This window comes from Doryrhamphus excisus, chromosome 5, assembly GCF_030265055.1.
Source record: "Doryrhamphus excisus isolate RoL2022-K1 chromosome 5, RoL_Dexc_1.0, whole genome shotgun sequence".
Taxonomy (NCBI): Eukaryota; Metazoa; Chordata; class Actinopteri; order Syngnathiformes; family Syngnathidae; genus Doryrhamphus; species Doryrhamphus excisus.
Genome location: NC_080470.1, coordinates 12,933,774 through 13,004,709, shown reverse-complemented (window position 1 = coordinate 13,004,709; position 70,936 = coordinate 12,933,774). Strand labels below are relative to the sequence as shown.

The following is a 70,936-nucleotide window of genomic DNA, read 5'->3' as shown; positions in this document are numbered from 1 at the left end:
CACTTGCCCACTTCTCCTGAACCAACAAAACATGCGACCCGTCAGGATCCGCTCACACCGAGCCACCGGAAACATATGACAGGGAGGAACTGGGGATGGTTTCACTCCATGAGTGGGAGTTTAACTTTCACTTGTCCGGGCCGAGGTCCACCCTGGACTGGTTGCCAGCCTATTGCTGGGCATCAAATCGAATTATAATACAATAATGTCATTTTGACAGCGAGGATGCTTCCAGCTTACTTTGTAAAATTAAAGGGGACCTATTAGCTAATTTTCAGACAATATGTATTGAGCTGTGGACCCCTATAGAGCAGCTACACACAATAACCTGCACAGAGAGCTTTTTAGATCTTAGTTTGTATTGACTGTCAGTATAGTATTCTATTGAGTATTGAGAGTGAATGGTTGTCTATATGTGCCCTGTGATTGGCTGGCAATGCCTCTCGCCCAAAGACAGCTGGGATAGGCTCCAGCATACCCACGACCCTAGTGAGGATAAGCGGCATAGATGGATGGATAGTTTTGAGGCTGTAAGCTGAACCTCAGCTCTGAACCCTCGATACCAAAGTTGATATAAATGAACCCCCATTTATATCAACATTATCATATTTATTTATCTTATTTGTGTCTCAAATGGCTAATTATTTGCTCTTATTTTGTCAACTATGGAGTGTAAAGGTGACTTATAGGGATGTTATTTCATGTCTAAAGGGCTCTAATCATGTTAAAAACGGCATTGGGAAGGTCATAAACAGGTTTCCTATGTTCCAACTATGAAAATATTCCATGTATAAATAAGGAATCCTTCTTTGCGGATATTCACTTATCATGGTTGTGTCTGGAACCAAGTAACTGTGATAAATGAGGGATTACTGTACACCAATCCACGTGTTGTTGTTACTAAAAGTGACGCTTTAAATTGGCAATGAAATGACCGCTTTTGTCAGCATAAAGAGCCAAAAGTGCCATTTCTCTGAAAAGTGTGCTCATTTATATCAATATGTTAACATCATCATTATCGCTAAACAGCAGCTCTGTTAGTTAGGAGTACAAAACATAATCTGAAAACTGAAGAATTTAAACAAAACTATGCCAACTGCAGTCGGTTGAAAAATCCTTGATTATCACCCACTGTCATTATGTCTCTAGCCAAAGTCACAAGTAAATGTGCAGGCTACTTTTGATTGGTGGTCAACATAAGCAGGTACCGCTGTAATATAAAGTATATATGGCCCGTGTAAATGTAATATTCGTGAGCGATACTGTTCTAAGATGAAAGATATAAAAGACAGTCTCCAACTTCCTGTATCCTTTTTTTCTGGGGAAATGCACGGCACATGTTTTAATCATCTTTTCTGGTACAATGAAGGAAAGGTCCCTCAAGCTGAACTGGACATGCGTCAGCATTCCCTTGCATGCTGCTATCCCTCGGGAATGAAAGGACCTGCTCCGAACTGATGAGGAAAGAATGATGCAAAATGTCTGAATCCACAAACACACACAAGGAGGACCAACGCTCTGCTGAAGCAACATGGACTTTAACTACTGTACAAATACTGTACACAATGGAAAGCATACTTTTACTGAATTAATTATTTCCATAAGAAATGATCCATCCATCAATTTTCAATTATCCTCACTAGGGTGACGGGGGTATGATGGAGCCTATACCAGCTGACTTCAGGCGAGAGTACCAGGAGAAAACCCATGCAGAGATGCTCAAAGGAGATTCAAACCCAGGTCTTCCCTGACTGTATGGCCTACATGCTAACCATTCGTCCACCGTGCGGCCCCCATAAGAAATAATGCAAATCCAATTAATTGAACATTTCAGGTCACTTTTACCTTCATTGATCACGCGATTGTTTCCAAAGACATCATGTGGCAGCGAAATCAACCCAAAATGGAGTCAAACAAAGTGCCAGCATTTGAACAAGAATTTGAAAATTCAAGAGATAACTCATAGTGAAACAGGAAGGTGGTGTTGATCCTAGCCACATCGTGAAGGTAAAAGTGTCCTCAAATGTTTATTTTGTCTTTCAGTCGCCATTTATATGCATTTGAATTTATTTTATGCATGAAAAAATATTGTTGTAAAACTATAAAAACATGTTTTGTGTTGTTGTGTTGTTAGACTTGAGGCCTATCTGTGTCATCATTGATGACACCATAGACAGCCGACGGTTTCTGTTTCCATGTACTGGCAAGCTAAGATAATGCTAACATGGATGTTTTGTGATAAAAATTAAATTAAGGACATAATTGCACTCACACATGACAAGACCCATGTCATATTGTACGCTAACCGGAAAATGTGCACCAACCAAGGCCGGATTTTGGCATACATTTTCAACTTTAACTGAAAAAACACAAAAAGCTAAAAAGCCTGAATGCCATTCTCACCTTTGACCTCAGCGATCAAAATCCTCAAAATCAACAGGGTGCTTGCTTTGATGTAGCACTTTAATCCCCTAAAAGTAAGCAAAGTGAGAAAGTTACAGACAAATTGAATTTGCATGCATGATGGGAAAAATTCCTATTGGTTTAAGTCTCCAGGCTGAAGCTCCACAGTGGGGTTTAAAGGGATGGCCTGGGATAAAAGTCACTGTGACCGTGATGTTTAATAGACTCAGACTGTCACTCTAAAACCTCACTGATTTATGGAGTGAGAGAGGGCACTGCAGATTTTAAACAAAACTAAATCCCAGCAAACGCGCTTGTGGAACACATGCAAGCCACATCACACAAACACAGCGACAGGCGGCAGGGAGACGCTTCCATAAAGTCTCTCAGTCAACAGACTGAACAGGGTGTTCAATCACGGAATGAACATGGCAAACACAACAGTTCCATCGGCAAATTGACCTCAATCATCTCTTAGTGATACTGCCAGGGGATCTCCCATAAAGCCATAGAAATGTCAATAAAGTGCAAGAAGGAGAGCTATTGTTTTGATTGTTAGCAACAACTCAGACAATTCCCATATTTGAAGCCATTGAACATTGAACTTCTAGTGATCGGCCGATATAGTCCCAAAGATCGACTACTGGTTCACGATTGACGGGTTGGTGACCCCTGCCATAGGTGTGAATGTGAATGGTTGTTTGTCTACATGTGCCCTGCGACTGACTGGTGACCAGTCCAGGGTGTACTCTGCCCCTCGCAGGAAAAAGACTGCTGGGATAGGCTCCAGCATACCGGCAACCCTAGTGAGGATATGCGGTACAGAAAACGGATGCCTCGAAAACGGATGCCTGTTTTGTCTGTAATGTGTTTTGCAGGAGTGTGTAAAAAATGTAAATAATTTTAGATGCTTTATGTTAACAGTTCAGCCTTCCGCACTTCTGCCTTCTGCTCGTGTATTATTATGACTGCTGTGTATTATTATGACTGCTATGAAGAAAAACAAACAAGTGGTGGGTAAAGATTTTTGAACCAAGCAGTTTTCCTAAAACCCTGATGACAAGCAACACTGAGGACCCATAACATCCATCTAGTGGCTGCTCTTGCAATTACAACCAAGCTGTCAATGTTTATTTGAATGGAAGAATATTGACTCTGAAGGCCACAATAAACGTAATGGGTGCCATTAGCGTATTGACGGTAAGCATGCAAAGTCAGCAACATTCTTGAAGAGCTGCTGAAAGAAATTCTTAAAAAATGGAAGAGTGGAAAGAATGTTTTGTTATGACAGCAGTCATTTACGTTGCAAACAACATACTGTCAAAAAGGGCTCTCGGAAAGCGGGAAGACTCCACCCGGTCGGTGCTAAATCATCATGAAGCGGGGCTCTTCCATTCACTTCCTGTTCACAAACAAACACACGCTGTGAAAGTCACTGCCAGGAACAATAGCCTCTAGAACATGGATGCTTATTTAGAGTTGAGCTATAAAGGCTATCACCATGAATCCTGGAAGGTTTCATGGTCACCGCCACATGACTGGCAGCTTCCTCTTCCTTGAGGACAGTCGAGACACTCCTTCTTGTGCCTGCTCAGGTTTTCCCTGTCAGGGAGATTTGTGAGTCACGCATGGTCACATGAATCATTCCCTTATCTGGAATGCATTTATTTCCATTAGCCACTTTTCAACATGGTTCTTGGACTTGGAGAAAGTGTTTTGTAAATGTTTACAAAGGCTGCAGAGAGACAGATGAGCACATTAATGCTGACAATGCTTGTAAATATTGTGTTTACAACGTTCATTCCCCATCATTCAAGTGGACTCTCAAGTGGAATGGTTTACCAATCAAACAACTGGAGTTGGAGCAAACATTTAATCAAAAAGTCCAAAGTTTTTTTGTGTTTCTATCCATCGGTAAATTAATGATCACAATCCAATTTAGAGTACTTTTACACAACAACCACATGGTAAAGCTTTTTTAAATAGGAAACGGAAAACAACTGGAATTGGACCTAAAAGTTAGTAAGTTGTTTGTAATTGTCTACCCTTTCACTTCTGTATTGAGTTCTGGGCCCCGTTTCACAAAGCAGGTTTAGTGAAAACTCTGAGTATGTTAACCCTGAAATGAGGGAAACTCTGAGTTTTCCATTTCACAAAGGGAGGTAAGTCAAACCAGAGACAGAGGAGTAACTCCAGCCTGTTTCACAGAGAGAGGTAACTTAACCTCGGTGTCAGTTACTATGGCAACAGACTCTGTGAACATAACCTGGTCGGGACCAGGTTTTCTTCAATGAACCTCGAGTTTCTTTCTGTCTCCGCCCTCTTACGCTACACACGGTGTGATTCATTCATTGTCGCGCGTGTTTAAAGCCAGTTTGGTCGTTTTTCATAATCACCATCACCAACAGCAGTAAAATAAACAGAAAGACAAAAAATTTTCATTTGGTCTTCTTTATTTCCTACAAATAAGAAAAAAAATGGTTTCTTACTTTTTAATTGTTACAATCATCAACACAATTCACCTATGACCATGCACCCACCTCTAACTTGTGTTTTAATAATTCAATTTCCAGATCCGTTTTAGTTATCTGGCGGTCCAGCAGCACCATTTCTTTTTCTGTTTTTTGTACTGTTTTTAATAAATGCACTTTGTAGATTTCTTTTAGTGGTAGCTGGGAACACATAAGGATGACATTATACAGTTGCACATGAATTCCACTGAATTAACCTCTGGAATTTACTGAATATCTCACTGTGTCAATCTGTGCTGTGGAGGTTGAGGGACCCTCTTCCTGCTGCCCAGCCATGCTCTGTTAAAATGGATAAGAATCCGTTAATACTTCAGTGTAGGCTAAAAGTCACTATAATCCACAAAAGCATGTAAAGACATGTGAATGGAGAGGAAATCAGTAACATCAAGATTTTACCTCTGTAGGCCTCTCAGGCTCCCTCTCAGACACCACAGAGAAGGCAGCAGACAATGTGGTCCCATCATCTTCATCATCCTGTTTAGAGTGTTGTGTTTCACTATGCTATACTTTAAATATGGCATAATCTCTGGACTATTGGCTACTTACAGTTAAAGTGGCACATGGATCCACTAGACCAGGGGTCAGCAACCCGCGGCTCCAGAGCCGCATGTGGCTCTCCAGTCTCTTTGTTGCGGCTCCCTTTGCAATGCTTGAATATTTTTTAAGCACCCGAGTGGTGAAAATGCACATCTTCGTTATGAGTTTACAAAAATCCAACTTTGTGTGAGACCATGAATGCATCCTGACTGAGTTCTGACTGGTGACTGAATGAGCAGACAGGATGCTATCCAGTTCTCTCTGACAGGTTAACATGAAGGGAAATGAGTAATACTTTGAGTTATTTGAGTTATTAATTATTAATTATTATTAATGAGTTATTTGACAATTCTGAAAAAATAAATTAGAGCTCATTTAAAAACAAAAGTTTATCTCCAGTACTAGCAAGAGTACTCCAACTCGTCTTTTTTTTTTCCCTCCAATGTTGTTTTAAACATACAACGTTTTGCGGCTCCAGGCTATTTTTCTTTAGTGGGCAAGTGGGTGAAATGGCTCTTTTCATAGTAAAGGTTGCCGACCCCTGCACTAGACCAAGTACGCCTTCAGAATCTGTTGAGACAAAAGAAAAACACATGAAAGGGAAATTAACATTGAACTATAGGCCCCAAAAGAAGTTTGAGGCCTATGCCTATTACATCTTATCAAGGCTGGTGGCTCCTGTGTAATCATGTCCGAGGATGAGGTTCCTCCAGGGATCCCCTCTGCGACTGGCCTCCCGACAGTCTGACTCATGGCCAGCTCCTCTGCCTCGGTCAGACGTGGTGGGGGTGGTCATCCGCCAGTTTTGCGGGCATCTGCCCGCTTTCTGTTGGCTGAGTAGAAGTTAGATGTTGCTTTTCATATGTCTGATTTAACTGTATACAGGCGAGGACATTTATGTGTGTGAAAACAATATTATGTTGGAGATAATGCACACTGAAACAGCCGCTGAATGATATTTAGTGGTAAACATGATTAAAAAGAGGCACCCTGACTGTTATGCTGAGGGCTTACCTGTTTGAACAATATTTTTATATTTCATCTTCAGCTGCTTCCACGTTCTTTTTTTGCCGGTGGGATTACATCTAAGTGAGATAAATTGTAGCTGTAACACCATTCTACTTGTTTGCATCTGTAGCGTAATATTATTGTGATTGCATAAATGTATATAATAAATGTAAACTTACGCATTGACTCGAGCAGTAATCTTCTCCCACGCCGACTCGCGTTCTTTCGCTGCTGCAGCCGTGTTGCTTTTCTTTTTAAAAACGCTTTCAATGTTGCTTTTCTTTTTAAAAACGCTTTCAAATTCGCCGTATGACCGCATTAATATATCCAGTTCCAGAGGACTGAAATATGATGATCTTTTCTTATCACTCGTTGCCATGGTGAATCGAGGGAACGGGGCTCCATTGATCAGGGCTTTTTAAAGTCGTGGTGCACGCGCTTAACTCAGAGTGAACAAACTCTGTGTTGATTGAACCAAATGAAATCACCTGTTCTGAAACCCGTAACTCAGAGTTTCCTGTCTCAGAGTAGATCAACTCAGAGTTCAGGGTTAGACTCAAGAGTTGGTTGAACCTGCTTCGTGAAACGGGGCCCTGGACTCCAATATAGCAGCTATACATGAAAACCCACATAGAAAGCTTTCTAGAGCTTCCAGATTCTGCACCTCTTCTAGCTGTATTTTCTTGGATTACCCTCTGATTTAATCTGATTTCTCCCGTTTTTAATTCTCTGGCTTTATAGGCAATTTTCGAAAAATCAGGCAATAATCAAGGTAGTTTCCAGGGCCTCACATATGAGTGTTTAGAGAACTGGTCCTGAGTTCTGCTCTTCTGGGGTCTGGCAGTTTTGAACCTCAGTCTTTGCTTTGGGTTAATGATTTGTTACAAAATTGGGACTCGTAGTTGAAGAAACTCGTCTCCTCCTTGAGTACTCATGAGCAAGGCATCAAACTGCTCAAGTACACAACATGCTAAGCTACTGCTACTGCAAAACGGACAACGCATTGTAATGCAGAGGGACAGTTTTAAAGTGCTAGCACCACCTATGAAGCAATGATTACCACAGATCGACCTAAAATACCGAAAGTCGGCCAAGCTGTTTTGCAGTGGTTTTTACTACAAGCACTCGGCTGGGGACAAACCACAAGGTTTCAACCACAGGAACTCCAGTGGGAATTCCACTCACATTCCGGCTGATTTACTCAATCTTAGACAACATTGTGTCAAAGGATTTATGTGATAGTCATGCTAATGTTGCAATGGGTACCAGGAAAGTGCATGAAGCACTGGGAAATGTGGCTTCACTGGCTTTAACTGTAAAGCCAGCAGCTAGGACTTGTGTACCACTTTGGATTGCTAGTTGGTATGGCGATATTACACACAGAAAAATTAAGTAGACTTTTTTATCAGAAAAAAATTCTGTTATTCTAAACTGCGTTATTCTAACTCTCATAAGAAAGTGTTTAATTATATATGAGTTTCGGCTGCATGGTGGACTAGTGGTTAGTGCACAGGCCTCGAGCATCTTTGTGTGGAGTTGTGGAGATGTTCTCCCCGTGCATGCGTGGGTTTTCTCCGGGTACTCCGGTTTCCTCCCACATTCCAAAAACATGATAGGTTATTTGGCGACTCCAAGTTGTCCATAGGTATGAATGTGAGTGTGAATGGTTGTTTGTCTATATGTGCCCTGTGATTGGCTGGGGACCAGTCCAGGGTGTACCCCACCTCTCGCCGAAGACAGCTAGGATAGGCTCCAGCATGGCCCCGACCCTTGTGAGGATAAGCGGTAAAATGGAATGGATGGATGGATAACTGTGTTTCGGCTGCATATTTTCCCCAAATATTAGTAAAACTATTAGTAAAACTTTCGTAAATTAGTCAAACTAGAGTAAAACCAGAGGTTGTACTGCGTCTGCCAGCACAGAGCCAGGTAGGTCCTCTCAGTTAAAAGCTTTGGACTCTTGGTTCTGGTTGGGTTTACAACAAAGCATTGCTGGTTTAACCTCCACATGAATGTTTCTATTCCAAGTCGGGACCACCTCCTAAGAGCAAAAACAAGTTGATGTTGTTGGCGTCTTGCTTGCAAGTTTTTTTTCCTTTCTGTGTGGTGCCTTTTGGCCAGGTCCAAAGGGGGGATTTCTCCAAAGTGCAGACCCCTTTCTCCTGCTTTAGGAGTCAAAAGATCGAGTCCTGCGAGAGGCAAGAGGGGCCTGGAAGAATAAACAGAGGTGACGATGACTGGCCGTCATAATCACCGCTCGTCTATTCCCTCAGGGGATCTGCGGGACCGAGATGTTCAAGTGATGCTCACTAGTGCCAATAGATGGATTTGTGGCTTGTTTAAGGTTTATGACGCCAAAGCTTAACTGTTAAGGATGTGCAGTCTGACAAAACGGCAGCTTGTGAAGCTTGTGCTTCAGACTGTTTGGAGAGATTGATATCCATGCAGACTGTAAATCTGCGTGATGAATTTGTCAAGTTGACCTGGACTTTACAGCAGAAAGACTATCCTCAGCCAAAGTTTTTAAAAAAGTTCTTAAATAAGGTACATTAAATTATATTATATATAAAAGAATAAGAATCATTATTTTGTGTTTACTGTATTTATTTTTTTTATATTTTCTTAATCAACATTATAAAGAAATATTCTTTAAAAACCACAACAGAAAGAAAAAAAATCTAAATCTATTTTATTTTGGCATATTTACATAAAACTGGATGAAGCTAAATAAATTCAATGTCAGAGAGAAGAAAAAAATATATACTATATATATGTACAAGAGATATCTCAATGTCAGGCTGGGACACAACAACTCTGAGCCAATGACCTTCATCTTTGTGTCCAATGTGCTGTAAAACGAGGCGTTCAATTTGAGTGCTTTGTTCTTTTTTTGTGGCCGCGTTTACAACACGTAAGTGCAATCAGCTGTCGGGCATAAAAGCAAAGCGTCATGTCGGCGTGAGCATGTGTGACTTGCTGCTCTGAAAAGAGAGCTGCAGATTTTATATTGTCTCCACAATGTGTTGGGAAGTCTTTTATTGCAGCCAGGAACAGCACACACACACACACATTTGGAAAGGACCTTTACGGCCAGATGTCTTCACTGAAGAGGACAAGATGTATAAAGTTGTTGGACACTGACTCACTGCTCTCTCTTTCCCTACCACATGACTCGTTCGTCGTCATCTATCTAGTTCAGGGGATGCCAATGCGCTCTGGAGCTACATGTGGTTCTTTCAGCCTTCTTGTTGTGGCTCTCTGAGGATGGTGATGTGCATCCAGACTGTGTTCTGACTGCTGATTGGATTAGCAAGGGAGTGTATGCAGTGAGTCTCACTAGAGAGAAAAGAGTTGAAGGAGTTTTGAGTTGAGTCAGAATCAAGTTACTGCAAAGTAAAATAAAACATAGCAATATGTTTTATAACGATAAAGTGTGCTGTAGCTAGAGTATGTGCACACTAATCGCCGAGGTGGTGACTCCAGAAGAGGCAGCTAGTGCGCTGTGGGAGCTGACTGTACATTGACCACTTGTAACTGCTGTGAGGTTGGGCGGACCTTTCAGCAGCAACTGCAGAACAATACGTGTTTCCGCTCAGTCTACCAAAAATGAGTGCTTTCACAAAGTCTCCGACTACTAGTCTCTATATTTGTGGCTCGTTGCTTTTGGAAAAATAAGTCACCAGATTTAGTGAAAAAATGACCAAGTTGGCAACACTGGGCTGCACATGAGATTGGAAGGAAAAGGGGAGCCATTCATAGATGGAGAGTACATGAAAGAATCGTTCATAAAAGAAAATATCAGCGCATCTATTCTCCCAATTAAAAAGAAATAGGAAATTAATCAAAAAATGAAAGAATATCCATCCATCCGTTTTCTATGCCGCTTATTCTCACCAGGGTCATGGGAATGCTGGAGCCTATTGAAAGAATATCTGTGCAAAGATAGGACAATAGTCTTTGAGGACAATTCAACACAGGAGTAAACGCTATTGATATGTTGAAATGTAGAATTTAGTTGTTGTAACACTTTTCTAACTGGAAGAGGAAGCAAAATGTTTTTTTATGGTAAAAGTTGTCCACCCCTGATCCAGTTTGTTAGCAAAAGTAGTTAGCAAACGTAGTGAAAAATTGACAAAATGGGGGAGATGGATGAGGGTGACGTATGGAGGAGAGGAGACACAAGACAGAAAATCTGTGCATGACATAAAGGTAAGACACCGCCCACGTTGCCACAATTACTTCGCCTAAAGAGGCCCCGACCTGTATTGAAGGATCCATAGGCATGTTCTAATGTTCCCCGTGTGGAGGAACATAACATATGGTGGCAATCTTTGCAGAAAGTTCAGCTACATAAGAGACGGATAGGACGTTCAGTGACGTGGACACACGAGAAGGAGTCTGTTTTTCATCCAATTTACAGCAAGTGTAAGACGAGCTCAAGAAACAAAACATTTCTGTAGCATAAATCATCCTGCATGGCAGAGACGTTATTGCTAATCCTAACAGCTATAAAAAATATCATAAATTATATCCCAGTATGAACCATTCCAGCATCCCCCCGTTAAAAAAAAGTGGGACTTTCACCAGGACCCACCCAGCGATGCTTGGCTCTGGCTCACCAAAGAGATGACGGCATGCGATAAAATGTATAAAAAGTCTGCAAGAAGAAAGGTTTCTTTGAAGATTCTTCCTGAAAACGCCCCTGCTGGTTAGTACAGACAGAATGTGTAAAAAGATTCCTGCAAGTTTTGGTTAATTGCATTTTTCATGACACAGAATACATTTTCCACACAGGTGAGCACACATGCTAACCTTAGCGTCATCTTATTTATTTATTTTATTTCTTTATTTGACAGCAAAAGGCTACTTTAATTTGCATTGCTGCAAATGCACCAGAATTACCCAAAAGACTATTTTTCATCAGTTGTCCCTGGGCAGATGTTAAAAATTGTATCCATGAAACAACAGTAAAAGGATTACAAAGAGAACAATGCAAATATAAAAGATTATTAAAAAACAAAATAAAATAAAGACGCAACAATACAAACCCAGTGTCTTTCATATGGTGGAATACTGACCTTAAATTAGGAAAATGAGGAAAATAAGCATGTTTCCAAATTAACAAAAATAAAAACAACAAATAAATAATTACAGCCTACATTTATAAAAAATACAATATTTTGGTTGTATTTTTGGAATTTTAAAATTGCAGTCTTAACTGTATAAAAGGTATGCAGCACCAACAGAAACAATGGTACAAAAGGTAAAAAGTTCACGAGACACTGAAAAATGTTGATTTCTCACATTTGCCAGAAAAAAATGTGAGGTTCAGGTGGAGGCTATACTAGTGGAGTCAATACACTTTGAGTGATGGCCCACCTGCTAGTAGGTGAACTGATAGGTTGGAGCTCAACTGGAATGGAGGTGGCCTTGGATGGGATACACAGGTGCAGGTTCTGGGATATCAAGAATGAAACTATGCACTTGTGCTTTCCTGAAAATATTGTTTGGCTCTCAGTCTTGATGGCCAGTTCTCATCCAGGACTGTGACTCCATCCGGGAGGAATTTGTGAGCTGGATGGTCTGACACACACTGACACTGAAGCACACACGCATGCACGCAACCATGAGCTCGTCCTGGCAGACACACTATCACAGCCTTACTGGACCAAAGATATCTGGCAGTGGTGCTATTTTGCAACACTTACTGGAAGCCTGAAATCCCTGAGGAGGGTCTCATCACTTCAGTCATGGTGTGAAGTTATCAGGGAAAAATGAGCTTGTTGCTTAATTTAACCGCCAGGATCTGCTTCACATTTACATTAGCACTTACGTGACATTTTGAGTCTCAGGTTCCTTTAAGCAGAGGCCAAGTGGCGTCCATATACTGTACCGTGCGACCATTTGGATCATCCGGAGTGTTCAGTCTAGGCTCCAGCTCTCCTGGTAAACATGAGAAGATAAGTAGGCTCATAAATAATGCACAGAAGGAAGAGCTTAAACAGTTGCACGACACGCACAACGCCATGTGAGTGATGTCCGAAATTGAAAGCGATCCACATGCTTGGAAAGGGGAGTTTTTGGACTTACACTTTTACTTCCCATATGGGAATGGAATTTTATTGCAAAATAATAATCCTCAATGTGCAACAAATGGTTTGAATTTAACTTAACCTCGATAAAAATAACCAGTGCAGGTGCTCTGAAAATGATCAAGTGAGTGATGAGCATGGGGCGTCTGTTTTTGTGAAACAAATACTGTACTTTTCAAGGCTACCTTGGCCAAATCTACAGTAAAGTTTTATAACTTTGACCAGATCTCTCTCAAGACTCAACATGGCTTTCCAAGCTGTTGGACAGACCAGGTGAACACATTACTTGTGGCCTTGGCGGAGGTAAATGTGAAGGAGGTGTGTGCGTGCAGTAAATCAGACCTACACGTTATGTCTATTTTACATACAGCACATATTTTCACTTTGTCTTGTGTGGTGTTTTTTAATATTATTTTAAAAAATAATATATAATAGTGGTTAATGTGCGGGCCTCACAGCTAGGAGACCCAAGTTCAATTCCACCATCAGCCATCTGTGTGTGGAGTTTGCATGTTATCCCCATGCGTGGGTTATCTCTGGCTGGTAGGAAATCAGGAACGACAACTACTTGTACCTGATGGTGGCGTCTTTAGAAAACAAATGTGGCCTTCCCTTTCAAGGCATTGCTAGCAAGTAAACAGCAGAGCAGCACTTGAGGGAGGGTGGGGGAAGCAGAGAGTTTATATATAAGGAAGTCCACCCCCCCCCCCATGATGTCACAAAGGAACGGTTTTACCACGCCTTTTCAAACTGAGCATTTTGAGCTATCCCAAACATCTTTCAGTGCCCACTTCCAAATGCACAAACCTCATTATGTGAAACTATTGTCATAAAATTCTCTTAATATTTTGACCAATTTTTTTTATTGCCGTTTTTTTTAGTTTTCTTCTTAAATTATATTTTTAGGACGATAAAAAAAAACAGCCACGGGCAAATGGCCAAGATTCCGCATATTTGGACATCCCTGATCCATGGCATGTCTAGGTAAAAATAGACATGGCAAGTTTTGTGGTTGACCTTGCAGCCACTTTTTACACACACACACACACACACGCACACACACACACACACACTTGGTAGTAACAGTTCTTAGGTCTACCTAGCAGTGCCAAGACTGGTAGAACAGGACTCTCATGACCACCATTTATAGCAGCTGTGCTGTGCGATCAAAGCATAGCAAGCGTTACTGAAGGTGTGCCTGTGGTGTAAGAAGAGGAGGCGTGCATGCGGGGAAGCTGCAGCCGTGCTATGCATGGAGTTACTGCTGTCAGGAACCGTCCACCACGATGCAATATCACACTTGACACAACGTTTTTAAACCATAGAGGACATGATGTGTATGAAGGGGAAAATAGATGTTGTTAGAGCAATGAGAAGATTGCGGAGCAGATGATCTTTGCTGTAAGCACATTGTCCTCAATGACTAGTTAGTCATAATGACCTACTTCCACCAGCTCCAACCTGGGCTTTGATTATTCAGGGTGGAGAAATCTGAGTGACTTGGAGGGTTAGAATATCTGCAACAGCTGAGCATGCTAGAATGGTAGACATGTCAGCATCGTGGTGTATGCGTGAGTGAATGTGTATTGGTTATCGTTGTATAATACAAGCATATAAAACTAATAAGTCGGCAAGGGTACAATAACAAGGGTACTTTTGAGAAATGTTGTTAAAAATGTGTAGTACTAAAACATTATTCATATTTAAACAGCAATTAAATTGTAATATAGGGTTGTTCCAATCAGGTTTTATGCTGCTGATTCAGATGTGGTGCCCACCCACCTGGCAACCTCACGCTCCAACCTTTCCTCAACCTGACATACTTGGACTCCTTTCACCCGGGGAAAAACTTTGCTCCAAACCCGCAGGGTGCAATCCACCCTTTTCTGACTGAGAACCATGGCCTTGGAGGTGCTGAGTCTCATTCCAGAAGTTTGTGTGACCCTGCTTTATATGTAAAAGTGAATAATAACACCAACCGTTCGACTGAGCAGCCAGGACAAGCACAAAAACCTTGGTTAAAATATTTTTAAAAATGTCAGTTCTATGGTGTCATCACACCTTTACTCCTGCCACTCCTTTGGCTTTTGAAAAGCCAAAGAAAAAGCCTTGCCTGTTCTTCCTCTTTCGGGTGAGACTAGCTGACGGCTGAACAGGAAGCCATTCCCATGACTTGACCTCCTGGCCTTTAACCTCCAGCCTGAATGCGGCCATCTCAGGCTAGCAGTGTGGTGCGCTCACACCACAAGTGGAAATGAGCCATAAACAAAAACACCATCCTAATTCCCAAGCTGCTGTTTGCGTCTGTCAGCGCCTAATCAGTGTTTTGTTAACTGGCCTAAAGGAAATAAGCAGAACCTTCAAGTAATAAACAGCAGCTCAGCATCCAGCATGCACACTCTCTAAGCCAGGGATGCCACCATCTTGGCACACCTCCACTTAGCCAGGAATGAACACGCACTCTATTTTTTTTAATAGGCTGTAGCTTTTGTTGCAGCTCACAAAGCTCCCACTGTGCTTTATCCACCATCCTCTGATGAGGACGCACCAATTGGAGTTCTGGAGTAAAATGAAGAGCAAATATGTTCATAGGCGCCGCTGATGTTTTCATGAGGCATTCATCAAGCTGGCTGCTTCTTCTAAAGGCCGCTGATTATGCAACCATGGTGAGAAAAAGTGGCAATGCTGGGCTGCATCAAAGCTTTCCTATTCGCCAAACTTTGTGGAGCCTGTTTGTGTGTGTGTGAAACAAGTGCACTTTGGGCTGCGTCTCATGCTGCTTCCTGAACATCATTCATAAACCAGAGTCCGGATGAAAGTCTGGGAATGATGTTCAGAAAAACTGCTAAGTAAGCAGTTTTCCCAGCTCACTACCTTGCAGCGATATCCCCACCCACCCTCCTCCTCCTGTGTTGATCCAACACACACAAACACACACTTGGTCTGCTGGCCAACCAAAAAATCAAACTGAAATCAACATCTCCAAAAATGATTAAATCTCGATGCTACGAGGCATTTCCGAAATGAGCAATAAATTATATCTGTGTGTGTGTGTGTGTGTGTGTGTGTGTGTGTGTGTGCGAGCAGGGCTGTGTGCTTGCAAAATACAGGGCCAGACTGAAAGGGAGAAACTAAAAGCTATAACAACACTACAAGATTAAAGTCATATTTTAATTGTAGTACTGTCATACTATATTACAAGAATAGAGTCAATAAAGTCCTAATTTCACAAAAATAATGAATGGAGATTTTTTTCAGTAGAATTCTGTAGTTGTACTGCTTGCATAAAGTCTGTATGATGTGATTTTTTAATAATATTATGAAGAAAAATGAAGTCAAAACATTAGAAGAAAATATCTGTAATGTTATGTTGGGAAATCCTCCTGTTTTTTAAAGTAATATTCAATTAATTAATATGCTTAAATTAATATAAATAAATATAATGCTGAGAGGTGGAGACACCAGAGGAGCGAGCAGGACTTCCCGCTCACTGTAACCCCTATGAGACCCCTGCCTAATGTGATTCCCTGTCCTTAATTTGTGCACATTTGGACACATGATGCACATTAGCTAATAATGCGTCTAAATAACATTTGTAAAGGTATGTCTGGGCAGGGTGGTAAGTAATCGCCTGTGACCGGTCATGTGGTTGGCTGTCTATGCCACTACACACAACACAAAGCTGTTGATGATGTAACATACATGTCAGGAGCGCTAACCATGTAATATAATATGTAACGTAATATGATATAGTATGACACAGTATTCTATGGGTCTAACTTTTTTTTGGAATGCTGCAGACACCGGAGCACCCTCATATCATATCATCGTCATATCAATACATATGAAATGCACAGAATAATAAACGCGGGGCATCGCTACTACCCACATGGAAACTGAATCAGCTATTTTAACAATAGAAATGGGAAAAAATCAGCAAGTTCAAGTGAACTTCGGTATTTGGTGGTATGCCTTAAGGCTGTCATTCCTGGATTTCATTTTCCAGAAAGATCTATCGCTCTCACTTGAATTGGAGCTCAAGCGCTGGAGTTTGTGTATGCACAGAGAGGCCGATGACTAGCTTATATCATCAAACACATGCAAATGATGACTTTACCATGTCACTGAGAGCCTATCCTAACTCATTCAACACACATGGACCTGTTTGCAAACGTGGACGTGCACCTAGGTCTACGGAAAGAATGTGACGGAGAACTTAGAGCCAAACAAATGACTTTGAGTTCTTTGTAAATTTATAAATACTGGACTTCCACCAAGAGAGCTGCTGAAGTGAAGGAACAGAGAAGTCAGGAAGAGCTGGTTGACTTTTATTCATTAAACTGATATGGAAATTAACAAATAGTTTTTTTTATCACATCATATTTTTTTGCCAGGTAGTCTCATATTGGCAATATTTTTAAAATTAAAATATATACTTTTTTAAACTGTCTTTACAAAAAATTTTAAAATGTGTGTGTGTGGTGAAAAATAACTATTTGTAACTAATATTTTAATAATATATATAATGTATAAAAATATTATAAAATGAATGTTTTAAGTGTGAAATACTTCATTCTGAAGAATATTTTATGAGGAAAAATCATAAATAGTTGAACCTTTTAAAGGGGACCTATTAGTTTTTTCCAATTTTCTGACCTATAAATGTTAGAATGTTGTATTGTTGTGTTAAACAATGCCAAAGTTTCAGATAGTGAGGTTTGCGCATTTAGAAGTGAGCCCTGAAAGAAGTTTGGGACGGCTCTGAACTCAGTTTCAGAGCGCTTTTTCTAACACTGGTTGTTTGTGACATCACAAGGAGGCGGCTTCCTTATATGGGCATGCGCTGTAGGCCAGATATGCAGATATGATTTCCCTCCCCAGAGCTCTGTTGTGAAATATAAGATTTTTTTAATATTTAGTTCTAAAGATATTCATTTCAAAGAAAAAACTTCTAAAACATTCTAAAAAAATATCCAAAACATTTCAAACTCTTTAAAATACTTTATTCTAAACAAAGAATAAAGCATTTGAAAACATTTGATTCTAAAAAATACACATATTTAGTTTTTCATACTTACTGTTACTTATTGTTTATATTTGTCCCATCTGGTGCTAAGAAACTGTTCAAAGCATTTAGGTGGGGACTTCTTAAATGAATACTTTTTAAACTAAGGATGGACTAGTGTTTAAAGTAACTGTTATGTTACAATAACATGTTGTTAAGGGTTCATGTGTGACCACAGAGCTGCTGTGTGAGTGTGCTGCCAACAGGAAGTTCCCACTATGCGGCCTATCAGGGCGGAAAATGAGTGTTTGTCACCGACTTAAGTCACAAATCCTCTCTCCCTCGCACATCCCTTTTTCCCATAGAGGCAGCAGCCGAATAGCTGTCAATTCAACTGAGCAGGAGGTGTTTCTGGTGTTTCTTCTTTCAAATAATTGAATGAGAAAGTTCTTATTGCTAATTCAGTTTGATGCTGCTGAACCTTAAGGTTCTACTAATATACAAAAATGACTTTTTATTGATGTTCTGGAGTCTTATGAGCACCAACTATATCATCTCTTTTCACTTGTTTCACTTGTTCAGTTTTACACTTCAGGAAACAATTACAGGCATACAGTAAACACGTTATACTCATGACACATGCAGTTAAATAACATGACTTGTCAAAGCATTTTCTGGTGTTGATGTTGAGTGAATTCTCTTGTGAGACAGCGTCCCCTGCTGGCTGTATAGCTGCAGCACTCTTTTTTTAAGCATGACATTTTGGACAATTGTATGCTTTGGGGAAGGCCGGTTTTTGTTCCCAGTACACCAAGCTCCAAAGGTCCATAAAGGCATGCCTGGATGAGTTTCATGTGGCATATGTGACTGTCGCCTCCGGCAAAACATCCACTCAGCTCAGACCCCTAAATTTGATTTATCCTTGAACCTTTGCCAGACTGATAGATGAGAAGTTCAAACTGTGGTCAGGTTGCCCCGCTGCTCAACCTCAAGGCCAAAATCTGATCCTTCTTCCTAATTTAAGGGGTTTATTATCAATGAGTGGACAGGAGAAAAAAATGATCCAATTTCTACACAACACATCACAACAGATGTGTCATATGAATGTGATATTAGCGGCTTATGTGGGCAAGTGGAGGTGTCGGTATCGCTGGCACCTGAGTAAATATGATATAGTACACATCCACTGATTCATACTACATCTACTACTTTAGTTTGAGCTCACTCAGATGAACGCATATGACGCCCACAAACCAAAAATACACAAAATGCCTTGAGAATACTCATATAACAGTCATAATAATGTGTGTTTATTATTGTGACTGTAGTTGGCAGTGTTGTACTACTGCACTGCATCATTCTGAGAGCCGTTTCTCATTTTTTATTTTCAAAAATTATTTTTAAATATTCCAAACTGTTTACATAATTTCATAATAACTTCACAAAAGTGAAATTAAAAAAAAAATAGTGTGAAATCTAATTATTCCTCAGAAAGAGAGTTTTAACATGTTTATTTTCGTGGCTGTTTGCAGCGGTTTTATTATACTATATTGTACTGTATTTGTATTCTTTAAAAAAATATATATCCAAAATATTAGAAACTGTAATTCTAAAAAAAAATACTGCATTTAAAAACATCTAAATATTATAAACAGTTTTGAATTTATTCAAAAAATATATAATTTAATGGTATACAATAATCCCTCGTTTATGGCGGTTCGTTGGTTCCAGATCCGACCGTGATAATTGAATTTCTACAAAGAACTGATAATTTTAATATGGAATATTTTTGTACTTAGAGCACACAAAACCTGTTTACGACCTTCTGAATACAGCTTTAGACCTCTTGACATGAAATAACACCCCTCTAGTAACTTTTACAATTGTATAAGAGTACATTTATTACATAAGTAAGACTTGTGCTCCTGTGTGAGGGCAACAGGAAGTGACGTCAAGGGTTCAGAGTGGAGTTTCAGCTTTGCGTGGTTGACGGCCGCAAAACTAGCCATTATTATTATTTGGGATTATTCTGTGAGATAATTCAAACCTGCAATAACAGACTGTTGTTGTAGTATTTGTGTGTCTCACTAAACATTACCGTAACACTGCTGACACCTAGTGACCAGTTTAAAATACTGCAGTTCGACAACATCTTTGAATGCGTCTTCTGTTATACTGTATGTATTTTAGTTTTGTATGTATTTTTAATTTTTAATTTTGACATTTTTATGCTTGAAAATGCTTCACTTGGGTAAAAAACTTTTGCTTAAATATGCATATTTTTGACTAATAATAGGTCGTATTCAACCACAAATCAGTATGATTTGAGCTAAATAACTTTCAGGTTGAAGCATTTTGGGCTTGAAAACACTGTCGTCACGTAAATGAAAGAACAAAGTTGAGTTCAAGATGAAAACGAAAAACATGAAACAGAGTGAGAAGAATAGCGTACTTAGTTTTAATTGCCCCAACATTTTATGTTCCATATAAAACAATCACACTCGCATCCAGAAAAAAAAACTCTGTTTGGAAACACACAACAAAGCCTATTAAAAGACAGTCATCATTCTTTCATTCCTTCTCTTGGTGAACAAACAAACTGGATTGTGATTGAGTCCAGAGTCCACCTGCATCTCATTTCTCTGACAAATATCCTCCAACAATGTCTTCTTCCCCTCTATGGCTTTCATTAAAAACCAGAGCAACATATCAAAGTGAATGGAACGCAACATCTGCAAAGCATCCGCAATGATGCCTCTGTCTGACGCATAGGAAAGCATTTTCATCCACTGGAACGCTTTTCATGCGAGCAAATTTATTGCGTGATAGTAAGACAGTTATATTTATGACAATGTTGTCATTTTTTTTTACATGTACACTGTAACTCGCTAAGCACTTGTCCAATACATGCCATATATCACATACAACAACGTAACATGAAAGAGTGGCACAGCAGGACACAAACGTTAGCAACACTAGCATATCTATGAGACTATAGCTACAGTGCTAACATTGCAATCACATTTTAACACAACATCATGCTAGGTTAGCCTATTCCCTGAACAAAAAGTGTCTGTACCTGAAGGAAAAATAGTTGGCAGAGCTCATGGCTGCATTCTAAGATTGTATAGTAAAGCTGTTTTTTTTTTCAACAAAGATGTCCGCCATAAAATGGTGGATGTATACAGGAAGGAGATTCATGACATCATAAAAGACAACTTCAAAAGCAAGCATGTGAGCGCCTCTTCTCTCAAAGTGGAGCAAACAACCCTGGTGGAAAAACCAACATAGACCAGCTACCAGCATAGACCAGCATACATTGTGTTTGTTATTATATGGGAGCCAGGCAACAACATTTCGTTGGCAATTTCACTACTGTGTTTTTGTGCAATGACAATAAAGGGAGTCTATCTATCTATCTCTCGCCCAAAGACAGCTGGGATAGGCTCCAGCATCCCCCGCGACCCTCGTGAGGAAAAGCAGTAGAAAATGAATGAATGAATGAAGTTACTTTTGGACCTTCACCCATGATCTGACAATAGGTGTAACAAATGGCAGCTAATGGTAAACCTCACTCCCTGACATGCTAAGAGCGGGCATTGGGTGTGGGGGTGACAGTCTGGGCTTTTAGCTCGATGGTTAGCATTCTCGACTCGCAGGGCTGGCTGGTGATTACGTTCGAGAGTCAAACAGGAAATCCCCCCGAATTAATCATTGCACTGTATTAAATATATCAGATGGAAAAAGAGAAAAGTCACTGTAATTTGTGTCATGTTTATAGGGAGCAAAGTGACCTCCAGACGTGTCATCCAAATGCAGATGTGTTGTTAACTAGACCACCATCAACTGCAAGGAGGTGCACTTGAACCTCTCTAGAAAGCCCCTTCGCTTATGTCCGTGTTCCACCCTCACTTTTCTCCATTGAGTAATGATTCTGCGCTACTAATTCAACACAGACTGACCAAGCAACACGTCATACTTTTATATGTGAGCCAGGGGCTGTTTGACTTGCCTCTATCATGTCCCTGAACCCCCAGAACGTAATTCAATTCCAAACATTCAATTCCTGCACCACAACAATGTGGCTCCAATGAAGGTAATTCTAAAATCCCCAGGGTAACAGTGTAGTTGAGGATATTGTGTGTTGACGCACAGCACTCGCCAGAGAGCTTTTAAGGTTGTCAGCATGCATCCATCACAACAAGCCGTCATATCAGAAACTACGTACATTGCCTTCCAATGCAGCGTCCTTGTTTCTCAACTGTTTTCTCTTGTTTGTACGTTGGGGCGCAATTATTGAAAGTGGAATTCGGCCATTGATTATCTTCACAGCAAATCAACTAAAGGAAGCACAGCCAACTCATGTGATCATTCTCCAATACTGTACTATTTTTAACAGCACATGGTCGCATGGAATGAGACAAGAGAACTCTATGACAACCAAACCTTGTTATACTGTAAGTGCTTCATGCTGGGTAGTAATATTTACACCCAGGCGCGTACACGCAGGACATCCACTATTTTACTGACTTCCCAGCTTCACTATCCAAGCTGACTTCAGGCGAGAGGCGGGGTATATCCTGGACTGGTGGCCAGGGCACATATAGACAAACAACCATTCACACTCACATTCATACCTATGGACAATTTGGAGTCGCCAAATAACCTTGCATGTTTTTGGAATGTGGGAGGAAACCGGAGTACCCGGAGAAAACTCACACACGGGGAGAATATGCAAACTCCACACAGAGATGCCCGAGCGGGGAATCAAACCCAGGTCTCCTAGCTGTGTCAAAGACAGGTATTTGTGGAAAAAAAACGTTGTTGATTTACAAAGCTGGTTGTTGTAAATAAACAGGACAGTGGACAATACTCACAGAGTGTATATGGTGTGGGACTCCCACATTCCCAATTGTTTCTCAGGGTGATTACTTGAATTAATGACAAGTCAGTGATGATGATGATTGAGGCCATCAAATAAAATGTATTAACAATGCCATTACTGAAATAAATGTTGCATTACTTCCAGTTAATTACCCATATTAGTATTATTATTTTGGATGTTGACTGTTACGCATTGGGAACACTGTAAAGAAGGAAAAAACATACTGCTGGTAAGGGTTTTTTGCATTGCTTTTCAACTGTGAGTTATTTAAAAAAATAAACTTATGAAACAGGCACAGACAAAAATGATACCCTTGGTACCCTTAACTTAATATTTTGTTGCACAGCGGAAATCGCTGCAATCAAATGATTTCTTGAACTGTCAATGAGATTTCTGCACCTCTAAGCAAGTAAAGCCTTTTGGCCGACTCCCCATTAGCAAACAGCTCCAGTTGTCTCAGGTGTGAAGGGTGCCTTCTCCAGACGGCATATTTCAGCTCCTTCCACAGATGTTCCATAGGATCCGATCACAGCTCATAGAAGGCCACTTCAGAGTAGTCTGGTGTTCTGCTCTGAGCCATTCAGGTGTTTTTAGCTGCTCGTTTTGGTTCATCATCCGGTTGTAAGACCCCATGACCTGCGACTAAGACCAAGCTTTCTGACACTGGGCGGCACATTTCTCTCTTGAGATCTCATTGTACCTTACACTGATTCAAGACATGCTGTGCCAGATGCAGCATAGCAGCCCTAGAACATAACAGATCCTCCTCCATGTTTCACAGTAAGGACTGTGAACATGGAGATGATGTGCCTTGCCAAAAAGTTCCAGTTTGTCTCATCTGTCTGTAGGACATTTTTCCAGAAGCTTTGTGGCTTGTCAAACTTGCAGTTTAGCAAATTTGTTTTCAACAGTGGTGTCTCCCATGACAACGGTTGTCGCGATTTGACACTGATTTACCTTGACCTTGGAGTTCACCTTTAATGTCTTGAGAGGTTGTTCTGGGCTCTTTTGCTACTGTTCATGTTATCCATCTCTTTGATTTGTTTTAAATTTTCCTCCTGTGGTTACACCCAGGGAGGTTGGTTAAGGTCCGATGGACCTCACATTTTGAATACAGCACTGCGCATCACCGCTTCTTGTGCATTACAAGCTGGACCCCAGCGCAACACTCTGAACGCACACCATTTTGCGGTGTTTTGTTTAATGTTTACTCTGCCAATCAAAGGCCTCATTAAGTGTTGACCGTCGAGAGGAAGGCTGCGCTGCACAGCCACACTGGAACTGTGGCATTCTGCTTACAAACTATCGCCTTTGTGCCTTCAATCATATCTGTGTCTGCTTGCTAACTGCTAGCACTCGTGCAGCCCCGCTACTGGCACAAAGAGACGTAATAGCTGAGAAGATGATCACAGACACATGCAGAGTGAACCCTCTTGTCTTGTTCACCAGATGGCGCAGACACAATGTCAATTTATGGAGGGTTCATAATTACCAACCTTTTTTTTTCTTTTTCAATACATAGTCAATATTTTTACAAAAACTGGTCTGGAAAAATGAGGTTGGGTTGTCTTATATTTTGGTCACAACGCCACTTGTCAGAGAGCAACTGTGTCTTTTCAATACAACGGGCATAGACACATGGGCTTGTGTTTACATGTTTGTGCCTGTGTGTTCATCTGAAACAGGAAACTAAGGCAGGGTAAAGGAAAAAACAAAGAGCATGTTACTGGAATGAGGAGGCCAGCACCCACAAAGCCCAACAGAGCTGGACCACATGGTGAACCTGGAGAGGTATGAACTGACAAGACTCCCAGCAGTTACTGTAAGAGACCATGCATCAAGCATCAAATAAACTATTAAGCTCAGTCCATGTGAATTCACAAAAATATGGCATTTTTCTCTTTGGAATTAGACGTTTTGATGTAAACTACCTCACTTTTCCATGGCAGATTTAATTCTAAATAAGTGTTATTGTCCAAATACGTCTGGATGCATGAGATGGGTGTAAATATGCCTCCTGCTGAGTGTAAAATGGAGCATTGTGTTCAATAACAGAGATTAGCCAAATGCCTTTCCTCGCAATAGCACATAAATCCTTTCATGACTTCATCTGCTCCAATCATCAGGGCTTTGGGAAGGGAGTAAAGGGACTATAAGACAAATACGAGAACAATTGTGAAACGGAGGGTTGAGGGACAAGGCGAGATATGCAGGAAATGAAGATGCAGGCCACAGTGGGCCGTGGATAGGCTGGTGGAGGGGGAATCTCAGGAGGAGGATGAAATCAGAACCACATGGAGGCTGAATCTCCAGTATTGTTCCAAAGTAAAAGCAGCTGGACGCTGCTGGCTTAGCTGTCAAAATAAACATCTCATCCTTAGCCGCAAGCTATTCTGTATACCCTGAAGAACATTTGAACACATCACATGAGTATCAGAATAGATGTCCAAAGATATAGCCACAAGCACCCTGCAGCTGGAACTCTTTGTTTGAGCCTTGATAGGCCCTCAGTTGGCTGGCTCAAGGTCAAAGCATTCTGAGCGTGGTACCTCAGTGCCCTTCGTGATGAATCACCCATCCCTTTTTTGTCGGCTTCATTAAATCTTACAACACCACTGAGGGTTTCAATGTTTTGTAAGACAGGTAACACATCGGTGATGAAGTCATCGAGTAAAAAAGCAACTCGATCAAATTTGTGTCACAAACTCATATTGCTCATTATATGTTCTCATTTTGTCATGAAAGAAGAAAAAAAATTGTGGCGTACCACTTTCATCGGCTTTAATAATCCCAAAATTATGAGTGATCCCTTATGAAACTTCACAACTGATGGAACATTTTTGCTCACAAGCAGACACAGCAACATACCTCAACAAAAATGCTGATGTTCTTCACCCTCATTCTTTAAAACCAGCCACTTGTTGAGCGATCATTGAAAAATAAATATCACATATCAGCCACATCTGTTGACATAGCAAAATATTTTGCTATTATCTCATTAATATTCGTTTTTGCAAGTTGATCACTGTTCTGCATTAAACGTAAAATAGATATTACAACAAAAACTGCTCTGTCTATTTATATGGCACATCTCATGTTGCTACATAAAAAAAATTTATGGTAATATGTAAATAAATAATTTTTTACATTGATTATTCACTTTATTTCAAGTATTACAAAGCCATTCACTTTCTTGGCAGATTTTCTGGGGCCTAATTACTTGTGCCCATCAAGTCCAATGTAATGAAACTGGCATACCTGTGTCATGCTGACTATGCATTTTTGAAAAGAAAGAACAAGGAGAGCCAGCAGGAACGGGAAGTCATAAAATTTACTCTTAAAAAGAACACTTTGAGGTTTTGATTTTTTTATAGATGTCAGTTTTGCTCCACTTTGCTCCACTTTGTGCCACTTTGTGCCATCTGGTGGGGCACTTGTCCATTTGCAACAGTGCAAAATAATACCACCAGGTTAAAAGGTGATAGAGGTGATTTAACCTGACATGACCCCGAAAGTGCATTAACATGAACACTTGGGGCCTTTTAAAGCTGCTTGTGCATGCATAAACCCACCCAAACATCTCTGTGCATGTTGATCCAATGGCTTCCTCCAGCAACATACACACAGTCACACAGTGTAGAGGGGGGGGCAGCAGGATACGACCTCTCCACATCTAAACTCTTTGCTGTTTTTCTTGGCGCTGCACACAGCAAAGCCTGCTGCTGAACTTTCTTCCTTCATAGGTGAACTAGCCCAAATAGAATCAGATGCATGTAACTGTCGTGTATGGAAAGGAAGCGTACTGATGGCACAAGGCCAGCCTGCCTCATCCTCTAGCCGAAGGTTCATCCCACTATAAGTTGGAGCGATAGATAGCTGCTTGATAGTAGGAAACATATGGACACAAAGACAATGGACAGGGGCTAAAATAAACCATAAACCGTAAGTCAATGTTTGCATTTGTGTGGCTTTTGTTGTTTTTGGGAGAATTACTTTATCAAGAATAAACCAATTTCAATAAAAATTAGTAGATGAATAACTACCAAATGAGCATTCCATAGATCTGGGAGATTTTTTCATTTGTTTGCATAGAGGATAGATGATATTTAATGAAGGTATTGTTTGTCATATATCCTGGACTTATTTATTACAGGTAGATATTGGCTTGCATCTCAAATCACAGATATTGGAACTATAATTCATTCATGCATTTTCTATACAACTTATCCTCACGAGGGACGGGATTTGCTGGAGCCTATCCCAGCTGTCTTTGGGTGAGAGACGTGGTACATCCTGGACTGGTCGCCAGCCAACCACAAGGCACATAGCCTTGGCATCTGAGTGTAAAACCTGTCACGTACAAGTTTCCTGTGATGGCACAAAACCCCCGAAGTTCAATATGACGAACCTCATCGCGCATATGAGGAAGAAGAAGGGGTAGGCTTGAAGAACTTCTGCTTCTTCCTAGTCCTTTTCGGCCATGTAGAAATGTGAAAACATGTAATGTACTTCAATGTAACTTTGTCAAGCATATTGTAATAAGTCACCCATGACCATTTTTATAGCGTTTCCTCACTTAACCGACATTCTAATGTGATATTACTGTGCACATGTGCAGGAATAAAACACAACACTCTTTCAGAGCTCTACCAAATCACATGCTGGGGCCTTTGAATGGAATGAGTCCAGTTTAAATTCACATTAACGAGCTAATTAAGTGTTCTCCAGAGAGAAAGTGGCCTCAGGCTGTGTTGATAACACTCTGATCTCATATGTTGTTCTATTCACTTTGCACCCTGTCTATCTACAGGTCATCATCATACACACACACACACACACACACAGTGGTCTTTTGCAACAGGTCCCCTTTGGAGAAGTCAGCTGCACAAGAGCGACACACATTGCCAAAGTGTGCTAATAATGGCAAAGACACTCGCCTCGTAACGTAAACACACCTGCGTCCTGGAGCAACGCCTCCTTCCTTATCTCTCCTGGCCGTGTACTCATTCTGCACTCCCCTCTAATTAATTCCAGTCACCTTTCTAGTGAACTCTCTCACTCTGATATATTTTTATTATGTTCCACGTTCCAATAGTGCTGTCAAGCATGATTAAGATGCTTGAGGTAAGTGTGTCAACATGCTCTTACAACGGCTGGCTTGACAACAAAACCATTACACAACTTTCAAACAACCAATTATGGTACACTGCATGTGCTGGAACCAAGATATAGGAGTTCAACATAAAACTTAATAGATTATGTTGCAATTTTTGTTATTAATTTTAAAACTGAAACGTATGAAAACCAAGGCAATTTTCCCCACAGGAAATAAAATCCAAAATAAATTCATCTCTTCCAGTCACACAAGATATCAACAAATAATACATTTACAATTACCAAGGACACAGGGTTATTCCTGTATACATGGTAATTGTAAACAATCAGGATGTCCCAATCAAAACAGCGACGCACGGAGAACGTCATTTGCACTTCTTCTTCCAAAAACAGCACCAGCAAGGCCTATAACTAACAAACCGGGACCGGTAGTGCCTCCTCACTCCAACAATTTGCAGTTTTGCATGGCGCCATGTTTTCAAATCCAATACTTCCTATCAGAACACAGATCAATATTCCTTTCAATGGGGTTATCCCGATATACATGACAAATATTCAGGTTAGAAAAGGAGTAACCCAGGGGTACTATTCAGGTTTTGAAAAAACAGAATATCCGAAATCAGAGGAGGAAAAAAAAGCCAAAGGAGACAAAACAACAATGAGCATATTTGGGTTTTTCAAAGGGATTATTGGTGTTTACATGCCCGTGCGCAACTGGGTTATTGCTAATATTCCGGTTATGATAGAGTTATTTGACTGCATGTAAACGCAGCCAGTGTCTCACCTTCCTTATCAAATTACTGCCATTTGCAACTTTCTTTGGCCCCATGGGGTGTTATTTAACAGTCACACTCAATCCACAAGATGCACAGTGAGTCAGCAACATGGATGGGTGCTTTGTTTGGGTACTTGAAAATTAATTAAATTAATTAACAAAATAAATATTATTTGTCCATTGAATTGTGTTAGGCCGAGTGGTTAGCTCGCAGGCCACACAGCTAGGAGCCGTTTGGAGTTTGCAGTTTGGAGTTGCCAATTAACCTAGCATGTTTTTGGAATGTGGGAGGAAACCGGAGTACCCGGAGAAAACCCACGCATGCACGGGGAGAACATGCAAACTCCACACAGAGATGGCCCAGGGTAGATTTTAACTTTAAATGTCCCCTATTATGCAAAAGTGATTTTTAAATGATGTGGTAACAGTAATATGTGTCTCAAGGAGCCTGTTTATGAGCACCAGGCGAAACGATTATCTCCCTCACTTGTTATGGCTTTTCATAATGTCATGAATGTAAAACCTCATGGACATGACACCGCCTCGATTTTGTTCCCATAGTTTTGTTGGCTGCATTTGTGTTACCTTGTTATATGTCATATCTGGCATCTATTGCATTGGACAAGTGCAGAGTTACAGCATATACAGAGCTTCTTGGAGAGCTCATTGGCATTAAAGCTACAGATACACTAAATGGCATTTTCCCGTGCAGGACGTACTATAAGCACTTTTATACTGTTTAAATGCCAGCATCAAGGCGAGATTTTGGAAAACACAATTCACATAATTTTCTTGGGTAACAAACTCTTATGTATATGAAGTTTATGTATATAGTATGTGTGTGATGGCTACTTACATGGATGTAAGAGAGCTGTAAGTAATGAGCAGCAGATGTGGATACACACACACACACAGAAAACATAATATTCAGAGTAACACTATCCAGTCATGTAATAACAATGCCTGGAGGTAAACGATAAATAAAAGAAAAACATAATAAGACCTACAGTACCTTTTATCACAGGGAGGACCGATGAGGTAAGGTCGTCATGAGGTCAGGCTCATTTGGAGTGCACATCAAATCCATCTTCAGGTCAAAGGTTACTGGTTCAGTGTGCCAGAACATGTGTGTATTATCTGGAAACACACAAAAATATCACATCAACTCCAGTCAGGATCAGGCTACACACTTTGACATAAACTGTTGTTGTTGTGGTCATGTTCTTTTGTTTGACTCAGCATACGTATATTTCATTTTGATACAACTCCAGGAACTTTGCATGTACTTTTGAGGTTATTGTGTTTTCGGTGCATTTACTCGCCAACCTGTGTGAATGTATTCACCAAATAAATAGCTTGCGTAATTGGTCCAAACCTCGCAAAGCAATTCCAACTTTAACCACAGGAATCCATTGTCAGAAAGTCGGTTTGACGTGGGTCCAACATCTTTGTAAATGTTGGACCGTCACCCAGCAAACACTTCTTATAAAGGCTGAGCACCATTTAATGAAAATATGGCCACACTACAGACCATGAAAGGCAACGCAACTCAAAAATGTACCACTTCCACACAGAAGGGGAGGATAACTTTTTTTTTACTCTGCATCAAACATTACTAAGGCCTGGTGACCAGTGTAAAATACTACATATAACTTCCATCCCATCAATTTTCTATGCCGTTTATCCTCACTAGGGTCGTGGGTATGCTGGAGCCTATCCGAGCTGTCTTTGGGTAAGAGGCGGGGTACACTCTGGACTGGTTCCCAACCAATTACAGGGCACATATAGACAAACAACCATTCACACTCACATTCGTACCTATGGACAATTTGCCGATTAACCTAACATGAATGTTTTGGAAATGTGGGAGGAAACCGAAGTACCCGGAGAAAAACCACGCCTGCACGGGGAGAACATGCGAACTTCACACAGAAGTGGAGAATCGAACCCAGGTCTTCCCAATCTACTGACTGTGCGGCCAACCTGCTAAGTCGCAGGACCAGTCAAATTATGAAAAAGTGTGACTTATATAGTAATATGTGCACAAATGGGTTTGGTATTTTGTCATTTCCATTGCTCGTTCTTATACTGAATGGACAAATGGATCCTTGCTGATTTGGGCTGCTGCTAAAATGAGTAGAAATGAGTGAATATTTACATTTGCTGCAAGAAATGAGCAATAATTACTACTATTAGGGGCTTCAGTCTTGTTGAATTATATCTGTGCCATCATGACAGCCTATGAGTGAGTCTGTAATTGTCATAACACAAGAACAATCAAAGCAACATGGATATTACGTCAGCATGCACCTGTTGAAGGAGTAATACTAAAACAACAGCAGTCACCTAACCTAATTAACTCGACAACGTGCAATGGTGCTTTCTTTATGAGCTCACACACAAATACAGTAATCCACTTTCACAAACGAAACCTGAAGCAACCATCTGTTATCTAGCTGTGGAAAAGTGCTATCCTGGATTTTATGACACCAGATGGTTTTGTTATAGCAATCTATGTGGAAAAAAATCAATAGAAAAGGGCAGCCTTGTTGAAAGGTCGCCTGAAGACTTGTTAACCTCTGACCAAACCATTTATTAATTCATTTTCTATACCGCTTATCTTCACTAGGGTCGTGGGGGTATGCTGGAGCCTATTCAAGCTGTCTTTAGGCGAATGGCGGGGTACTCCCTGGAGTAGTTGCCAGCCAATCGCAGGGCACATATAGACCAATCGCAAACTATGGTAATCATACTAGTGGAGTGGATGACTGATGATATAGTATACGGTATGGTTAATGGTAAAGAAAAGGAATTATGGTATTATAGTAAATTCAAGCAAACTTTGCGCTAACAGGAAGGCACTGTGTCAACATTTTAATGCAGTGTACAATACTTACTGTATGTCGCAGTTGTCGTTTCATGCGACTTAGCAATAATGATGACGCTAACAATTCTACAACACATGTTAACCGAAACGGACACAGTTTTCATCAAAAATACCCCTTCAGCTCTCATATTTTATATTGAGAAAACATGTATGTCATTGATTAGTGATTAGTGGACATGTCATACCCCAAAATCTTTTTACTACTAGACAGTGTATGTTGCAAGACAAACATTTTCTTGAACCAGCACCTGCCTCACGCGGAGCTCTGCTATCAGCTGATATCGATAAGATGATAAGCCACAAATACATGCTGGGACTCGGGCCAAATGAGCCCTGTCAATCAAAAAGCTTGTGTGAACAACTGTTGTGGGATCAGTATTGCCACGCTCTCTCTCTTTGCCTCATGACTGACCTGTGATCATTATCCATCTATGCTTCACCTCTGACCCCACAAAGCAAAAGCAGGTGTGTGGAACGATAGGAGAAGTCAGAGAAGGCGGGGCTTGGATGGTTTGTGTGCACACACGGCGGACCCTCCTTGATGCTGAGTGACGGATGTGAACTGTTGGCGGTACCGTGGGGCTGCTAATCGGGCCTGAAGGAAGGAGATGATATTCTTCTTCTCTTCTGGGGCCGTTTGTGGACCACATCTTCATTACTACATGAATGTGCATGGAGGAAGTTAGGGTGGCACAGGCACAACCAGAGCAGGTGACCCGGGTAGAGGTCAGGTGCTGGTCTCAACCCCATCTCCCACTGCTTTTGGTGCACACAGCATGTAAAGCAAACAACCTGCTGACAGGAAATCCTGTCTGTCAACAAGGAACTGGGACAAGGACTGTGACGTCGGACAAAATTATGTGACTTTTTGTGTGTTTGGGCTTGAACCCAACTCTCACAGGAGGCTTTTATGTTTTTTTTTCCTTTTTAATCTCAAAGTTTATATTAGCAATGCAGAAACCGATGTCCTGTGATCCACAGCCAGACACACAACAGTGCATGTGAGTGTGTAGGCTCCAGCTTTCAAAATCAGCTTTGTTTAACAGCAGTGGTGGCCCTCAAGGTGCTTTGAAGGGTCTCTAATAACTAGTGCCAGTTCGGTGGGTGGTAGAAAATGGTTTTAAGAAACACAGTGTTTCCTGGTCAGAGCTCCTCCAGTGTTTAATTCAAATGCCAAATGCACCAGAGTGTCACAATGGCTGCACACAGATCATACTGACAGTTCCTTGCTCATAAATCATCTTCATCTGCTTCCCAATACTCTCCCATGTAGTCCTCTTCAAAGCAAGCCTTAGATTTGTGCTCATCTTTGAACATCACATTCCTTTTTTTAGTCCACATGAAGATGCCATTCTGTGTTGTTTATGGCACTGGTCTTAAAGGGGACCTATTATGCTCATTTTTAGACCCTTTGTATTGAGTTGTGGACTCCTATAGAGCAGCTACACATGATAACCAGCACAGAAAGCTTTCTAGTTCTGCACCTATTCAGCTGTATTTATTTAGATTTTGTGGTTCCTACGAAAACTGTCTGTTTTGATGTATTCCATCCATGGCCCATCTCCACGCACACCCACTCTGCTGTGGTTGGTCACACTCCCAAGTGCATAGAAAGAGTTCCAGTTTATGCCGCAAACTGTAGAGGAGTTGATAAACGGTATAAGAGTGTTCCCTTTCAAGGCATTGCCAGCAAGTAAACAACGCAGCAGCGCTTGGGGGAGTGCAGAGGAAGCAGAGCTTGGGGGAAGCAGAGAGTTTATATATAAAGAAGTCCACCCCTCTGTGATGTCACAAAGGAACTGTTTTACCACGCCTTTGCAAACTGAGCATTTTGAGCTATCCCATCTTATCTGAAACTTTGGCATCAATCGTTTAACACGAGAATACAACATTCTAACTACATTTATAGTTCAGAAAAATGAAAAAAGCATAATAGGTCCCCTTTAAGGTGGACATCCACGACTATGGGTGCTCTTGCTATCTTTTTGGCCAGAGCTATTTCAAAGTGGCGATACGGGAAAACACACAAACACCACTTACACAGGATCCCAAAATAGAGCAGAAGCACCACAACAGTCTTTAAGGAGAAGAGCGAAAGGCCGCAAAGTAGGGATAGAATTTCCGGATGGAGTCAGGATCTCCTGTTGAGTGTATGGAAATGGGGAGCTGAAGAGGTGGAGGAAGGGTGATGGAGGACACAGAATGGCGCGTAGGCTTTGGTGTGTCTTAGGAAAATATGTTTTATATTATTAGAAAATATTTTGTGAATATATTAATCTATTTTTTTTCTCAACAAGAAATCTTGTCACATTTTAATTTCCTGAGATCTTGTGACATGAGAGCTTGTGACACCCATTACAATTATGTTTATGTCCCTTCCTTCGGGCAGACACTCGCAACAGACTGCAATAGGGTTTGGGTTGAATGTCTCCTTATATGTACAGTAAAGAATAATACGCTTGTTTTGGGGATTAAAAGTTTCAATGAATCTAAGGTACGTTTTTGTAAAGTTTTCAGTCTTCAGTGGACATCGCTGGTTTTGTAAAGACAATTTAGAGTCACATACATTTTTGAAAGTTTAAAGTCCTTTACAAAGTACTTTACATTCGGAATGCCCTTCCTGATGAATACCAATGATGCTTACTAGTGGAGATTTGTTCACATTACCACATTTTTCAAAAAATCAAAGACAACCCAAAGTCTTCATTGCACCTCACCTACTGTGCATGTTTTGGTGAAGACACAAGACAATTCCGAGTCTCCATTGGACCAAACGCAATGGCCATTCTGCTCAGAGCCGTGAAACAATTATTGTTGGATTGACCACAGCAGTAATTGCAGGAACTGGATGCTTTCCCTGATGCTTCCATAAATATAATTACAATCAGCTTCACACAGTCATACACAACACTCATGTGGTTTTGTCATCAAAATCTTATCCCTGATCGCTTACCGTCCTACTGAGAAATGTCCCTAGAGATCACCTTATCAGTACTCTCTGCAAAGTGCATCCTATATATTCTTATTGTTATCCCGTTCCAGTAAGGAAAGCTTTGGGAATGCTAGAAGTAACCTGGGCTCGAGCCACTTTCCACTGAAGACAAAAGCATGTGTTGCTTTTCTTGGACTTCCATTAAGTCAGGATGCAGCCATTACAATATTTGTATGACTTAAAACAAGTGAAATGCAATAACAATATGACATCTATTAAAACTCAATACAGCCGTGATGACCCAGGGAGAATGGAGTTACATCATGCCTGTCTTTGGGGGACACGTTCCCACATTGGAGGTTATTCTGTACAGAGTTGAGTGGTGAAGCGTGGGACTTCGAGTCCATGTTTGAGATCGTCAACATCATCACCTCTCCAAATGTTTAACGTGATCCTTGACTACACTACGAAAAGGAAATGCACACACCCTTCAGCATCCTCATCTGCATCTAACCACTTCCTGTTTTCAGTAGTGACTATATAGAGGGTATCACTAAACACACACATGCACGCACACACACCTCAGTACACGGAGGAAGACGGGCTGTTGAGAACCATTAAACAAGGAGGCATTTTTAGAATTGGGGAAACAAAGAGGGGAAGTCACATGACGTTGCACAGGAGGGAATCTGAGGTTCGCCGGCAGGCACGCCTTAAGGGACACTCGCACACACGCACTCACAATTCACACACTCATTTTGTTTACTAGACATAGCCAATGTCCCTTTTTGCTTTGCTGCTCTCAAAATAGCCATTTCCTTGTCCTTTTGCTGCTGATATTACAATCATAAGGATGTTTCTGAATGCACGCTTGATTTCCCTTCGCAGAGGCCACAAAGACTTCCCACATCAGGGATGTGTCTGTTTTCAGGCTATGTCCTTACGGCCGAACATGACAGTGAGCATTATGCAAGTTAGCCTCTAAGAAATGTGGCGCAAAACGCAGAATTTACAAAAACACAATTTTGTGGAGAGGAACCCATTAGATTTATTTTCTCTTCGGTATCAGATCAGTACCATCACGGTGAGGGATGCTCCCCACGATCAGGGTTTTATGCTACTCTTTCCGATACCACTCATCCATGAGGAAGAGCGGCCTATTCCGATCACATGTTTTAATGCCACATTTTTCATGTATTTATTATGAATGGTATTGGCCAAGGGCACAGGTAGACCATTCCAAGGGCCCCTGGCAAATAGGCAATTGTAAAAAAAATTAAGTTTGAGCAGATTATATTTTGGAGTACTACCAATACTACCAATATGTTGCCATTCCCTATACCTCACAATCAAAAGTCCATGAACCAGGAAGTGGACTACTAACTTGCAAATTAACAAAAGTTAAGTGCGAGTGGTTAGCCCACAGGCCACACAGCTAGGAGACCGGAGTTCGATTCCACACTCAGGCATCTCTGTGTGGAGTTTACATATTCTCCAGGTGCTGCGTGGGTTTTCTCCGGGTACTCCGGTTTCCTCCCACATTCCAAAAACATGCTAGGTTAATTGGCGACTCCAAATTGTCCATAGGTATGAATGTGAGTGTGAATGGTTGTTTGTCTATATGTGCCCTGTGATTGGCTGGCGACCAGTCCAGGGTGTACCTTGCCTCTCGCCCAAAGACAGCTGGGATAGGCTCCAACACCCCCACAACCCTCGTGAGGATAAGCGGTAGAAAATTAATTAATGAAAAAGTGCTACTTTTTCCCCCCAATTTTGGTATACCAATGTACTTATTATATTTGGGTGTTATTTTTTGTTTTTGTCACAACAAAGCCATTTCCATCACTTACATCACAGAATAAAAAATGGTACCAGTGGTGTTTTGTCATCATCCATGAACCAGAAAGTGGCCTGCTAACATATATTATGGATGGACAAACTAACACAAATTGCTTTTTGATTATTTTGGGTCAAACTTGGCCGGCATCTGCGCTCCACTCAGTGGCATTCTAGTAATTTTATGTGGCCTCGTCACCAGCAAGAACCACAAACAACATGTCTGCTTTCAAAAAGAACACTGTGTTTTTGGCAGGGTGTGTTTACCAAACAAACCAACTTCTATCTCCACGCCCACACAACAGCTCGCTCACGTTGAAGACGCTCTGGCACATCATGAACACAGTCAGCCATTTATTATGTATTCATTCATAAGAGTCAAAACGTACACATCTGTTGTAGGTTAGAGTTGCTACACGCTGCTCGGATCGCCAAACTAGAGGGGGTCAGGCCATCAATCATGCCTCCCTTCTTTCTTGCTCTCTTTTTGCCTCTATGCATGACGCCTGAAGCCAGTGGGGCAGGAACATATTATATACATGTGTGTGTTTACTGTTACACTATACTGTAGCTAGAGTCAAAGCGGCTTCCTGTTTTCTCTCCAAATAGAAATAACAAGCTGGTTAGTCACACACTAAGAGGGCACATTTAAATACACTTCAGCATGAACACACACCCAAACGAAAGGCCGCACGCCTGCTGATTTAATATTTGGACATGTCCTCGGGATCTTGGCTTTGATAGGATAATGAGGGTTTGGAGACGAGGAGAAGAGGGTTCACACTTGAATCATCTACACTCGAGAGTGCAGTGGTTCCAGAATGCTGGGACAATCCAAAAGGCCAACATCTCTAATATATTGACGTATATTATGAACTATGTGGTTAAACTCACTGATGTCGCTAGAATGTACCAGCTGCACATATCTTTGGGGAGGATTTTGGCTTTGACTGATTCATAAGTGCCAGCAATCAACCACACTGTTCCAGTTGGGAGTGATCTCAGGGTGGGAATGGTGGCGTATTTGCTTTCCAATATATTACCAACGATAGCAATAAGATCATGATGCAGCAATTATGTGATCAATATATTGAAAGAAAACAGCTAAAATAAATAAATACATTTGTATAACTGATACTGGACCATGTGAGATGAGGTTACTATATGCTGTATCACAATATTTCATCCCAAACCCTGGGTCTGTAATTATTCGTCTGTCCCTTTTAATTGTGTCAGATAGCAATCCTGTCTCTATAAAAATCAATACTGTGGCGTCGCTGGGGGCACTTCCTTGTTCCCAGCATGCTTTGCGGCGCTGTCGATGTGTATGGTTTGTCGGTTTGTAGTTTGAGCTGCATATTTGTTCGTCCTTGTTCTGTTCAACCGGTGGGAGTGCTTTTGTTTGTCTGTGCTTGTGTTGTTATGTGATGTTGTTGGCATATCCTGTTGTAACACCATGACTTTAGTTGCTATGCATAGCGGTTAAAAGCAAGCTTTTCTCTCTGTCTTAATCTTTCAATAAAAAGTTCTCTGCATAGCAAGGCCCTTGAGCACCACAATACGATTATAATTGGTTATAATCTTATACCCTTATAAGATTCAAATTGTATTATATTAATCAAATCAATAAGAAATTGATGATCTTTATAAGGTTATAAACAAATCAATACCAACATTATAATACAAGCACAGGAATGCTGGTGGAGAAACTCCCGAGGAGGATAAGATCAAAGGACGCAGACCAAGTGTGAAATGGCCCAAAGAGGTTGAAAAGAGTGAGTGGGAAAGAGTCAATGATGACCTTACAAAAATCCTGGAACAAATGGGCACAGCAGAGAAACAGTTGGATAAGATAGGAGACATAGTCTCTATCAGTACAGAGAAGAATGCTTTGGAGTGAATATAGGGAAAAGCAATAAAGCAACACCAGCCAAATCCTGGAGACAGCAAGACATCGAACGGCTAATCAGAGAGAGAAGGCAGCTGAGAAAGCAGTGGAAGAAAGCCTCTGATGCAGCCAGAGAAGGTCTCACTACTCCAGGGACACATCCTTACCATGAGCACAGAACTTGAGGAAACTGCAAAATGGTACGGAACACACAAGAACACGGTTCTATAAAAACTCTTTCAAGTTTATCTAGGATCTCTTTGCAAAGGAAAAAAGCTGAACCCTGAAAACTCCAAAGCAAGAACTGAAAGAACATTTGGAAAAGGCCCACCATGACATGCAAAGGCACAAATTACCAGTCATCCCACCTACTCAACCTTCTGAATTCCATCTGGAAACTGGATCTCCAAAATGGGAGGAAGTAGAGAATATATAGATAGTACGGTGCACAAGATCAGCATCAGCCCCTCAACCAAATGGAGAGCTGGATAAGCTGTACAAGAACGCACCAGATGTTCTATGCCACCCGTGGAGGCTCATGAGGACAGTGTGGCAAAAAGAAATAATACCCAAAGGATGGTGAAGGGCTGGAGGTGTGCCAATTCCAAAAGAGAAGGATGCAGCAGATATCAGCCAAATTTGCCTTCTGCATGTTGAAGGTTGAAATCTTTTTCAGCTTGATAGCACAGACACTGTCCACCTACCTGGAGAAGAAGAAGTATACTGGCAGATCTGTACAGAAGGCCAGCATTCCTCGGTTCTCCTCCAGGTTCTCTATTTCTTGGTGTACCATATCCAAATGGCAAAGAAGAGTAAAAAAGACCTCCTTTGGGAATCCTTCAACTTCTTCCATGTTCCATTCTCCATCACTGCTCTAGTGAAAGCCTACTTTGATGATCTGCAACAGTGCTACACAACAGCCAACATCATGGCAGTGTCTAGAAGTAGGCACCATGGCAGGCTGCAGTTTCAACCCTGGCAATCACAACGGCTATGGAAATCATCATCAGGACCTCTAGCTGGGTGGTGGGAGGCGAGCGAACTAAAATCGGAACCCACCTTCCACCAAACCGAGCTTTCATGGATGACATGACCACACTGACCACTCCTGCATCATGCACCAGGCGGCTACTGGGAAAGTTGCAGCAAAACATCAGATGGGCGAATAAGTCATGAAGCATCTCAATGGTCAAGGGAGAGCTTAAGAATGCAAGGTTTTGAACATTTACAGATATTATTAAAGAAAAAAGTTGACAAGTTCATAGTAATACTATGCTTTTTCACCTGAAGCAGAGGTGCAATTGTTTTCAATAAATAATTTCTTAGTAGATCTACATGTGTTGCTTTACAAAATATCAAAGTGGCCCTTGCATGCTTTTATTTTTCAGTATGTGGCACTCCCTAGAAAAGGTTTGGGCACCCTTGTTTTAAGGCAATTTTAATTATTTTTTATATATGCTGCCGGCCAACAAAAACGCAACTTGTGGGCAGCAAATACTGTGCATACAACATGCGCCTAGAAAAAAAACAAGATATTTTTCAGCCTTTCACTGCCTTTACAAAAAGCAAACACACAAGCAACCAGGTCACCCTGCTGAGCCAGGTGCAGCCATGTTTATGCTCCCTGCTGTCATATATTATTGCAACCTGTTGACTGAAAGCAGTTGTGTTTCAGCCCTGGGGGCTATTTTAGTCGGGTAGGTTGTTTAATTTATTGGCCCACTACATATTGCAAAAAATAAAATTTGTTCATTATTAATAATATACGACTATATCTTACACTCATTTGCTTTGTCACTTATACAGTAAAAAAAGACAATGTCAATGTTGTGTTCCAGTAGCTTCGCATTTTGTGACCTACACTTGATAGGTTTTAGCATCTTTAATACAAAAAGTGTATCAATATGGACGAGTGGTTTGCAGGTAGGCCACACAGTCAGGAGATCGGGAAAACCTGGTTTTGAATCATCCATGTTAGGGTAGTTGGAAACTGCCTATAGGCCTATAGGCATGAATGTGAGTGTGAATTCTATGTGTGTCCTGTGATCGGCTGGCAACCATTCCAGGGTGTACCCTGCATCTCGCCCAAAAACAGCTGGGATAGGCTCCAGCATACCCGTGACCCCAGTGATAAGATAAGCGGTATAGAAAATGGTTGGATGGATATATAAATGTGAAGATATGAATTGCCTCCGAAAGGTATTGTTGTTGCTTTGGACATTTTGTGCTTTGGCTTTGCTCAAAATTTCCTTAACTCAAATCCCAAGTCCCAATAGGGAATAAAAGCATGTTTAATTCAATGTTCTGTTGGATGTCCCACACAAACTGACCCCATGTGCTTTCGTTAACACAGAACAGAACCTTGTCTAGGGGGAACCGTGTCCTCACTTGTTGCTCCAGATGCTGTCTCTCATACGTGTGATATGTGGCAATGATCTTTAAAGACAAAAAAGACAACTAATAATAGAGAGAAAACAGGCTTAGAAAAGCGAAAAGCTGCAAATAATGGGCGTAACTATAAAAATGTCATACAATATGCCTCACATGTGTAGATTTTATTTTATTGTAAAATGTCTACGTACTCACCACTAATGAATGATAATAAAAGACGATGGATAGGAGAACAAATGGAATCGATGTCGCTGTTGAGTCTAGGAGGGGTCGGCAACCCGGGAACTTGTTGGCACCAAAGTAAACATATCAGGTAAGTTCAAACAGACATTTATGTAAGTTTAGCTTTGTTGCTAGAAGGTCCGGTCCTCAATCCAGTACTCAATCAACACTTGCTGCTTTTTCTCCTCTTAACTACTTTGATACCCCCAATTCCCTCCAAATCTGTCAACCAAACAAAACCATGGAAAACTCTGGATGCGAGTACGTCGCTCACCTGTGTCACTTGCTACAGCTGCTCGTTGCCATAGCCAGCAAGCTAAAAGAAACAAAAAATCCCAAGATACAACCTGCTAGGTGGCATCCATTACACTTGCACACTGCACTGGTAATTTGTTGAATTCTGTTGTTATAACTAAAAAAATTAAGGTTCACACAAGTTTAAGATGTTGTTTTAAGGTGATATCTATAGTGGATAGCATCTCATCAATGCAACATAATGTAACAACAACTAGTGACCGGTGTATAATATTACATTTTACAACTTCCTTTCATTTTTCTGAATGCCCGTATTTATTTAGCAATTTTATGCTTGAAAATGCTTCATTTTGGACAAAAATACATACAATTTGCATGGCTAATAATGGGCGGTATTTACCCACAAAATAGTAATGAATAACTGTGATAGAGTGAAGCTGTAAGCACGAGGTGGTCACATACAGTGATTATCAATTATTACAGATTTAGGGTTAATGAGGTGGGGTTTCTGAAAAATAACAGCCTAGAGAAACTGAAGTAATGCATGGGTTTTCTCACATATAAAAACCTTTTTTTTTGTTTTCTACCAATATGTAGGGTGGCAAATGCTGACTGTTAAATAGGCATACACTGTAATTGCAAAAAGAACCATTAGTGTACTTAGACTAATGGACCATCAGTGATAACAAGACCTGAGGCTCCTCCCAGTGGTGAAGGGGACCAACAACAAACACTAAACAGATGAATAAATATCTTCATGTTATATTTGAGAAAAGCAACAGTACGAGCTAATAAAAACAGCACATAGGTATTAGGGATGTCCAATCAGGATTTTATGCTGCTGACACCGATCCCGATAACCATGAGTGAAATCGTCCTATACCGATCACATTGGTGAAGTGTAAATGTTTAAATATACTACTGGTTATATTAGGGGTCACCCAGATTTATTTTCATAGGTTATTTCATAATCTTCTCAAATTAACTGAAAAATGAGAATGATAAGCAGGTTTGCCCGCCTCTGCTGTTCCCGTCCAGCCACATCTGCTGCCTTCTGAACTGTCGATGCAGCCGACCCTCGTCTTCTGTGCACCCACTATCCAGGAGAGGGGACAAAATGCGTGGGACAACAATTTTCACTTTTAAGGCATGGTGGTGCCATCAAATAGATGAAAAGCAGCCCTAAGATGTAATGTATAGACAGCCACAAGACAAAAAAGCAATTTTTTTCCACTGATAATTTTCTTCAAAAAAATGTGCATTAACTGCTGTTCATGTTAGGTGTCTCTGAAAACACATTACGGCCCACCCAAGCTGTGTGTGCTCATTGTACTGCCAAACTAGGGAGGGGCCGGGATTGACATGCACCCATCACGACCCTGCTCATGGAGTCAGATGTCATCCATGTGACATATTTTTTGTGGCATGTTTTGCAAGGTGCAAAAACTTACATGACTCTCACTAAGACAGGTAGTCCCACACACGGCAGACATGCTTGTTCTGAATGCTGCAGTGAGGGAGAAGCTAAAATTTTGATCAAGAGTGTACCGCACATATTATTTTCAATTGATGTTTTGAATGATACTTGAAATGTTTTACCAAAAAATAAAATCTGCATGCTGCTATTCATTTTGCCAGACAGCGTTAATTGTTCCACTTGAATCTAACTCCTAGGTAATTGCATAAAAGAGGTCAGAGGTTTGCTGTTGGTGAAATCATGGGATCTTATTTTGTAGTTGCATCTTGTGTTGTGTTGTTCATTGTGTGCTTTTGCTGGCCTGGAACAAAAAGCACCCATACAATGGTTCGGTTTTACGAACTCGCCAACAGCGTGTTTCCACAGTGCAAAATTATCGCATTTCTTTTCTTTTTTTTTTATCACTTAATGTTTCAATGTTCCTTTGTCTTCAAAGACACATGCACACTGTAAATCACTGAACTGTTTTGTCACCACCAGTTTGCCGTTCAAAACACACGCAGAGCTGGTTTTTGGTGCCAAAGAGTCTGTGTGGGGTATCTCCCAAGAAATGCTGAGTCCGTTTAGACACAGTACCCAACACACATGGTGGCCGGGCCCTCCAGCAGGCGTCAAGCTGGTAAGACAAACAGCAGAGAACATGCAGGACTGATTTAATACGAGGTTCAGCAGGTTGGAAGTTCGCCTCTTTGACACAGACATCCACATATCTGACAACAGACAGCGACTATGGCTTTCAACACAACAGCATTGCCGAAATTGGGCACATCGCCTGTAAAGGGCTGGACCAGGCCTCACATCCAATTAGTGAACATCAGATAACTCAGAACTTGACCAGAGTTGTTGGGGCGGGGGGGATGCAAAGAGATTATACACCAGGAGTTGGGTATGTTTTATAGATTTCTGCGTTCACGAAAATTGGCCAATATTAACATAATTTACTGTTTAACACTGAATCTCTTGGAAATTGATATTACATCAATTAATATTGTCGTCATGAGGAGATTGGATGTTCATGTAGGAGTGTATTTCCCTAGCTGATGGCTCAATCGTGGCGGATACAAACACTGAACAGCCCTCCCCCCCTCAGACCTAAACAGGATTAAATGGCAATAAACTCCAGCAAAAGCTTGTGGAATTTTGTGAATTGAAGCTAACAGGGGTTAGCTTAGTTAAGCAGGCTCGTGTGGTTGTGTGTGCGACAAGGTTAACTCCAGACAAAAACAATATTAAATTTATTTGCATTTAACAACACAGCCTTATTATAATCCCATTTTAAGTTGCTAATTATGTGCACAAAGAGTTTGAGCATAATTAAGTTTGCAATTGAAGTTATTTCATATGTATTTTTATTTCCAAATGGTCAAACTAGACCACTACAGCTGAGCACTGTTTTGGACAGCAATAAATCAGATAGAGATAAAGTGCTGTGTTTTACATTTGGTTTTTTCAGCCAAAAATGTCTTTCTTGGCTGAAAAAAAGATTCCACACGGGGTACTTTAATGAAATAAGGTTGAAAACTCCTGTAGATAGATACTTTATTAATCTCCAAGGGAGAAATTCGCAGCTACTGTATCAAACAATGCTAAAAATATACAGATGCAGTTTTGAGTATTTGATTTGAGAACTAAAGGCTATGTATTTGTAGTCTTCGTTACCGTTTATTATATTGTGTGTGTGCATGAGTGCATGAAAAGGAACTTCACATCAGTTTCACAAGAAAATACCATTTGTTTAGGACATTACACCAAACAAATGTGCTCATTAAAAGGGCTTTCTTAAGTGTCTTGTGCGTTCTCTCTCAGTCACAAACACAGTTTCACAATATTTTGCACTCGCTCTGTAGTTACACAACTCTGCGGCGTGGCATCCTGCCTTGTTATTGTTCCACGGCCCAGTCTCCACTTTAGGTTTAGATTTATGGCGTGAAATGCTTGGGCGCTGTGGCGGATTCTCCCTACTTTATGTTTAATACTTTCTCAAGATGTGTGTTCTGGAAAGCTACCGGCGGAGTTATACGTCAAACGATTACCAAAGGGCAGCATATTTGCATGTTATGTGGGGATTGCTATGACATGCAGTCTTGCAGTCAGTCAATGTCTTTAATCACACTTTTAGTTCTCACTTTGTCCATCTTTTTGGCATTTTGATTTGGCAAATTGACACAGTATAGACAGGTACTAGGTATTAGTAAGTATTAGGCATGTTGCGTTGTACCACTAATGAGTGTTTAGGACAGCATCCAGTGGATTTCCACACCCAAACTGTATTGTAATTGTGCAGTCTCATTTGTGTGTAATTTCACAGTGTAACCAAAGAAACATTTACCTAATTACTACGTCACCTTCTCTGTGCTTGACTGATTGCTGGCATCCAATACAGCGTTTACAAAACCCAGAATCATTTCATGGACCCCAATTGTGAGATTCTTGGAGGAGAGAAGCTGAATTTATACCCTGAGGCGCTGCAAACAAGCAGGGGGAGAAAAAAGTAGGAGATGGAAGGATAATAGTGCAGCAACAGTCAATAATGTTACAGTATGAATAATGAGTTCCCTCTGTGGCCGGGGGAGGCCACAGAGACCTGTTTTGGATTAGGCCTTGCACAAACACGTATGCAGGACTTATCAGGTACACTCACACTGTGGGAAACAGTGGATGGGTCGAGATCGGTTAAGATGATCAATTGCATGGAGTAAAAATTGTATGTACTTGTGCTGTTTGAGCATACAGCATATTACTATGGAATAATCAATACTATATACTGTACACTCAACAGCCATAACCTTCAGTGTCAAAAATCGTAGGACTATTCTTTAAGTCCTGGTGTACATAGGTTTGTTCTCGCCCTTCGATTATGTTTCCTTTTCTTCCATTATTACATATGCTAATTTACTATTGTTACACATGCTTTATTCTAGTCCACAATAGGTGATCACCAGTGTTTCCCATACATTTATTTATTTATGGTGGCCTGCCATAAATAAATTTGGTATTACCCATTTGTCCTCAAAATGCATTCTTGTAATTCCAACTCCGTACAATAGATGGCATCAGAACTCTTTTTTTTAACGCAGCTTGTAAAGTTAATTTGCATTAACATGTTTGTTTTGCTCTTCAACATTTTTTATGTCTCTCTTAAGGCTAATGTCACAGAGACTGCAGTCCAGCTGGAAATACTCATTAGTTAAATGTTAGGGTGTCAAACCAAACTGGACAACAATTCTTGAACTGGATTTCATTACATTGCATCGTGACTGCAACAGAAACCTGCAACAACCTTGAGTGAAAGGTCAGTGTAATCAAATGCACGTTGTGTTTTATTTCAAAAGCCTTGACTTTATATGTTGACAAGTAAAAGAACATGCCAGTCACATCAAATTGCAGATTTTCCTTCTACAAACAAACAGCACTAACATGGAGAGCAGCTCCATAAATTATATAAGCTTGTAATGGAGGTTGTTTAACGTCAGCAGTCTGTCCGCAAGCTTCATGTGTGTTACTACATTTAGTAAGAGGTGTTCAACTAGTACAGGTCATCCATTACTGTTTGTCAAGGAGTTAATGTACCACTTCTGTACAGTTTAAACTAAGTTATTATGTTTCTATTTTGATAAAGTGCACACACACCTTGACTTCTTCACGTCAATGATATAGGTGTTCAAAGCCCACAGCCTTCATCTGCTCCATGCTCACTAACCCGTTCCTGGGTGTCAAAAATGTCTTTGAGTCTCACATTTGTCCCGACGTCAAGAAGGCCAGACTGGGTGAGAGAAGAGGTGGCGGTACTGCAGCACTTCATCCGTTATATAGTCAACGCTTCTCCAGTTTTTTGAATCTGGCCTCTGTGAAGAGAAAGGCAGGCTTCATGCTGAAAGATGTAAAACAAAATGCTCTCATTGGGTTTCAAGCAGAAGTGGATTTGTGATGTGATATCGCCATCTGTTGGAGGACTTCATAATGCCACAAATGCTTCAAAGTGACCACCATCAAACTATTACAATCAAACTATTACAATCAATTAACTGTATAGGTAGTGTTTTAAGTGGCAATATTGCTAACGCATATGAGCATAAAAATGAAATGCTGTTAATACCAAAACAATAGAACTCCCCGGTTTAACTTTAATGACAAAGTGTGTAACGCACATCACGCATTTGTCTTTTATTTTAAAAAACACTTTGATTTGGTGAAGCAGAGTACAGAGTAAAAGCAAAACAAACACAGAATCAACCTTTTTCACACTCGCTAAACCAAAATCCCAGGGTTTATGTATTGCCAAGATAAGTTTCTCACCAAGTTTCTTGGAATATGCGTCCAGTTTATAAGCAGCTTGTTCTAGTGCAGATACCTGCTCCTCAATCTGATTTATTTGGTCCAGGTAGGGCTGGAGGCTGGCATCTAATATAAAAGAACACACTTTCACTGGAGAGGTTCAAGAAGAGACGGTTATTATTATGCTGGACTCACACTTATTGTTGAGATCCTGCAGGTTTCGGCTGATGTTGATGCTGATGTCTTTCATTTCCATGTACTTCAGGCTAGTTAGCTTGTTCATGTTCTCCAACAGACGGTAATCCTCGCATGTGGCTGAAATAAATACAAAATACAAATACAAAAAAAATGTTAATCGCTCTTTTGGTCCTTGAGACACAACAAAATGAGTGCCTTGTTTTAATTAAGACACCTGTGAGTTCTCCTTGAAGAAATATTGACATCTTTTCAAACATGTCGGTACACAACTCGTTGATGTCAGGCTCTGCGGGCTCCACAGCCTCTTCTGCTGTCTCCACACCACCATCACCTAAACAAGGTTGTTACGAAGTTAGGTATGTACGTTCTCGGACAGACGGCGCCACAAAAGCGGTTTAAGTAGTTTGGTTGTTAATGAGAAATTAGCATTAGCATGCTACGGAAACTGTAACGGAAAAGCGCTCACTGTTGGTGTTGTTTTTTTTAGTAATGGGCACTGGTACATCCTTTGCGTCCTCTGAGCCTCCCCCTTGACTCGTACATTCTACCGTGACGTTTAGAGGACCCGAATGTGCTCCGGGTGACCTGGAGATGCTGTCCATTGCAGCAGCTTCATCTCCCGTGGCAGCCATTATTATATTACTATTATGACTCGCCCCAGTCACATGACGGACCACTTCCGGTGCTCAAGCACACTCCCACGCCTCCTTAGCATTCCTTGTTGGTATTAATCCTTAAACGTCCGTACCTCAATGTAAACACTGAGATCATAAGTGCGTTCCAATGCGAACTACTGTAAAATTCAGTGCGCGGTTAGTACCCGGATGTTGTACTCCGTTCACAAATAAAAATAGAGACGATTGTGATTTTCTTAAGTGTGCAATGGCAGTAATCGCTTTTGGACAGCAGTACACTGTCAAATGTGTGCTATGGCGAACTGAGTACCAGTGTCCCTTTTGACGTACGAAAGTGAGCCAAATGAAACAGCCATATAATTTGGCGGAAGTAGTGTAACGGGGGGAAAGAGAGGGGGAGGGAAGAGCGACGCAATGGCAGAACTGAAGCACATACTAGTACACAGAGCGGAATGAGAACTAGTTGGGGATGGCGGACAAACCTCCGACGGTGTTTGTGAAGCTTTTCGCCGCCGGCTTTTACGGACTAAGCTCGTTTCTCATCGTGGTAGTGAACAAGAATGTGCTAACCCACTACAGGTAACGGCGAGGGGGTTGAGATAGCTCAATACAACTTTGGGCTAGCTGTGTTAGGCAGGCATGACACACTAATAAGAATAATGTGACTTTTGTTATTAAAGTAGCCGTCCACCTCTGTTATGTGTGAATTTAGCACACTTTAGCTGACTTCACTAGCAGTGATTGTGATTATTGATGTTCCAGGTTCCCGTCGTCGATTTGCGTGGGTATCGGGCAAGTGAGTGTTAGAATAGTTTCCCTAAAAACACAAGCTTGACTGAATTTTCGCAAAGATGCAGTGATGGAAATCTGTGCAGATGTTGGCCACTGTGCTTGTCCTTTGGGTGGGCAAGGCTGCGAGGGTGATCAGCTTCCCGGACTTGGACCAGAAAGTACCTCGCAAGGTATTGAAGAATTACCACCTGTACGATGTGTTTTTGTGTTGTTAAAAATTCTGTTAATTATCAGCCTTGTTAATAACCTGCATTCGTTTAGACGTTTCCTCTACCTCTCCTTTATGTGGGCAATCAAATTACGGGTCTGTGCGGAACCAAAAGGCTCAAGTAAGTTATTATATTAGAGGTTGCATGGAAGGTAATTCACTGATGTGTTTAATCGTTCTGTCCTCCTCCACCAGTTTGCCCATGTTTACTGTCCTCAGGAGGTTCTCCATCTTGTTCACAATGCTGACTGAGGGATTTCTGCTTAAGTCAGTCCCTTCTGTTTGTCCCCAACAGTTTTTTTTGTAAAGATGACAGATTAGGTTTAACTGAAGTATCTTTTGACAGGAAGAAATTCTCCAGGTCAGTCCAGCTGACGGTATTTACAATGATCCTCGGTGCCGTCATAGCTGCAAGGTATTTTTTTTTACTAAATCCAGATGTCCCAGGTTGTTAACTCACCTCAATTTCCTTCATTAGGGCTCTCCCTGTCCTTCACTTTCTATTAATTCCCTTAATAATTATTGGACTGCTGCTCTGTATACTAAAGGTGTCAAAACTGCAGCTCGGGGGGCCATTTTTGCTATTTATTTTGCATGTCTTTATTTAAAAGAGTGACACAAATGACATAATAAAGAGAAAGCACAAGTGGAACAAAAGTTATTAGATACCCAGAATAAAACATCTGATATCCGCTGACAAGTGAGCACCCCTCGCTGCTGAATGTTAGGGAAGAGGTATATAAGAAGAGGAAAAATAGCAATGGTTGCCATAATGTATGTGTCATATTAATATAACTGCCTTACCTCTAATAGTTGCCTAGTAATCGATGCTGAGTAAATGACAGCATCAAAGTAACATTGACATGTCCTCTCGTCTCACAGTGCCGACATGTCCTTTGACCTGCAAGGCTACGTTTTCATTCTCCTCAACGACTTGCTCACCGCTGCCAACGGCGCGTACATGAAGCAGAAATTAGATGCAAAGGTATGTGGCGCTCAGGACCAGTGCATGAATAGCAGTCATTGTTGACTTGTCGGGAGCTGTTTTTGGAATCAGGATGGAGCGTCCGTGACTGTGACACACACAGACTTGTCCTTGAACGTATGCTCTCAAGGAACTCTCTGCATACTTTTGACCTACTGACTAAACTATGCAGAAATGCAGCACAAAGTACTGTTTAAAAATTTGGAGCTAGGTGTACCTTGCACTGAATTATAATGCAAGTTAATTGATGTGTTTTTCTGACTTCCACCAGGGAGGTGACTCAAAAGAAAGACCTTTAATTTTGGTGCATATTTGTATTCCTACAATACAGACAGAACAAAGCATGCTAGGAAACGCATCATCCGTTATTTTCCAGCTGCAAACAGTTTTGGTTACACATTGCATTGTATTGTTTTTGTGTGCACGGACGTTAATGGAGGAGGTGGTCAACAATCCTTTTATTGAAACAACCACGCCAAAACAGGCATCGTCATGGCTACCCTGACTTTTCTTTGGTCATTCAATCAGCAGTCAGGACACTGACTGTCTCAGAAAGTAGAAATTTCAAGCAGGAATGGATGGGCAAGAACACATGTTTTTCAATTCCACCCTCGGCCATCTCTGTGTGGAGTTTGCATGTTCTCCCTGTGCTTGCGTGGGTTTTCTCCGGGTACTCCGGTTTCCTCCCACATTCCAAAAACATGCTAGGTTAATTGGCCACTCCAAATTGTGTATATGTGTGTATGTATATTGCGTGTATGAATGTGAGTGTGAATGGTTGTTTGTCTGTATGTGCCCTGTGATTGGCTGGCGACCAGTCCAGGGTGTACCCCGCCTCTTGCCCGAAGACAGCTGGGATAGGCTCCAGCACTCCCGCGGCCCTCGTGAGGATAAGCGGTAGAAAATGAATGACTATTAATTATTAGTTAATTTGCTTGTGTCAGCAAGTTTCACTTTGGTTTCCAAGTCATGTGATCGTTAGCAACTGTTGCTATAAGTCGTTGCTTGTTTTTCAGTGGAGAGTATGGTTTATACCACTGTCTCATTCTGAATGACATCTACACATATGTCGATGGACAATGATGACAACAGCGGCGCCATACCGGTGGAATGACGTGTTCTGCCACATATAAGCATGTACTGAAACAAGGAAACCTGTTGTAAATGGAGTAATAATGATCTGGGGTGCTTCAGGTTGTGCAGGGGCATCAAACGGCAGCTGGCTATGTTGCCCTTGTCTCTGTGGCAGTGACAGGGTTTTTCAACAGGACACCATTGCAGTTCACACTGACAATGGACTTCTTCCAGAGGAATAACCTCACTCTTTTGGACCATCCTGCGTGTTGTCCTGATATAAATCAAGATGGATAGCAAAATAAGTTTGCAAAATGGACATCAGTTGCAGATAGAGGATTCCCTCTATGAAGCATACTCGTAACATTTCAATTTCAGGTTTTTCAGGTTAGGTTTGCAGGTCTAAATTTGTGATGTTGACACCAAACAAGATGTTTGTTGTGTGACTCAAAACAGGCCAAGATCAGTTAAAGAGGTTCCGGCTTGTGAACCAAGCTCATTGTCATTCTTCTTTCTCTTTCACAGGAGCTGGGCAAATATGGCTTGTTGTATTATAATGCATTATTCATGATCCTGCCCACTCTGCTGTTGGCTCAAGTGACTGGAGACGTGCAGAAGGTAACCAACGTTCTCTTCAGGAATCCTAAATAGTTACGTGTGAGTTAACTCTTGTTAAGCTGCTGGAGACCTTCTGCTTTTCCGGTGTGAGGCCCAGCAGAAGCCAGAAAGACACAAAGCTGCTTCTATGCACCTCATTACAGCAGAACATACTACTACTATTAACTACACCATGCAATCAAAGAGAAATTCCCCTTCTTTGATACCGAGTAAAACAGAGCTACAGATATGGTATAGCTGATACTTTGGCAAGCCAATAAGTATACAGACATATTTAATTGGGGTCCAATGAAATGCAAAATTCACGGTGCGTTTGTGTTAGTTTTTTCATACAAAAAATAAATTACATTGCCTTTTTAAATTAGAATTGTCACCCTAAAAGTACAGTTCTCCTGCACACACTTAGCAACATATAAGACCAAAAAAGCACCATGTAATAAAAATATCAAAATAAATGTATCTGATGCAGATCCATGAAAAACTAACAAACCAAAGGCCATTGGAAGTCTCTCTTTTAGCAATATGTTTGGCTGTAATATAAACTGATTCTGTGCTTATACTGTACTTTGTTTCTATTGTGATGGTGGCAAGACTCATACACAGCTCGCTACATCACTATACTGAGGAAAGTGAGCCACTTTAGTACTAAAGCACATGGATTTTTCAAGTGCTCCAAAAAGATGTTTTTTCTCTTCATGAGGTTATGGCATATGACGGCTGGTCAGATGCCTTCTTCCTCATACAGTTTCTCCTCTCCTGCATCATGGGGTAAGAAGATCATAACTGTTGTGATAGTGTGCCAAATGTTAACTCATGCTGTTTTTTTGTTGTTGTTTTTTTTTTGCAGGTTTGTCCTCATGTACTCCACAGTGTTGTGTACACTGTACAACTCTGCGTTGACCACCACCATTGTGGGATGCATCAAGGTTAGCAGCACAATCACAGGGGGGGAGGGTTGTGGGTGGCGTGACGTGACATGGCGTGGTGTGGCAAGACAGAAAATTGAGAAGCACTGCTCAAACCTGTGAAAAATCCTCACTTTTTGTCAAATTTGAAATGGGTTTAGCTTTGAACTCGGTGCGTTCACACTCGTCATGGTCCAGTTTGAAAGGACTAGAGTCCGTGGTTCATTTGGTGATCGCAGGACCTGGACCAAACAGATCCATTCATCTATTTTCTACACCAATTATCCTCATTAGGGGTACCTTAGGGGTATACCCTGGACTGGTCGCCAGCCAATCACAAGGCGCATTTAGACAAACAACCATTCTCACTCACATTCATACCTATGGACAATTTGGAGTCGCCAATTAACCTAGCATGTTTTTGGAATGTGGGAGGAAGCCAGAGTACCCGGAGAAAACCCACATATGCAGGGGGAGACATGCAAATTTCAAACCCAGGTCTTCCCGATCTCCTGACTGTGTGGCCATCATGCTAACCACTTGTACACTGTGGGTGGCGGGAGAACCAGAAACCCTGAGAAATGAGTCTCAGTCTGCCTGCCAGCTGACTCTAGGTCTGAGTAACAAACCACAACAGCTGATCAATGTCTGATGTCTTTATATAGTTTATATCCTCTATTTATTTATTTATTTTTACATCTCAGGTGATAAAAATTCTGCTGTAGAAAAGGAAAGTCCTACGAGTGTACATGACCTAGACGACATGGGACAATGGAGATGCGAATTTATGCTTACCTGAACACATTATTTGGCCTGCTGACAAAAATATCACTTATGAGATGTTCTAATATTTTGCCAAGCAGGGTATTTGTGAAATTGGCTGATATTCAGTTCATTTGTGGGACGACCTTATGAAGAGGAGTTGCATAAGATGTTTTCCGTGGGTTAGGGAATGCACCTGGTTGAAAGAGTTGGATTAAAAATATGCAGTAGAACATCAATAACTGGTGTGGCAAGTGCTAAAAGCCGTTGGTTGAAATGATCAGATAGAGGGCATTGAACACCTCAGTTGGAGTAAAGGGCCTCAAGGATGGTATTTGTTGATGTAAATGTAGAATTGTGGATTGGTACACTCTGGTGTATGTTTTGGAAGAGTTGCGTTTTAACTATGTGTTTACATAAAATGTCACAGTTAATTGTAATTAGAGATGGAGAGTGTTTTGGGAGAGCAGCGGTGCTAAAGATGAGGAGAGAGTCTTCAAGAGAGCTTTGATTATTTTCCAGAACTTGGATTACGACAGCAGTCTGATAAAGATGCAATAATATTAAGATGATTTCGCTTTACGGATTTCAAAAAGGCACTTATAGGCGCTAACGGAAATAGTACTAATCATCACTAAACCCAGAGACACGGGCCTTTTTCCAGGCAATGTCCCTATTGCGCAACATTGCAGCAATGTCAGGTGAAGAACCAGGAGTTATTTCTGTTCTTGCCGAACAAGAACGGTAACATTTTCTGTTCAGGATATGTCTACATTGTCTTTTCAACCAATGTATTTTTAGAACGGGACTAGATAAAGATGCACAAGCACCACTGTAAGCATGAGGATCAGAGCTAGACACAGGGCAGCATCACCAGTAGCAGCAGCAGTATCAGGGAGACCTGTACTGGATGAGTAAGTTAGAAAAGTAAAAGTAAAGTAAGTATTGTATTTTTTGTATTGTATTAAATCTGTGGGGGAGAAACCCTGAAGTGGTAAGCTTTCAAAAGAGCCCAAAGCAGTGCCTCATCGCTACTCTGTATTTACCTTGGGTATGACTTTTTTTTAACCCCAAAACATGCCAGAATTAGAAGTGGTCAATGCTAGAACAGACTTTTTACTTAAATTACGGTATTTCATACGGGAACAAATTCAGGCAAATCTGAGTTTGGACAGGTTGTGTTTCCACTCTAGTGAAAGCAGACATAAACAATGAACATTCCCCTCCACTGTCTTGCAGAATGTCCTGGTGACATACATTGGCATGGTGTTCATCGGGGACTACATCTTCTCCTGGACGAACTTCATAGGTTTGAATATCAGGTAGTAAACACTGTGTGTGTGCGCTTTAGAAAATGCATGCTCCAAGACACATTTTTTCACCTCCGCTCCAATTTTGGATACCTGCCGACACCAGAGCTCCAATTGCTTTTGAAGGGATAGTTGGGATTTTTTTATGTAAAGTTGTGTGACATCCCCATCAGCAGTGTAGTGCATCAACAATGACTTTATCTCCCACTTCATCCTGTGAGTTCTGGTCACTTTTTGGTGTTGAAGCCCTGAAAAAAGTTTTGGGTGGCTCTGCACACTCTAGTTCTACTTACGTCTTGGGAGTGTGGCCCATCACAGCAGAGTGGGTGTAACTAGAGGAGGACCGGGGATGGAGTAAATTAACTGTTTGGGTCGGAAGCACGAAGTCCATGGAAACACTACAGAAAGAGGTGCAGAATCTGGAAGATCTTGAGCGCTTTTTGTGAGTTATCATATGTAGTTGCTCTATAGTCCTCCGAGTCCACACAAATACAAAGCGCTATACTGTTTTTGTGTCAGGCAAAACAAGATGGTCACACTCAGAAGCTTTAACTTTGGAAAAGATCAATGTTTGCCTCTTTCTGCTATCTCACGGAGCAAACCATTGCAGAGATACGTGCGTAGAGTGTGCGCAAGAACATTCCCGTGCGAAGTATGGGATTCATCCACTTGTACGTAGGAAAATGCATACATTTGTGCACAACTCTTACCATGCATACACACAAAACCGAGTGGTAGAACAGTGAGACGACAAATAGCTATGGCTGTGCCTGTCCAGGACCGGCCATATCATCTTGCTACGTGTTTCACATTTCGCTTTGTCGTTATGATTGTTGTAACTTGTGTTTGCAGTATTGCAGGCAGCTTGGTGTATTCCTACATCACTCTAAGAGAGGAGCAGCCCAACAAGGCCAGTGAAAGCACCAAAATGGAAATCAAGGGCAAGGTTGTTGTATGACACTGGCTTCTTTTACCTCCTTTTTTATACAGTGTACAACTTAAGTGTTTTATTTTTTTATTTATGACAAGAAGCAAAGTCAAGGGAACTGATGGTTGCCTCCTGTTGCTACCATAGTTACAAGATTTTTTTAAGAAGGTATTTTCTTTATATTTGTATTGTAATATTGTTGGGGTTGAAAAGGGAGACATATTTGACATTCCTGGAGATGTTACAGAATATATACACAAACGGTCAGCTGTTATTTTATGATCTTCTAGCTGTTGACAAGAATGTAACATTGGATGCCTTCAATGCATTGACACTGTCAAACGGTGCACTCTTAATAGTCGGTTACATTGTGTTTGCACATGCACTGTTACACACAGCCTCCGCTTTAGCTTTGGGAGATGGTACAATTAATGCTCCATGATGTATGCGTGTATGTGTGTGTGGTGGGCTCTCTATGCAGTAACGGTACAGGTTAAAGCTACACTCCCGTCAGTGCACTTTTATCTGAGCGCTCTGCCTTTTTTGGGGGGTTTAACTTGGTTAGCCACATTTTTAATAGTCTGCTGCAATTTTTAAGACTTTGAATTCTGTAGCAGAAATGCCTGTGAATTTGATTTCGGTGTGGATTTGTACAACAACATATTTAAAATGTGATGGGCATGTCAGCACATTTTGAATAAAAAGATGAGCCACTTGCTCTTTTTCCAGGTTTGCTGTGCTCGCTTCACATTTGTTTCCATTTTTGTCCACTGAAGGTTGACAGCAATCACAAGACAAGTACAGATGACAGTCGATGACAGTCCATACTGTATTTCCCTTAAGGTCAAGTCACAATATGTTCAAGTTGATTTACATTCATGTTTCCTGAGTAAGAACATAGACATGTAGACCATTTACACAACTTTTGACCTTAAGACAATCTTATTTTCCGCAGTAGAGCTTAAAACAGTCAACTTTACATACATCGTAAAAATGTCTAATATTGCATTGGTGTTGCCATTTATCTGTGTCCCAGATGCAGTCCAAGGTCAAATATCACATGATCAAGGAAAACCGCACCTTTTTTCACAACCCCATGTGGGACATGAACACACCTTTCTCTTTTCTGAGCTTTCTAAAGATAAAGAGAGTGCGCTAAGAATGCACATAGAGGGTCATCCTAGTACTTGCATTAATGAGTTACCACTTTTTACAGCTTTACATTGCACAGGAAAGAGAAAGACATGTTCATGTCTCATAAGGATAGTGGATGTTGGGCAAAACAAAAAAAAAAGGGCAGTTTTCCTTTAATGCTTTCAATGTGTCTCCCTCATGCCAACAGCAGGGGGAGTCCCAAGACAAACAAACTTATAATTCCTAGCCTTGCCCCATTCATTCTGACATAACCTGTTGAGGGCCCACCAAGTTAGCACCAAAACAGATCCCAACCACTGCAGCTCAGTACCCACATCGACTACTGTCTCTACTTGCAATGTACACATTTTTAATCAATCATTTAAACGTTTTTGATATACACGTGGTCGTTGGGTTATTTCCAAGTTCCGTTCCTAAACTCCTAAGTCACTCCCATTGTACACAGAACACACGGACATATAAAATACAATAATCAAATTGGAATAAAAAGGAGAACAACACCTGCCCTGCCCTTACAAATAAAACAAAATCAGACTACTTTGCTTTGTTATTACTGTCGCTTTCATATGAGCACTTGCTTTAACATGTTGAAGGATACGAGCATTATCCTTCTAATGGAGTTTTGCCTTCAAAGAGCTTTGATGTTCATTTTTATTTCCAACAGAGGAACTACCTTATGCCTGAGATCCATCATGACGTGCATGATTCAACTGCTGCACTTAGCGAAATTACTTTTCCAAGGGTCCAGTGTTTACAGCCCCCCAAAATAAGTTCTTAATTGATGAAAACCCCAACCAATGGACCACCTGTATATCAAATCAGAATAACGTTACCTGCATGAGTTATTGATATTTGGCGCTTACCTTCGCATAGAACCTCTGCTTGTTGCAGCCAAATAATGCCACAATTACTTCAAGATGTGATTAATTTTGTCATTGTAGAAAAGGATGCTTTTTAACATGACAGTTAAAGATGTTGCTAAAAAAAAAAAAAACAACAACTTGCCTTTGGGTGTGAGTTTGACCAAAACAGGAGGAGCAGGACTGAGCAGCACCGACTCACTAGTGTTTACCTTGGTGAAGGCATATTTGCTCTCATAAGGTCCTGAGTAGAGTAGTGGAAGTAGTAAACTCTAGTGCACACTTCCGTGATTTATAAGGCACAGATGTATTAAATAGATAACTTACTCCTTATAAAAAAGTGGCCTTGATAGGGGGATTGAAGAGTCCGTGGGCCAGGATCACAGCGTCCTGAGGTTCTCGGCCATGTAGCTGAAGCTGTAGAAGTTGCAGGCGATGCAGCAGATATTACAGAGTGACGACAGCAGCCTGTAGAGCCACAGGCGCCTGCTCAGGTGGCGATACTTGGCGTCCGTCTCGCACAGCTTGGCGTACGCCTCGCGGTTGGACGACAGGCCGATGTCCTGGCCCAGTCCGCACGCCTGCTCGACTAGGTGCATGTCGGCCATGATCTCCGACGTCATCTGGCCGAACCACTGGGCGTTGATGGCTGCGATCGTGACTGACACGAAGAAGATGAAGATCTGTCAGTGGGGAAAGTGGTTAGACAACGATTCAGCCTTATTATGAGGAGACTTCCTGTCCAACCTGGAAGGCCTCTCTGTCGTCTAGCATGTCACTAGGATGATAAATGGCATAGATGGTGAGGTTGAAGAAGGCGCAGGCGGAGCCCAGGTGTAGGTAGAAGGGAACCAGGCGGCTTTGAATGAAGCCGTACGTGTGTCTGTTCAGGTGGTTGTCCATCACAAAACCTGTTGTTGGCAAAATACAATATGGCAGCGCATTTCTCATGAAATCTTTGAATGAAGCTCGTGTTCGAAATGAGAGGCACGTAACAAGCCAAAACCTGTCTTAAAGACGCTTCAAAGTTGCAAAGAGGAACATGAAACCTGTTGACCTTTGCTCTACTCTCTCCACGAATACCATCATTCACAATCTAGGACACACCTCATGCCTTTGCTACCTCACAACCACAGCTCCAAATATTTTTTTGGCATAGGATAATTCATTTTTTACCAGTTATCCTGTTCCTGATCAACTGGAGCCGATGCAAGCTGACTGCTGGCCGCAACAAATCAAATGACTGAAGCATTTCAAGTTGCCGTTCGATCAACAAATGTGTGAATTAAACACTACCCTTGATATCGACCAACATTGCAAACATGGCAGCATGGTAGAAACACTGTGCCCTCAAGGGAGAACTATGAAATACAGTGGAAACATATGTGTATATGCGTGTGTGTGGTACCCACTTGAAATGAAGGTGACCCAAATCTGCATACCCCAATATGTGGAGATCAGCAGAAGCTGGGTCAACTTGACGGTGAATGAAGGCTCGTGGTCGGCGGCCATGCTCGCTGCTCTGGCGTCTCCTTCGACTGCAGGGTGAACTCACCAAAACAGAACTTTCCGGAAAGGCCGGTAAAGCCAAGGAAGGCGGTGTCAGTGCATTAATCTAAACCGTGCTACACCTAAAATACAAGAAGCAGTGTAGTTCTTGTCAAATTGTCATTTTATCAAGTCAAACATATGTTTTTAATGGATTAACGAGGAAATCAGTGCAGAAATGGAACCACTTCCGTACTGTTGTTGTCAAGAGACACTGACTTGAACAAGCACGCCCACTGCTTGTATGGCGAGGCTAAAACTACCCACAATAACCTTAAATAAACCAACCGAAAGCAAAATACGTCACGCTGCGGATAAATGAATAACTGCCATTGTAAAGTGACGTTTGTAGAATAAAACGTTGTCGCAGCGGTACCGTTGCTATCTTACTTAGCAAAGTTTGGCTAACAAGCGGCAAGGTTACATACACACGCGAGCTGCAATCATTAACATTTATCGCTAGAGGGCACTATACGCCTAATGCGCACTACAGATTTCAATGCATGGACATCGATTGACGCCCGATTTTATAGATAAGATACGCTACAAAAAAATATGTACAGAGAAAGCTAATTTAACCAAAGTCAAATTATTTGTTTGTGTAAGCATACATGGTCAATAAAGCTAATTCTTAAGTTGTGCCACAACAATCCCATTATCTGATTTACTGCCATCTAGTGGTTCAATTGTACATTGCACTCAAATAGAAACTGAAACTCCTTCCGGGTAGACATTAGTCTGGCTCTCCCAAGTACTGTGACTTAGACGGGCTTTTCATTCAGATTTCCACCAAAAAACTGCACCGGCAAAAAAGACATACATCGGATGGGAAAAACTGGAAAAAAAGCAGAAGCTGTTGCCACTCATATTTTTTGCAATTTTTTGATGCACTTAATATAAAATAAAAACACGACTTCATTCAATACATGTGTGAATGTAGACAAATTCATGTAATTCATGTAATTAAAACAATGAATTCTACTTACGTAGAGGAAAATTTAATTTCAAATATTCTGTTAAAGCCAGCCTCACGTTCTCACCATCTGTACAGTCTGTGGCATGGTATGAACCCATCCCTGGCTGGGGTAGGTCATGTTCCAAAATTGCTACTTCATCTAGCCAGGCCGGCGTGACGGCTTCTTTCTCACGTTCACAAAAATTGTGCAATGCACAACAGGTGGCCACAACGTGCGGCGTGAATGTATAATGAAAAGCACCCCTTTTCAGCAACACTCTCCAGCGAGACTTGAGTCTACCAAAAGCAATCTCCACAGTTGTCCGAGCAGAACTTAAATAAATGTTAAATGACTCCTGTTCCGGAGTGATATTTGGGGAACGGGTGTAATCCTTCATGAGCCAGTTCATAAGGGGGTAGGCCGGATCACCAAGGAGGAAAAGGTTGACAGGAGTTCTGTTGATTTCCTTGGGTTCCTAGAGGCAGGTAAATGATGTGTCATACAGAGTTCAGACAGAGTCCAGATTATTTTCTTTACAAAATGCTAAAAACTGATGTGACAATATATGAACAATTATTTACATTGACAAACCTTTGGTAACAGATGTGCCTGTGTAAATAACACTGACTGTCTGAGGACTTTCGCATCGTGTGCACATCCGGGCATCTTGCAGTTTATGTTCCAAAACCTAAATATAACAATACAAGCAACACAGAGCTTTTATTTTCTCACAGACAAATACAAATACTAGGGATGTCCCGATACGATCTTCAGGATTTGAATCAACTGCCGATGCGCTGTATTTTGAAGATCCGATAAAATTGGCATCCGCCACAAGATGGGACCGATCCCGTATGTCGTTCGTAACTCTGGGCCACACTCCAAAGCTGGTTGCCAGTCGACTCCTGCCACCCGCAAGAAAAAGAAAAGGCAACACCACCATGCAGACATGTCCGCGGTAGACTGTGGTAAAGCTAGCTCCATGTTGGACGTTGGCTATTCCGCTCCGTAGCTACAGTGGTAGTTCCCCATCACTGTTCCCGAACTGCTGTGTCATGGTGAAGGGAGCTCGCACGGTAAGTGCTGCTCTAACCGCTGGTTGTTCATTCTAGGGACTGTCAATAATTACTATTACTTTGAAGAAAGTTATATATTCTAAATCACACCACAACTAGATCTATAACTGTGTCAAATGATTAGTCCTACCCTAAAAGTATTTTGGACACCTATTTCTTCCAGTTGTATGTTTTATTGGATGGACTTTTGTTGGATTAGGGACCTGACCCACAGAGGTTTGTTACAAAACCCAAACAACATTGTTGGTCATGCTGTGTAATAAAAAAGTTAATTTAGAAATACTTGCATTATTGTTTATGCTTTGAAAAGCTATTTTCATAACGATATTCAATTCCACAAATTCATGTTTGTAACAAAAGCTAATTTTAAAAAGCCAAAAAATGTGGATCGGGACATCCCTAATAGAGTCGATAAAAAAATTTTATCACTTGATATTGGCATAAAAAATAGATATTGGATCATATCGGTATTGCTTTTGTCTGCCGATTTTATCATCGCGTGCATGATGACATGCTCCACAGAGCAACAAGCTTGCTTGCTCAATATGACTGCATTTTTTGAATTATGGGCCACAAAGATTACTGCACAGGTGGTGCCCAAAGTTGGCCACAATAAAAGGCCACTTGACAATGTCCAGTTTAACTATATTGGGAAGGGGGGTCGGTGGGGTCTGGTGTGAGCACCAATTGCCTCAAATTATCCAATCGAACGGTGGCGTTTTATTGTGTCCAATGTCAGGCACCCTTGTGCAATAATCATACTGTTTAATCAGCATCTTGATATGCCTCACCTGTGAGGTAGATGAATTGTGCTGAAATGATTAAGCTCTCACTAATACAGATTTGGTAACAATATTTTAAAAATAAACGCACGGCATTTTTATTTTTGTTGATTATATATAATGTATGTGTATATATCTATATATATTATTTCCAACTCACCGATACATGTCGTCCACCACTGCTTGAAGTACATATGAAGGCCATCCTTTGCGGTTCAAAAAGTGTTTGTGTCCGTCACTTGGAGGCAAAACTGGAACGTGTGTCCCATCGATACAGCCCAGGATCTGAGGGATGTTAAACTTCTGTTCGAATCGACGTGCGATATCGATCGCTTCCTCCACTGTAGGCACTTTAATAAGGCTGTGTATCACAGAGGAGGTCATTCCCTTGCAGAAGGAGTACACAAACTTCTTCACGGTGGACTCATGAACGCCAAACTGACGAGCGACAAGTTGGTATTCCGCAGAACCAGCAAGCTTGTACAGAACAATAGCAACCCTCATCTGAAGCGGTATCGGGGCACGAATCGTTTTGTCCTCCGGACTCAAAACTCCTTCCATTAAGCCACAAAGTTTATTGAATGAAGCTCGTGACATTCGAAAAGTTTCTCTCCATTCGCAGTCAGAAAATTCAGTTAAAACCACTCTCTCCCACCAGTCTTTGCTTCTGACTCGCATCCAGCAATTCCGAGAGGTCCTTGATAGTCGAGTGGAAAAAGCATAAGTCGTGTTCATGGCACAAGCGATGAGCGTTCGCTGATGCTGTGTGCTGTGGGATATCACCATAGCCACAAGAGCCATAGTAGTTCTAATGTGTACCAATATTAACGCGTACAACACGTACGCTATGATCTTGAATGCTTCTTCGTTCATGGCTGCAGTGGTTATAGCCACTTTATGACTAGCCGCCAAGATGCCTTGTTTTGACGTGACGTCATAGGTCAACCGGAAATGTTTTGTTATATTCCAACGCATTGAAAGGGTTATAAGCGTCATCTAGTGTTTGGGAGGCGCATAGCGTTTGACCAGAGGCCAATTTAGAAAGAGCGTTCAATTTTGTGTGTTTATTCTGAAAGGATTTTTAATGGTATATTAATGATCCTATGAGTAGCGACAGCGCTCTGTAGTGTTAGGTTTTCGTTTCCAATCCACTACTACATTTCAGGCTGGTATCGGCGATATTGATACCATTACTTATTTAAATTCACCTAATGTGTCTGGTAAAATTGTATATATCAGTTGTGTAAGTGGAGGGTGCGTTTTAGGTATTAATTTGTCATATTTAGTGGTGTTCAATGTCGCCATGTAAAATCGATTATGCTAATGCTAGTTCCTATTGGGTTTTTTTAATAAACTGTAGAATGGAGTTAGCTCTTTTGTTTATATGCATTCACTTCATGTTACAAATGTCACATGTAAGCTGTAATTTACATACTATTACTATTACTATGCTATTTCTGTATGTTCGGCTATATGATGCTTCAAAGTAAGCAAATTGAACTTAACTGGAGTCTATTGAGAAGCTGTTATCCGCAGAGCTAGTATGTTAGCATTGTAGTTAGCACTTTCCCATTTTTGTCAAATAATTTTGAGTTTGTGGATTTAAAGATATCATTTCTGTTATTTTACCTCATATTAAAACGTTTCATGAAATACAAGATATATTATTTTGAAAAATGTCCACAGTTTGGGGTGCATTTTGGGTAACATGAATGTTTTTTGACTTGCTAAACACACATATCTATAGATCTATATAGGACAAAATACAATGTGGACAAATGAGTAGTGCTTTTATTATTATTATTGTTATTATTATTATTATTACATCATATTCTCGGTGTACATTCAGTAAACAGCAGTGTCAGAGGGCTGTGGAGTCCTGGTCAGCGGGTGGTTCAGTGCAGCCGCAGCGGCTGGTGGGTCTTGGGGTCGTTGGCGTCCCCTGCTCAAACTAGCACACACGCAAACACATGCGCCCCTGATGTTGCAGTTAGCTTGTAATGACGCTGCGAAAGGTGCGATTGTCATGCAGTACTAAAAAACAGGGATTACCTTTCTGCTACTTGTATTCTAAATCTCTTCTCCCATTTCGGGGCTGCAAAAAATGATCATATGATGATAATAAGAGCTACTTTTCTTGATTGAGTGATTTCATAGTCTTACTCGATAGAGAAAGTAGCCTCTGCTCTGGATTCCAGCAGGTCCCTCAAGTTCAGCCTGTGTGGAAATGACCATTTAGTAGGGGTGTCAAGAGACAGTTTTACGAGACGAGGCGATGCACAAGATTGCATCTATGAGAATGACACCAGACAAGATTTGAACTTTACTTTGAAAAAAAGTGCAATGAAAAATATATAAGACAAAATACCGCAACTAGTAGTTTAATTTGTACTATGATACACACTTCTGCACTCTGTGTGTATGCTAAGGGGCCTGCCTCCACCCACGGAGACAAAGTGACCATATGACTGACAAAAGGGCTAATTCCCTTCATGCTGTTGTTCTAAGGAGCAAACACGCCAGTGTATTGAATCCAAGGCACAGACTTAACCCTCTTCCTGCCTGTTTGGAGGCGGGAGATGAAGAAAACAAACATGTTTCAATTATTTATTAATTATCCCAGGCCTAGTGCCTGAACAAGAAATCTTGTCATGTTTTAATCTCACAAGATCTTGTGACAGCTCTAGAATTTAGTGATAAGAAAAAGAAGAATAGAAAATATAGAGACATTCATTCATTCATTTTCTACTGCTTATCCTCACGAGTGTTGCGGGGGTTGGTGGAGCCTATCCCAGCTCTCTATCCCAGTCCAGGCAGGGACTCTACAACTTGGACTGGTTGCCAGCCAATCACAGGACACATATAGACAAACAACCATTCACACTCACATATATGGACAATTTGGAGTCGCCAATTAACCTAGCATGTTTTTGGAATGTGGGAGGAAACCAGAGTACCCGAGAACATGCAAACTCCACACAGAGATGGCTAAGGGTGGAATTGAACCCATGGCTCCTACCTGTCCTAGCTCCTGCACGCTAACTACCGTCCGCCACGCAGCCCATTTAGAGATATAAATAATAATAATAATGCACACTTCTGTTGTTGTTTTTGCTTCAGTCACAATGGAACGAGAACCAGGAAGTAGGCTGCTCGCAAAAAGATATAAGAGTATACATATATGTCATTATTTGCTGTTTGACTCTAAATAAAACTCTAACCTCTGGATCAAAAACAGTGGCATCATCATATGCCATTCAGCACGTACTAGACACGTATCCGTTTCTAAATTATGCTTATTATGTGTTGTGTCGGAATATTTCATGTTGTTGCTTTAGCAGGAGGCTTCACAATCCAAGCCACTCTTTATTGTCAGAGTGCACACTTCTGATTGCACACACAAATTCCACTGTTTGCTCTCCACTGAGGGGCACTCACATACAGTATATTTGATACTTTGTTTGCTTCTGCATCTCACATGCTTAATCGGACATACAAACACTTCGTGCCCTTTTCAGCTCACAACAGTCTTTAATGCAAGTGCTCGGTTGCGTTACCTGCTGTAAAGCATAATTGCGCTGAGCTTGGGAAAGAACAGCTAATGTGAAACAACATTACTGTACCCAAACGCAAGAAGAGGCAAACAATCATTGACAATCTTCTGCATGAATGTGGTACACAACACAATACAGTACACCAGCACGAGAAAATGTAGTATTTAGTATCGCTGTTTGTGTGTGATGGTATTGTTTCATAAAGTAGAGGGGTGTGATGGTGTTACATACTCGAACTGACAGTCCTCTCTCGCTTCGGGTATGCCGATGAGAAACCAGATGCAGGAGAGGCTGTATAGGGCTCTGTTCAAAACACAAACATAAAAACAAATACCTTGGGAAAACATAGGAAAGAAACCCTTTAGCCTTTCTCTAATAAAATAAATAAATGTAGACTCGGCCTGTCAAAAAAAATTTAAATACATTTTTTGAAAAAATGTTTTCATCAAGTATACGCATTATAATGCCAATACATTGTATCAAAAGCATCCATCCATTTTCTATACCGCTTATCCTCACGAGGGTCGCGGGTGTGCTGGAGCCTATCCCAGCTGTCTTTGGATGAGAGGCGGGGTACACCCAGGACTGGTCACCAGCCAATCACAGAACACATATAGACAAACAACCATTCACACTCACATTCATACCTATGGACAATTTGGAGTCACCAATTAATCGAGCATGTTTTTGGAATGTGGGAGGAAACCAGAGTACCCGGAGAAAACCCACGCATGCACAGGGAGAACATGCAAACTCCACACAGAGATGGTCGAGGATGGAATTGTACCCGGGTATCCTAGCTGTGAGGCTTGCGTGCTAACCACTCAACGCCATGCAGCCCATTATTCCTTAATAGGTAGGCTTAATATGTAGCGAGCAACACTGTCTGTGAGCGTGCACCATTTTGTTTATATTGACTTAGCCCACCCAATGCCACACTAAGCATGGGTTGTCAGGACAAAGGGACTATACGGCAAAACTCTCCACAAACCCCAGGCTTTGTGCGCAAGATGCACCTTGACAAATCCTAACATCCGCAATCAGACTTAATTGGTCCTGCAACAGTGGTTATCGACTCACTTTGTCAAGTCCGGTTTTCGGCTTTGTGCTAAGTGGGCTTTTACATGAAAGGGGGTGTTTGACGTCATATTATTCTACTTCTGCTGAAAAGTGAAGCGATCCCAGCTAGTGTATTTTACAAAAAATGAGTACGTAATTATTATGGAGCATCATGAGGAGTTCCCAAAACATTATGACTGTTAAAAACAACATTGTTGCTGCCAATACAGCGAGGTAGGACTCCTGGCATGCCAGAATGCAATGTGTGAATGCACAAGTTAACGCTGATTATTCACTCATTCATTTTCTACCACTTTTCCTCACAAGGGTCGTGGGCGTGCTGAAGCCAGCTGTCTTCAGGTGAGAAGCGGGGTACACCCTGGACTGGTCGCCAGCCAATCACAGGGCACATATAGACAACCATTCATACTCATAGTCATACTTATGGACAATTTGGATTCGCCAATTAACCTGGCATGTTTTTGGAATGAGGGATTAATGAGGGTGGAATCGAACTCGGGTCTCCTAGCTGTGTGGCCTGTGCGCTAACCACTTGTCCACATTGATTATTATTATTCATTTATCAACGCTCAACATTACACAACTTTGACTATTAACACTTATCAATTTAAAAAATAAATACATTCAATTTTAATGTTATGGTTTCATGACATATTTTAATCTGCTTTTGTGACAAGGTTTTGCGTGTGACGTGTTTGTGGTGACTTTTTAAAATGTTTTCCTTTTTATAATAAAACAAGTGTTTATTCCTCCAGGAAATATTGTAATATAAGAAGACTAACTCAGGCTGAGTACTCATGCAAGGACGCCTGTGGCCTTTACATCTGCTACCATTAATATTTCATATTGCATATTTTTTCTGGTGCTCAGGTGAGCATAATATCTAGCCTATTCCCTCGGCTTATATAAAATATCATCAAGGAATGCTCTTTTTTTTCAATATTTTTTTCCATTACCGCTCGGGAACCTCATACTGATGCCATCTCCGAATGAGTGAAACAGTGTCACTTTCATAGCCCACTTTAAGATGAAAGTCTGTACATAACCTTAACTTTGGCTATGAGCTCTTACCGTTTTGTTATTTCCTCGCCCTTTAAGCTCCTGATGAAAAAAGAAAAGCACTTTACATGGCTTTTTTTTTACACTGAACAGAAAAATTTGGTTCACCTTTGACTTCTGAACCAGCATCAGGATGCAAATTTCCCCCAAGACGTCAGACACCTGGGAAAAAAAACATGATGTGAACTGTGTCCATCTTTGCCAGCCTATGAATACGTACCTCGCTGAGGGCGAACCTGAGGTCTGCGGAGAAAAAAGAGGAGCAAGCAGTGTCCATCTGATTGTATAGCATCCCAGCAGACGATGAGCAGTAGGAACAGGAACACAGAAGAAGATGAAAAAATGAAGAAGAGACACCAGGATGAGAAGACAAGATGGCGCATACCTGGCTGAGAAGCTGCCTCTGATCCGCTGTGGCCTGCTGAAGCACTGCTGGAGCGCCTGAAGAACCAAATGTAGGCATTAAACCTAAAGTCTGATGACAAAGATGCCCTGATGATGAAGAGCTTCTCCCGTTGTGTTTTGCAGATGATTGCCGTGAGCATCCATTAGCTACATGAAAAGCTCTTACTTTAGAACATGCACTTATGTTGACGTGCGATTAGCGATCCCGCTGGAGATATACTTTAGGCAAAATACGCAATACTCCACCGCTGCTACCCATGTTGATGAAGTAGTGCGGCTGACGAGCAAAAACATGTCATGGAACGCAGTTGACAGCCCGCCGCCAACGCAAAGATCACTTTGACACCAGAGGAGCGTGTCACGCAAAGAGGTCACACATCACTGATTTAATCAGAATCAGAATCAGAAATTTATTGCCACGTATGATCTTACACATACTAGGAATTTGTTGTGGTGAAGTTAGTGCAGACACATCTATTAAAAATGAAAATACAAATACATCCAATACAAACATGGATATATAGATGGAATTATCTATGGATGGATATGGAGTAGGATGTTGGATGGGTGGATAGGTGGTAGATGACGACTCCATGGATGGTGGATGATGGAGGAATAAATGGGGAATCATATGGATGAATGAATGAATGAATCAGATGGATGGTGGTAGATGTAAATACTAGATGATCAATGGAGCTGCTTTATCAGATTAATGGTAGATGGATTGATGATAGGCCATGCTCGTTTTCCTTGGCAAACTCATACATTTGATCCTTTTTTCCCATGGCTCTTCCTTTTAAATGATGTCCCATACATTTTCCTGTATTTCAACTCATCAAAAAACCCTCTTGTTGATGTTATCCAACAAGAGTAATATGTGAGGACAATAGTGCAGCTCACTGGCAGTGGCCAGTTAACACCTTTAATTGTAACTACCAGGAATACTATGGCCTCTGGAATTTTTAGGATTCTATGTTGGGATTTTATTGTTGTAACTTGTACCCCATATGGTGCCCCTGATTGTAAAAGTTTACCTGGAATAATGAAAAAGTGCCGTAAAAAAGTCACAAGATAATATTATACATGAATATAAATTGATATTTTGTTTCTTTCTTTCTTTCGGCTTTTTTCCTGATTTTGAAGTCGCCACAGTGGATCAGTAATGATATTACGCTAAAGATGTTATAACAGACCACTTCAAAAACTGAATTGAAATTACAGGCTACTGTCTCATCAGTGTAACATTACTGACCCCTAGTGTAAATGTATCTGAATGGCTTGTTTTAGTTCATGTAACCAGTTCTACGATTGACGATACTTGATTTATGCTAGAAATAACTGAAACCTTCTTAAATATTCACATTTTTTAATAATCCCCTGTAGTCAACCACGAAACAGTGCTGATTTATTAATGAATATATTCTGAAAAAACATGTTGAAGCACAAAGTTTCAAAGCACAAAGTGGCAAGGGACGACTATAAATAAACAAAGAATTTGGGATGAACAATAAAACGTGTAAATATAAACGTCCCTCTTTGTTTCCATCCTCGAAAACCTCCTACAAATTTTTCACAATAAATTAAAACACATAAAAATGCGCCAACCATTACCTGACGGTAACCAGGAGGTGAACAACAATAACGCCTTTAAGCTAAACCCATAAATCACAACTCAGAACCCAGTACTGTATTGTACAGTACTTCTTTTGCTACAATATCATAATAAAACAGACAAAAGGAGGAAAACTATTTTATTATCCCCCATTGCCCTTGCATCTCTGGTCAAAATCAAGGCAAAGCAAGGCAAGTTTATTTATAGAGCACAATTCCCATACAAGGTAATTCAAAGTGCAAATAAATGTGCTTGCAATGGCTAGTTTTGGTTTAAATTTGAGCTATAACCACCTACGTTGACATCAGTCAGCCTTATATTAATGAATTTATTTGCTCATTTAGTTGATGTTGGTCCATCCATCTATACCGCTTATCCTCACCAGGGTCGCGGGTATGCTGGAGCCTATCCCAGCTGTCTTCGGGCAGGGTAGAGAGGCAGGGTAAACCTTAGACTGGCCGCCAGTCAATCACAGGGCACATATAGACAAACAACCATTCACACTCACATTCATACCTATGGACAATTTGGAGTCACCAATTAACCTCGCATGTTTTTGGAATGTGGGAGGAAACCGGAGTACCCGGAGAAAACCCACACAGAGAGAGAACATGCAAACTCCTACAGAGATGCCCAAAGGGGATTTGAACCTTTTTGCTAGTCACTTGAGGATTAGAGCACAAGCTTTTTGACTATTTTTTAGACATACTTAATTTGGGGCTTTTATTAGCAGTATAAGCAATAATCATCAAAATGGTGAAAAAATATGGGAATATTTCAGCCTGTGAAGTAAATCTATACTGCAAGTTTGGCTTTGTGAATTAAACTACTGAAAAAAGGTAAAAATAAATAAATGAATAAAAATGTCAATCAAGAATTAAAACGACAAAAAAACATGCATACCACGACCATAAACTAACAATTGTGACTAATATGCAAATATGTGCACATGTACGTAGTTTCATTGATTCATTCATTTTCAAAAATAACCAACATTTTATTTAAAGTTAATTGAAAGAATATATATTCCACCATCAACAGTAAGACCTTATTTATAAGACCTTATAAAGTAAGAAATTATTTTAAGTTTTAGAACAATAACAGGTTTATTGAATAGACTTACTGTGGCAGAGTGGGGCGACGAGAACTAGCAAAGTTGCGAGACTGATGGCGACCAAGCTGAGTGGACTCATACCTCCTCCACTCAACTTCACCAAGCTGCTGCTGCTGGAGGCTCCGCGCCGCACCAAAGAGTTCTGGATATTCATCATTTTCCCTCTCCCTCTGCCCGTGTATGTATATTTGAGAGTTGGGAGTCTGGAGTCAGATAAATATGAAGGCGCATCGCTGGACTGCGTCATTGGAGACCCACGCGTGGAAGGAGATGGGATTGGACCAGGAGGGTGTGTTGGGCGTGAAGAAGAGGGAGGCATGTCTTCATGGCATCGCGAGTGACACAACATTAGGTACACCGGTATTAATATCATGACGATGTTTATCATTGTACTTAGAGTTTGCAGTACTGCATCACACGGACTTTAAAAACAAGAGTAAACATATTGTTAAATAAGTGTAGTATTGGGTGGTATCAATCACAAATAAAAATAGTATGATGGTATCAGTGACCCTCTGCCACTATTTTTGAAATCATATTTCAAAATACACTACTTACTGTACACTTTTATTTGTGCTCACAAATAAAACTTTTTCTACACGTACAGAAAAGACCTTTGGCTATTAAAATTGTTCATGAAGTGACAATTAATCATTAATGTGGCATATCAAGATAGATAGATTGTCGCACAGGTTGGCCACAATAAAAGGCCACTCCAAAATGTGCGGTTTAACTGTATGGCTCAGGGGGGGCAGTATCTGGTGTGACTACCATTTGCCTGAAAACTATGTAAAGCTATTCATTCA

At 41.0% G+C, this 70,936-nt stretch overlaps 4 protein-coding genes across 11 annotated transcripts; 1 reads left to right on the top strand and 3 right to left on the bottom strand.

The window, feature by feature from the left end:
• Positions 1–42,971: 42,971 nt before the first annotated feature.
• On the bottom strand, positions 42,972–47,621 carry bloc1s2 (biogenesis of lysosomal organelles complex-1, subunit 2). 3 transcript variants are annotated; one of them, XR_009129854.1, is made up of 6 exons: positions 47,179–47,621; positions 46,927–47,043; positions 46,710–46,829; positions 46,536–46,640; positions 45,976–46,084; positions 42,972–44,704 (listed from the first exon to the last, which is right to left on the bottom strand). XR_009129854.1 is itself a non-coding variant. In XM_058073321.1 (5 exons), the coding sequence occupies exons 1-5, from the start codon at positions 47,342–47,344 to the stop codon at positions 46,053–46,055; spliced, it is 540 nt and encodes a 179-aa protein (XP_057929304.1). In that variant the 5' UTR covers positions 47,345–47,616; the 3' UTR covers positions 44,760–46,052. The 3 variants fall into 3 exon arrangements, 1 of the variants encoding a protein (XP_057929304.1); XR_009129853.1 differs by having other exon boundaries at positions 42,976–44,704; positions 45,870–46,084; positions 47,179–47,616; XM_058073321.1 differs by lacking the exon at positions 42,972–44,704 and having other exon boundaries at positions 44,760–46,084; positions 47,179–47,616.
• A 114-nt stretch (positions 47,622–47,735) lies between these two features.
• Positions 47,736–56,741, top strand: LOC131129599 (UDP-N-acetylglucosamine/UDP-glucose/GDP-mannose transporter-like). 2 transcript variants are annotated; one of them, XM_058073318.1, is made up of 12 exons: positions 47,736–47,926; positions 48,110–48,143; positions 48,223–48,309; positions 48,401–48,468; positions 48,543–48,614; positions 48,694–48,762; positions 49,230–49,332; positions 50,932–51,024; positions 51,725–51,792; positions 51,872–51,950; positions 53,931–54,013; positions 54,854–56,741. In XM_058073318.1, exons 1-12 carry the CDS (start codon positions 47,817–47,819, stop codon positions 54,957–54,959), a joined length of 972 nt encoding a protein of 323 aa, XP_057929301.1. In that variant the 5' UTR covers positions 47,736–47,816; the 3' UTR covers positions 54,960–56,741. The 2 variants fall into 2 exon arrangements, with proteins under 2 accessions (XP_057929301.1, XP_057929302.1); XM_058073319.1 differs by lacking the exon at positions 51,725–51,792.
• On the bottom strand, positions 55,745–62,218 carry si:ch211-121a2.4 (transmembrane protein 205). 4 transcript variants are annotated; one of them, XR_009129852.1, is made up of 6 exons: positions 61,467–62,218; positions 60,040–60,136; positions 58,357–59,923; positions 57,692–57,855; positions 57,272–57,627; positions 55,745–57,188 (listed from the first exon to the last, which is right to left on the bottom strand). XR_009129852.1 is itself a non-coding variant. In XM_058073317.1 (5 exons), exons 3-5 carry the CDS (start codon positions 58,454–58,456, stop codon positions 57,325–57,327), a joined length of 567 nt encoding a protein of 188 aa, XP_057929300.1. In that variant the 5' UTR covers positions 58,457–59,923; positions 60,040–60,136; positions 61,467–62,218; the 3' UTR covers positions 55,745–57,324. The 4 variants fall into 4 exon arrangements, 3 of the variants coding, with proteins under 3 accessions (XP_057929300.1, XP_057929299.1, XP_057929298.1); XM_058073317.1 differs by having other exon boundaries at positions 55,745–57,627; XM_058073316.1 differs by lacking the exons at positions 55,745–57,188; positions 57,272–57,627; positions 57,692–57,855 and having other exon boundaries at positions 58,453–59,923; positions 60,030–60,136.
• Positions 62,219–63,122: 904 nt separating this feature from the next.
• nmu (neuromedin U) lies at positions 63,123–70,293 on the bottom strand. Of its 2 annotated transcripts, XM_058073709.1 has the most exons (9): positions 70,140–70,293; positions 67,385–67,440; positions 67,220–67,276; positions 67,108–67,161; positions 67,012–67,041; positions 65,092–65,163; positions 63,470–63,523; positions 63,359–63,401; positions 63,123–63,257 (listed from the first exon to the last, which is right to left on the bottom strand). In XM_058073709.1, the coding sequence occupies exons 1-8, from the start codon at positions 70,285–70,287 to the stop codon at positions 63,366–63,368; spliced, it is 507 nt and encodes a 168-aa protein (XP_057929692.1). In that variant the 5' UTR covers positions 70,288–70,293; the 3' UTR covers positions 63,123–63,257; positions 63,359–63,365. The 2 variants fall into 2 exon arrangements, with proteins under 2 accessions (XP_057929692.1, XP_057929693.1); XM_058073710.1 differs by lacking the exon at positions 65,092–65,163.
• Positions 70,294–70,936: the final 643 nt, after the last annotated feature.

What these genes read in the sequence shown, in the direction of transcription:
- bloc1s2 (XM_058073321.1), bottom strand. Translation starts at nt 47,344, where the DNA reads ATGGCTGCCACGGGAGATGAAGCTGCTGCAATGGACAGCATCTCCAGG. An exon ending in TAAAAAAAACAACACCAACA is followed by an intron (nt 47,044 to 47,178) that starts GTGAGCGCTTTT and finishes AACCTTGTTTAG; the next exon opens with GTGATGGTGGTGTGGAGACA. An exon ending in GCAGGATCTCAACAATAAGT is followed by an intron (nt 46,641 to 46,709) that starts GTGAGTCCAGCA and finishes CTTTTATATTAG; the next exon opens with ATGCCAGCCTCCAGCCCTAC.
- LOC131129599 (XM_058073318.1), top strand. Translation starts at nt 47,817, where the DNA reads ATGGCGGACAAACCTCCGACGGTGTTTGTGAAGCTTTTCGCCGCCGGC. An exon ending in ACTGAGGGATTTCTGCTTAA is followed by an intron (nt 48,615 to 48,693) that starts GTCAGTCCCTTC and finishes ATCTTTTGACAG; the next exon opens with GAAGAAATTCTCCAGGTCAG. An exon ending in GGTGCCGTCATAGCTGCAAG is followed by an intron (nt 48,763 to 49,229) that starts GTATTTTTTTTT and finishes CTCGTCTCACAG; the next exon opens with TGCCGACATGTCCTTTGACC.
- si:ch211-121a2.4 (XM_058073315.1), bottom strand. Translation starts at nt 62,179, where the DNA reads ATGAACGAAGAAGCATTCAAGATCATAGCGTACGTGTTGTACGCGTTA. An exon ending in GTGGTGGACGACATGTATCG is followed by an intron (nt 60,137 to 61,466) that starts GTGAGTTGGAAA and finishes TGTTATATTTAG; the next exon opens with GTTTTGGAACATAAACTGCA. An exon ending in AGGCACATCTGTTACCAAAG is followed by an intron (nt 59,924 to 60,039) that starts GTTTGTCAATGT and finishes ACCTGCCTCTAG; the next exon opens with GAACCCAAGGAAATCAACAG.
- nmu (XM_058073709.1), bottom strand. Translation starts at nt 70,287, where the DNA reads ATGATGAATATCCAGAACTCTTTGGTGCGGCGCGGAGCCTCCAGCAGC. An exon ending in CGTCGCCCCACTCTGCCACA is followed by an intron (nt 67,441 to 70,139) that starts GTAAGTCTATTC and finishes TTGGTTCTTCAG; the next exon opens with GCGCTCCAGCAGTGCTTCAG. An exon ending in AGAGGCAGCTTCTCAGCCAG is followed by an intron (nt 67,277 to 67,384) that starts GTATGCGCCATC and finishes CTATACAATCAG; the next exon opens with ATGGACACTGCTTGCTCCTC.